The sequence below is a fragment of the Acinonyx jubatus genome, chromosome E2 (assembly GCF_027475565.1).
Source record: "Acinonyx jubatus isolate Ajub_Pintada_27869175 chromosome E2, VMU_Ajub_asm_v1.0, whole genome shotgun sequence".
NCBI lineage: Eukaryota > Metazoa > Chordata > Mammalia > Carnivora > Felidae > Acinonyx > Acinonyx jubatus.
Genome location: NC_069396.1, coordinates 50,633,766 through 50,703,047, shown reverse-complemented (window position 1 = coordinate 50,703,047; position 69,282 = coordinate 50,633,766). Strand labels below are relative to the sequence as shown.

Genomic DNA, 69,282 nt, shown 5'->3' with positions numbered 1-69,282 from the left:
GTGACCCAGTTGTGGCAGCCCGTGTGCCCACAGGGGCAGGGAGCGACTCTGGCGCTGATAGAAATAGACGCCAGCCACAGCGGGGCCCCAGGCCGCCTCGGGCAATACCAATCCTGCTCTGGTCCACGTCTGGCCCAGCTGGCTTCACCTGACCCCAAAGGCTGGGATCCAAAGGCTTTGGCCCCAGAGGCTGGGATCTCAGGCTGATGTTATTTGGTCTCCAGAACTATCCACTGCGTGATCCAGAGGTCTGTGGTAAGCCACCCAATAAAAAGCGGGTGCAGCCCAAGGACCCTCCCCGAAGAGATAAGCTCTCACCAAACGACACTTCCTGTCCTCAAAACAATTCTTAGATTCTTGTATTCTTAGAGCTCCAAGGCCAAGGCAACGCAGGATATTCAGCCTCCCATCTTTCCTCCCAGAAAGCGGGTAAGGAGAGACTGAGTGAGAGGTTTCACTCTACCCAACACTGCCTTTATTTATTTTTATCTTGTTGAGATTTTATTTATTTAAAAAGTTTTTCGTGTTCATTGATTTATTTTTAATGCTTATTTATTTTTGAGAGACAGCGAGAGAGAGCACGAGCAGGGGAGGGGCAGACAGAGGGGGAGACACGGAATCCGGAGCAGGCCCCAAGGCTCCGAGCTGTCAGCACAGAGCCCGATGCGGGGCTCGAACTTGCCAACTGCGAGATCGTCACCTGAGCAGAGGTCTGATGCTTAACCGACTGAGCCACGCAGGCGCCCCATATATCGTATTATTTAAAAAGAATTTTTTTTAAACATGTGTTTATTTTTTTGAGAGACAGAGATGGAGCATGAGCAGGGGAGGGGCAGAGAGAGAGGGAGACACAGAATCCAAAGCAGGCTCCAGGCTCTGAGCTGTCAGCACGGAACCTGACGCGGGGCTCGAACCCATGAACCATGAGATCATGACCTGAGCCGAAATCAAGAGTCAGATGCTTAACCGACTGACCCACCCAGGCACCTCTAACATTTTATTGTTACGTAACCTCTACACCGAACGTGGGGCTCGAACCTACAACCCTGAGATCAAGAGTCACACACTCCACTCACTGACTGTGTCCATCAGGAGCCACCAACCAAGGCTATCTTTAAAAGTGTGGTAGATTTTATTTTCCAAAGATGGTCACAACAATGTCCACATCCCACATCCTCTTCTAGAGCCTTGTCTCTCTGGCATTTAGAGGTGGATTCTGGGGCATGCCTGGGTGGCTCAGTCAGTTGAGCGCCCAACTTTGGCTCAGGTCATGATCTCGCGGTTCAGGGGTTCGAGCCCCGCGTCAGGCTCTGTGCTGACAGCCCAGGGCCTGGGGCCCGCTCCGGATTCTGTGTCTCCCTCTCTCTCTCTCTCTCTTTGCCTCTCCCCTGCTTGTCTCTGTCTCTCTCTCAAAAATAAATGCACGTTTAAAAAATTAAAATATATTTCTCCTTAAGTTTGTTCAGAGGATTTGGTGAGATTATACACCTAAAGTGCCTGGCCAAGAACATGGGCCAGAGTAAGAGCTCATTAACTATTAGTCATGATTTACCGTGACTGGTGGACAGCTGGATGTTGAGAGCCTCTTGCTGACAAGCCCAGTTGGTACTGGGTAGTCTCTCTCGAGCCATTAGGAACCTTCTTCTTGTTCTCTCATCTCCCACCAGTGGGCGCTCTGGTGACGTTAAGACCACAGCTCATTGCCCCGTGGGTGCAGATCCGACTGTTCTCGGGTCTGAGGGCTTGGGTGTCTTTATTTGAAGGGCACAGGACTCTCCACGCTTTCGTTAAAAACAAGAAATCGAGCAGAACCACAGGCTTTTATTCCCCTTGTGTTGGTGGGAGAAACGTGCAACGATCTTCTTCTGATTGAGAGAGGGAGGAGGCAAACCCTGCGCGCAGTTACTCCTTTTAATAATAGAAAGATGATGTTATCACCATGGCAACAAATGATCAAAGACGACGACCAATCGGAATCACAGTCTTCTCCGGGAGGTTATTTTTCTCAAGAGAGAGCGACAATTTCTAGGCGACTCTCACAAGACTCTCTTGTTCACACGATCCTTCCAAGGACAGTCTTAAAGGAACAGACCAGGAACGCAAGCCTGGGGACGGCACCAGAAGAGATGGGTGTTCCTGGGAATGGTCACAGTTCGTCACCTTAGGGGGCAGATTTTTTTCGATGGGCTTGGTTATGCAAAAGGGTGTGTGTACCTGCAGGGATGAGAGAACCTCCTCACCTCTTCGTTTACATTAAAAAAAAAAATGATCTTTTTATTAAAAAGACCTTTTAATCCGGGCCCCTGGGTGGCTCGGTCGGTTAAGCGCCACACTTCAGCTCGGGTCATGATCTCAAGGTTCTGCGGGTTCGAGCCCCGCATGGGACTCTGTGCTGACGGCTCAGAGCCTGGAGCCTGTGTCGGATTCCGTGTCCCGCCCCCCTCTCTCTGCCCCTCCTCCACCCACACTCTGTCTCTCTCAAAAATAAAGAAACATGAAAAATGTCTTTCCAATTTTATTAATTTATATTCAAGACAAAGAGAGAGGGCAGGGGAGGGGGAGAGAGAGAGAATCCCAAGCCGGAGTTCACACTGACAGCACGGAGCCCCACATGGGCCCTGAACTCATGAACCTCGAGATCATGACCTGAACCAAAGTCAAGAGTTGGTTGCTTAACCGACTGAGCCACCCAGGTGCCCCTGGCTGCTGCCATTTTGAAGCACTTAGTCTTGGGAGGGTTTGTCACAGAGCAAGGGACACGTGACACACCTTTCGGGATCACGATTGGTGAGATCATATATATTAACCGTCTGATACGCTGAAAAATAGGAATTACCTTTATTATCACTTTCTACCTGCTGTGTCCCACCTCCACAGCCAATCCCTCCCAGATTCATATGTTGAAACCCTAACTCCCAACATCATGGTATTTGGAGGTGGGGCCTTTGGGAGGTAATTTGCTTTCAATGAGGTCATGCGGGCAGGGACCCCAGGATGGGATTGGTGTCCTTATAAGAAGAGAAAGAGATCCCAGGGCTTTCTCTCTTCCTCTCTCTCTCTCTCTCTCTGCCATACGAGCACACGACAAGAAGGCAGCCGTCTGCAAGCCAAGAAGCAGGGCTTCACCAGGAATCAAATCAGCTAGCACTTTGATCTTGGACTTCCCGGCCTCCAGAAAATAAATAAAAGCTCCCCCAGCCTGTGGCATTTTATTAATGAAGCTTGAACAGACTAATACACCGAGTCCCCTTTTCTGCCCAGAGGCTCAGCAGCCCTTGGGGTAACATGCCTCTCTCGTCCACCACCATCCTTTACCTGCCCCGGAACAAGGCCGTGCCCCAGATCAGCCTGAGCGGGCAGGGTCGAGAAAACGTTCTGTTTTCCTAGAATCCCTCCTTGGTTGTGGCAGGTGTAACAACCACCCTTCCTCTCGCTCCTTTTCCAGCCGGGCTCGGCCCAGAACAGAGATCCTCACATAGAAGCTGAGGGCGATGTAACAGAAGCCACCCTAGGTATTTCCAACCGAAGGAATTGAATGCCGGGGATTTATGACAACAGCGTCGGAGAGGCCAGCAGAGCAAGAACGAGACAAGGATAGTGGGGAGACCAAGAAGGAGGCGTGAGTTCCAGAGGCCAGGAGCCGCTGGAACAATTTTGCTCTAACGGTGGCACCGTGTCCCCTTTACGGATGCTCCAGTTCAGTCCTCGCACCTGTGAGGTTGCAGGTCTTCCTGTTTTAGGGGCATCTCCCAATTTTGAAATTAAAAAAAAAAATTAGAGGGACGCCTGGGTGGCTCAGTCGGTTAAGCGCCCGATTTTGGCTCAGGCCACGATCTCACGGCTCATGAGTTCGAGCCCTGCGTCGGGCTCTGTGCTGATGGCTCAGAGCCTGGCGCCTGCTTCGGATTCTGGGTCTCCCTCTCTCTCTCTGCCCCTCCCCTGCGCAGACTCTGTCTCTCTCTTTCTGTCTCTCAAAAATAAGTAAACATTAAAAAAAAAAGAACATGCTGATGAAAATGTTCTAAAATTGATTGTGATGGTTGCACAAGTTGGTAAATATACCCCAAACCATTGAGTAAGTAGATGTTCAAAGGGTGGGTTTTATGGTATATGAGTCCTATCTCAATAAAGCTCGACAACGAAACTGCAATTGCTTTAAGGTAAGTTTGCGTTTCCTGACGTAAACTGACGAGAGGGGACATAGCACGCGGGTGCTTTGTGTAACTCCAGAAGCTTCTCTGTCATTTGTGCTCAAGGCGAATTAATTATTATTATTTTAAGTTTATTTATTTTGAGAGAGAGAGAGAGAGAGAGCACGCATGAGCAGGGGAGGGGCAGAGAGAGTGGGAGAGAGAGAATCCCAAACAGGTTCCACTATCATCACAGAGCCTGACTTGGGACTCGATCCCACCAACCATGAGATCATGACTTGAGCCAAAATCAAGAGTCAGACGCCTAACCTGAGTGAGCCCCCCAGGCACCCCTGTTATTCCACTGTGTGTGGAGCCCAACGTGGGGCTTGAACTCTCAACGCGGAGATCAGGACCCCGGCCAAGATCAAGAGTTGGACATTTAATCTACTGAGCCACGCAGGCGCCCCAAGACGAGTCAGTTATAACTGGATTAGTGATGATATCATCGGGGTTAAATTTTACAAGCTTGAGGAATGAGTTCTAGCTCCTGTCAAAACCACTCAGTAATTAAACACACCTCCCTGTAGCAAACATGTGAGCCAAGTTTTGTGGTCTCCTCGGCCTCAAGGTCAAAGATGAAATGCCAGCTGGGATGAACAGAGATGCTTATGGGTAAAGACGCCTCTTATTGGCTGGCCGTTGGCTAAGAAGCCAGCCGGGAGACACTATTTAGTCACGAAAATGAAATCATCTGTACAGATCCAGCTTTCAATCATTCATGCCTTTAAGAATGTTTAAAATTCTCCCTAATGTTTATTTATTTTTGAGAGACAGAGTGCAAGTTGGGGAGGGGCAGAGAGAGAGGGAGACACAGAATCGGAAGCAGGCGCCAGGCTCTGAGCCATCAGCACAGAGCCCGACGCGGGGCTCGAACTCACGAGCCGTGAGACCATCACCTGAGCTGAAGTCAGGCACTTAACCGACAGAGCCACCCAGGCGCCCCTGTTTCGGTGTTAAAGATCAGAAGTGCAAGATGGACCTTCACAAGCTAAGATCAAGATGTCGGCAGGGCTTTAGCGGAGAATCTGTTCTCTCTCTCCTTGTCTTTTCCAGTTTCTAGAAGCCACATGCTTTCCTTGGCCCGTGGCCCCTTTCTGCGATCCCCAAAGCTGCAGGACAGGCCTTTCCCATGCGGCCGCTCTTCAGGTTCTCCCTTCCTGTCCCACCTCCACTGTTAAGGGCCCTTACACTGGCCACACTTGGGTGACCCAGGGTAACTTCCGTATTTTTAGGGAACTTGAGTTAACAGCTTGCATTCATAGGTTCCGAGGAATAGGAATCGGACATCTGCGGGGTCTCTTGTTCTGCCCAGCATAGACCAGGATTATTCTTTTGCATGCGTGTGGACCCTAAGCATCATCCCTGGCCTCTACCCACTAGATGACGGTAACCCTGCCCTTGAACCCAGCTGTGACACCCAGGAAATTCTCATTGCCACATGTCTCTCAGCGTCAGCGCCCAGTTGAGACTCGAGGTTCCAGGCCCCGGGGACCCAGAGGTGAGCGACACAGGCCAGTTCTTGCTCTCATGGGTTTTATGTTTCCCCAGTCGAACCAACACATGTATCACACATCACTGGGAGACGCCGTGTCCCCAGTCACTCCATGCCAGTCTCCCGTTTGTACCTTTGGAACGTGCCACCTATGGGTTGCACGTCATTACAGCCAAGGCCGGATGGAACCTGGGCTCTGGTGACGGGGCTGGGCAGGAGAGCCACACAGGAAGCCATCAGCACAGAGGGGGACATTGGGACCTTCCCTGAGCCATGGAACTCCATGCTGCCTCATGAGTGACAGGTGTCAGCCTCTGACTTTTGTCCTTAGTGCCTCTGCTCTCTCTCTGATGGCTTCCTGTCTGCCTCCCTGGGGTCTCCTCTTCCATGGTCTGTGCCCCTCTCGCGGCTGCCCTGCCCGAGGCCAGGCCCTGACGCTGCTAATCCCATGGTTTTCTCTCTCCTCCCTCCCCTCCCCACCTGCACCTTTGCCCTCAGCCCGCTGCGTTCATTTCCTGGGGCTGCTGTGACGAATCACCCCACACCGAGCAGCTTAAAACAACATGTATGAATTCTCTTACCGTTCTGGGGCACAGAAGTCTGACGCGGGTCACAGGGGGCTTATTTGAGCTGTTGGCCTGGCCGTGTTCCTTCTGGAGGCCCCAGGGGAGAACGCACCTCCCGACCTCTTCCAGCCTCCAGAGGCGCGCCTGCCTTCCCGGGCCGGTGGTCCCTCCACCTGCAGGGAAGCATCTTCCTCTCCTGTCCCACCTCTGCTTCTCTCCTTACCCCCCACCTTGCACCCCTCTTCCCTTGTATTAGTTTTCTAGCACCGCTGTAACCGAGCGTCCCAAACAGGGTGGCCTGAGACAACAGAAGGGTATTGTCTCATGGTTCTGGAGGCTAGAGGTTCAAAACTGAGCCCTTCCTTGCCTCTTCCAGCTTCTGGCGGTGGCCTTGGCGGTCCCTGGCGCGTGGCTCCCGTTGTGTTGCAAGTGGACCCACCCACCCCAGATAATCCAGAAGATTCTCCCCGTCTCCGCAACTTTTACCGATCTTATCTTTTTATTTAAAAATTTTTAATGTTAATTTTTGTGAGAGAGAGAGAGAGACAGAGTGCGGGCAGGGGAGGGGCAGAGAGAGAGGGAGACACAATCTGAAGCAGGCTGTCCAGACTCTCGGCTGTCAGCACAGAGTCTGACGTGGAGCTCGAACTCACAATCAGTGAGAGCATGACCTGAACCAAAGTCGGATGCTTAACCCACTGAGCCACCCAGGCGCCTCCTATCTTATCTTATCTTATCTTATCTTATCCCATCTTATCTCATTTCATCCTGAGATCAAGACCTGAGCTGAGATCAAGAGTTGGACGCTTAACCCACTGAGCCACCCAGGCGCCCCCACAACCTTAATTTAAACATAGCCACACATTCCTTTTTTGCCATGGAGAGTAACATTCATGGATCCCAGGGATTAGGATGTAGCTATTTCTCGGGGGTCAGGATTCTGCGAACCATACAGCCCTCTCTCTGAGCTCTAGGCTTGGGTGGCCAAAGGCCTCCTGGATGCCCCCTCCCTGGATGCTCAATGCATTATTTTTAGTATAAGTATATCCCAAGTGTTGCATGGGACATACTTATACTTTATACCAAAAAAAAATTTTGTTTTTCAAAATTCAAATTTAACTAGTCATCCTGTGTTTTTTCTGGCAACGCAACTACGAAGTTAAAATTGTTATGGGGCACCTGGGTGGCTCAGTCGGTCAAGCGGCCAACTCCCCGATTGCAGCTCGGGTCACGATCTCGCGGCGGTGAGATCGAGCCCCCGGTCGGGTTCCGCGCTGAGCGTGGCGCCTGCTTGGGATTCTCTCTCCCTCCCTCCCTGCCACTGCTTCTGTGTGCATGCTCTCTCTCTCTCAAAAAAAATTTGTTAGAAATAAAACTTCCCGTCTTGTCACGTCCCCTGCCATTCGCCATCCCTTCCCACCAGATGGAGCCCTGGTCACATTGATTATCACCTTAGCATGTCTCCTTCGGAGAGGCGACCTCTAGCATGGCCTCCTGGTATTCGCACGATCCTGGGGTCTATGCCCCTGTGAGTGTAGGCTGGACCTGGTGACAGGCTTCTAACAAATAAATGGCGAAAGGGACAGGATGCCCCTTCAGGGATTAGGTTACAAAAAGACTGACTTCTGTCCTGGCCACACTCTCTGTCTTGCGGGGCCTGGCTGCCATATTGGGAGCTGCTGGATGGACAGGCCCAGGGGCGGGGACTTATGTCTGTCCCCAACAGCCTGCGAGCCCCTGACGCCTGCCCACGGCCAGGTGAGTGAGCTTGGAAGCAGTCTTCCGCCTCGAGATGACAGCAGCCTTCAAAAAAAAAAAATTTTTTTTTAATGTTTATTTATTTTTGGAAGAGGGGCGGGTAGGGGCACAGAGCGAGGGAGACACAGAATCGGAAGCAGGCTCCAGGCTCCGAGCCGTCAGCCCAGAGCCCGACGCGGGCCTCGAACCCACGGACGGCGAGATCACGACCCGAGCCGAAGTCGGACGCTTCACCAGCCCAGCCACCGGGCACCCCAGCCAAGTCCTCAGCTCCGTCCCTCCTACATGAACGCCCTTGACATTGGACACATCAGGATGAGTGGGAGAAACACTGTTCCGTAGAAACTTCGCTTCTGACGGAAGGAACGATCAGAGGAAGGGTGGCTATTTTGGGGTCCAGAAACAACAAATCTAGAAGAGCCTTGAGCTCTTATTTCAACGTGCTCGTGGAAGGGAAGTGATCCTTTCCTGATGTGACGGAGAAGACCCACGACGACTTAGTCTTTAAAAAAATAGAGGCCGGTTAACCTCGTCGTCACCATGGCAACAAACAGCCAAGGGAGACAGCCAACCAGAAACGTAGGCTGCCTTGGGGGGCCGTTTTTCTTCGGCTATTGCAACAATTTCTAAGAGACTCTCCCAGGCTCTTGTTCAAATTCTTTCCAAGGACAGGCTTAAGTGAACAAGGGAACCGGCGAGGTTGGTAACGGCGGCTACTGGCTGCACAGGAAAACCAGATAGATGCTTGGGGAATGGTTTCAATCTGTCACCTTCTTGAAGCCGATTCTCCCCCCCCCACCCCCCCACCGGAAGCTGATTCTGTAGATGGATTTTATGATGCAAAATAGTATCTCTCCCACCGCCACTGCGGGAGAGAAAGAATATCTCCATCTCTCTCTCTCTTTCTCTCTCAATGTTTAAAAATTATTCTTGCAGTGGGCATGAGGTCACGTCCGCCACCGATAGTGTTGATTGGCTGATCTAACAGCCACTAACAACTCCTCTCCCATTTACCACCTCATACCAAAGTGGTGAAGAAAAGCCAGCTCTCCTGTTTCCTAGACTCCTTTGTAGGGGCAGGTAGGCAGTGACCCAGTTCTGGCCAATGAGTGTGCTGGCCGCTTTTGGGAAATAGGTTTGTGACTGGATAAAAGAGGAGAAGCAGGATAGGAGAGGGCTGTCACCACCCCACCTATCCATTTTTTTCCCTGTTGTGGGAGAAGGTGATGTCCGGAGCTCAGCAGCCATGTTGTGACCGTGAGGCAATAAACTGGAAGGCAAAGAGCAACAATTGGAGGAATAGAACAATTCTGGGTTCTCAATAGCATACTTGACCTGCTAACTAAACCCAGAAGCCTCTTTCCTCCAAAGCTGTAATTAAGAAACTAAGAAATATCTTTACATCTTTATGCCTGCTATCAGTTTGGTTTTCTCTGATTTGTAACCAAACATCCCTAGCTGACCCGTGCTCACACTCGAGCAGGGCTCCCAAACTCAAATATCCATAGAGAGACCAGGCAGCTGATGTGAGGGAGAGAAGTGGGCCGAACAGGGACTCTAGGCGCCTCTAGATTTTGTTCAAGTAGAAGACAGAACTTCTTTGGGGGTGCCTGGGTGGCTCAGTCGGTTAAGCGTCTGACTTTAGCTCAGGTCACGATCTCCCTGTTTGTGAGTTTGAGCCCTACTTTGGCCTCTGCACTGTCAGCACAGAGCCCACTTTGGATCCTCGGTCTTCCTCTCTCGCTGTTCCTCCCCACTTGTGCGCATTCTCTCTCTCTCTCTCTCTAAAAAATAAACATTGAAAGAAAGAAAGAAGGAAAGAAGGAGAGAAAGAAAGAAGGGAAGAAGGAAAGAAAGAAGGAAAGAAGGAGAGAAAGAAAGAAAGAAGGAGAGAAAGAAAGAAAGAAAGAAAAGAAAGAAAGAAAGAAAGAAAGAAAGAAAGAAAGAAAGAACGAGCTTTTTTGACCTTAATCAGCCTCACCCTGGTCAGGGGGTAGTCAAGCGACTCAGTACTGGCCAAAGGTATATAAAAGGAGGTCTGCTGAGGAATTCTGGGAGAAGGTGTTCCCACCCTTAACGAAGAGAAATGTCCTGCTTTCTGCGGTCCCCTGCTTCCTGTCTTTGAACACGGTGTGTGATGTGATGTCTGGAGCTGCTGCAGCTATCTTGTGACTCTCCTCTTGTGAGGAGAGGCCAGGAGAATCACAGACTCTGAAACTGACATTGTTGGGCTGCTAATTCAAACCCCAGCAACTTCCACTGCTTGACTTTCTTGCCTGTGTGTGAGCCACTATATGCTGAAGATTCTGTGACTTGTCCCAGAAAATCTCTTTAATGGTGCACTGGGCTTCCTTTTTTGCCCTGTAATATTCTCTGCTGTAATTTCACTGCCTGTCTCACTGTTCCCTAGATCTAGACAGGGCAGAAACTGCAGATTCCTGCACAGGCAGAAGGTGCTTTCCAGAAAAGAAGGAATTTGCCCGTGAGGCCATTACAGACCTTTTACCACTTACCCCCAAGCCAAATCCTAATGCAGGAGCCCACACTGGGATGGAGAATTGGAGAAAATCAGCTAGCCCGTTGCTTTCGCGGGAAATTCTGAGGGAGCCACGTGTCCCCCGCTGCATGTGTGGCTTTCACTTTCATGAGTTAGGCAGAAGATGAACCAGGAATGGTAAGGATCTCCGTGCTGCTTTCAGACTCTGCCCACACACTCTCGGATGCTCTTCCCTTCCAGAGGTGGAGCTTACGTCTACTCCCCGTGAGTGAGGTCTGGACACAAAGGCTCACTTTCAACAAACGGAAATAGGCAGGAATGGCTGCGTGTGGCTTCTGAGGCATTGTATGAGAAGGCATCGAGGCCTCCGTGCTCTCCCTCTGCCAACGCGCGTTCTGGGGGAAGCCGACTGCCACGTCAGTCCCACAGGGAGGCCTACGTGAGGAGAGGCACTGGCTGTCCAGCCAACAGCCACGGGGAGTGAGCCATCTGGGAAGCACGCCCTCCGGCCCCGGACAAGCCTTCGGATGACAGCGGCCCCACGCCGACATCCTGATTGCACATTCAGGACAGACCTCGAGCCAGAAGCACCCAGAGGCAGCTCCCAGATTCCTGACCCTCAGAAAATGTGAGATAGGAACCCACATTGTTGCTTTACGCTGCTAGGCTTGGGGACAATTTCCAACCCGGCAATAGGTGACCCGTACAGACTCTTCGTGGTTCCCCGTCCTGGTTCCAGGGAATACACTCTGTTAATTTCTTGGGAGCAGTATCACTTAGGGGGATAGAGTATCTGTTATCCTCCTTGTTTTATGATTTTCCCTTCATCCCTAATCACGTCCAAAGATTCCATACCTGTGCTTCATGAACGCTGTAGCAACAGAACTCGGAATCGGAGTCGGTGGTGGCTGAAGAAGCCATAAAGCCCACCGAGGAACCTTGGCATTGATAGGACGGATCCGAGACACGTGTCTCCCTGCATGGCCTTCAGCCACGGTGAATACAGTGGGGTCCCAGACCCCAAAAGAGGGGGCCGGGGAGGAGATGAGGAGGTGCCCCGTCCCCACTGCAAGTCCTGGGACCACAGCTGGAGAAAGAGAGAGAAGGAGGATGGAGTTTGAAACAGAATTGGATGGGGGTGCCTGGGAGGCTCAGTCAGTTGAGCGGCCGACTTCGGCTCAGGTCACGATCTCGCGGTTCGGGAGTTCGAGCCCCTCCTGGGGCTCTGTGCTGACGGCTCGGAGCCTGGAGCCTGCTTCAGATTCTGTGTCTCCCTCTCTCTCTGCCCTCCCCCGCTTGCACACACACACACATACACACACACACACACACACACACACTCTCTCCCTCTCTCGAAAATTAAATGAATGTCAAAAAATTTTTTTTTCATTTTAAAAAATAAACAGGATTGGAGGGACTTTTCTCCCACCAAATGTGATTGGGCTGGGCCCAAGAAGTCATTGAGGGATGGGAAAAGAAGATTGTAGGTGGTCCATACAGGTGCGGACACAAAATGAAAAGGTTTCGTGTCTCCCCACTCTGCACCCACTCAATTTCAGAGCTCTCAGTTACATCAGTGTGTCCAGCCTGGAGCTGGGGAAGCCCATTTCCAACCCGCTTCCTCGGCCGGTCCCTTCTCTCCTTCGTCCAGAGAGGACAGCTGGAGGCAGAAATGACACAAAAATACTTAAAACCCATATGGCCAGCACCCAGCCATCAGAGGGTCGCTGGCTAGAATCCCCGCTAGAGCACAGACCAAGGACCAGGGGGCCAAGTGGGTTATCAGCCTTGAACGTGGGGCCCTCTTATCTCCAAATTACAAACGCGTCCCTGCTCTGGGCCTGAGAAGCCTGGGTGTGGACAAGGCTTGTACTGGGTGAGGCGACCCGGGGCGGGGAGTGGTGGGTGTGGGGGGGGAACAGGCTGCAGATTGGTGACAGGGCAGTCCCAGGGTGGTGGCCCAACCTCAGACACTCCCCTCCCCCTTCGTCCAGAGCACATTGAAACCAGACCAGAAGGCTCCATTCGCTTTCCTGAGGGGCCCCAGGGGACAGGGGCTCCAGGAGAGGAGCCCAGGGATGCTCCACCCTCTTGCCCCGCCCCCAGGCGGCTGCAGAGGCCACTCAGACCAGGGCCATCGCCCCCAGGGAGGACGGGCTTCCTCCCCAGCCCCAGGGCATCCTGACTGCTGCCAGGTGATCTCAGTTACTGTCCCATGGAGGTCCCTGCAGCCCTGAGGGAGACTCCTTCCCGTGCAACTGAAGCATTCTGGTGTCCCGAGGTGGGGGTAGGACAGTGCAGTCCGGCCGTGGGGACACCCCCAGGCCCCTGTGCCTTCCTTGAGACGTGGAGGGAGGGCCCTCCTGGCACGATGGGCCCGTCACCACCTGGGGACGGGAACTCTGGCCCAGGCACACACGCAGCCCCAGGACGAGGGGAAGAGAAACAGCAGCCAGCCCAGAACGAGGGTCCACCTCCTCCCCCCCGAACACCGCCGGGCACCGAAGCAGCTACGCGGGGACAGCAGGTGCTGACCGGACAGCGCGGAGCCGAGAGCCTGGGGGATCAGGGCTGGGCTGCAGCTCCCTCCTGGGGACATTCCCTCCTCTCAACACAAGACCCTGGGCGGCTCCTGCACTGGCTGGACTGGCCCTGCCCCCTCAGGCGCCGCCTCAGGGTCCTTCCCGTGTTTAATTCACTCAGAGAGAGAAACGGGGACCCTTCATCCTCTTAAGCCGGGGCTGCAAGGCCAGCGCCTAGGGGTCGGTCAGCCCACGGGACCCGAGGAAGGGGACAGCTGTAGGGACAACGGGGATGGGGGGTGAGGGGACCCCAGGCCTGTTGGAAGTGCGCTGCCCTCACTGCCACGGACAGAAGCCAGAAATCGGGATTTTATGTGATCTACCCAGAGGTGAAAATTTTGGCCAATAATTGAGATGTCTGGGAATCCCCTGGGAGGCCTGAGTGGAAGATTCAGCCTGGGACATTGGCAGGTGGCCGGCCTTGGCCTTGAGGAGCTGGGTCCCTTGTCTCAGCTGTGGCTGAGGGGGGCAGGGCTGCTGCTCTTTCCCTTTCTTCCTCCTCCTCCTCCCCTGCCCCCACCCTTCCCACCTCTCCTCTCTCCTCTTCTCCCACGGGACCTCTCCCCTCCCCTAGGGGCTGCCCCCTCTGCCCCTCACATTCCTCTTTCTGGAATCATCTCCTCCCCCAAGCAGGGAGGACCAGCCTTCAGGCCTCGGCTACACGTGGGGAGAGTGGGTGTCAACCCACTGCCCAGCTGGGTGGCGGGGGCTCCATCCCAGATCCCAGGCCCCCGTGAGACTGGCTGGAGTGGGGGGACAGTGGCCCACAGACGCTGGCCAGAAGCAGGTCTCCGGAACCCTGGGGGCCTCACGGGGAGCCAGAAGGAACTCTCTGGCGTGGCTGGCCTCCCCACTGCCCCATGTCCCCCCACGTTCACCTCCCCCCCATGCTAACCGGGTGCCACCCGGGTGGCCCGAGACACCGGCCCGTCACCTGGGGCTGCTGCCTTCCGGAGGGGCCGAATCTCTCTCCTTCTTCCCTGGGGATCGTCCCACCACCTGCAAAGGAGGGACAGAGAGGGACCCGGGAGGCCGGCGGCGGGTGGCTCAGCAGAGCGCGGGTCCCAGGGTGAACCCGGGAGGCCGCCTCTGTCGCACGCAGGGCGTCGGGGGAGGGCGTTGCCGGGATGCGGGTGTGAGGCGGCGCGTCTCCGGGTTCCCCTAGCGGCACTGGGGGGGGGGGGTCAGTCTCTGGCCGCCACGACCCTTCTCACTACCGGCCGACTTGGAGACGGGGGTGGGGGAGGGTGAGCAGCTGACCCCTGGCCTCGCCGGCCTCCGCAAGGGCCCGGCGCCCCTTCTTTCACGGTTCACCGCCTTCCCCTCGGGAGCGACGCCAGCCCCACCCCACCCCACCCCCACCCTGCCGCGGCCTCCGCCTCCGCCTCCCCTGCCCCCACCCCGGCTCCTGCCCGAGCCCGACGGGGCGGCGCCCGCTTGGCCCGCGGCCTCCTGGACACCCCGGCCTCGGGCCCCGACTCCCCGCTCCCCGCGGCCTCCGGCGCCGCCTCCGAGCCCGCGCCCGGCTCGCCTCCCGCGCGCCCGCACCTCCCTCCTTCCCAGGCGCCTTCCTTGGCGTCGCTCGTCAGCCCCGCCGGGTCCCCGCGCCCGTGGAGGGGGGCTCGGGCTCGGCCAGGCTGGAAATGCGCTCCCGGCGGCTCCCGCGGCCCGCGGCCTTCCGCAGGACCACGGCGTCCACCCGGCGACCCGCCTCGTCCACCTTCTCGCGGGCTCCCCGAGTGTCCCGGCGCCGGACGGGCAAGACCGCGAGGAGGGCCTCTGTCTGGCCTCGCTTGTCGCTCCAGCCCAGTGACTCCATCACCCAAGCGACTTTCAGCATCTCCCCTCCCCGCCACGGGCCCACGGGGCCCACGGGTCCGCACAGGCCGCGATGGCCACAAACTCGGGACTGTCCACCCTCTCGTCTCCTGGCTCCCCGTTTCGCTGTGACTGGCTTTCGGGAGCGTCGCTGTCCCTGGGCTCCTGCTGCCACGTGTCTCTCACCGCCAGCAGGGCCACTAAAGCCGGGCCGCGCCCCCCTGGGCGCCGGGCTTCTCCCCTGTGGAGGCTGAGGGCCTCGCCCCGGGGCTCTGCCTCCGCCCGCTCCTGCTTGGCTTTGTCCGTCCGGTCACCAGGGCCAAGAACTCGCGGGGACCGCTCCTCCGCCCGCGTTGCTCTGCAGGGTCCACTCCTTCTTCCTGAGCTCCTTGGCGGCCTCCTGGAGCGGGCGTGGAGTGCTCAGGTCGTCCTGGGCTAGCTCCCGGATCACCATCCCCAGAGAGTCGTCGGACTCCCGCCTGGCTCTCTCTCCTGGCCCTGCTGGGCCCACCTACCTGTTGCCTCTGGCTGTGTTTCTGTGAGCGCGGCGGCCCTTCCCTGGGGGGAGCCGGCCTTCCTGGGAGCGGGCCCTGAGCCCTGGGCCTGGGTCTCCGAAGCCAAGCAGGAGAGGGGGATGTGTCCCCGGGGCCTGCAGCGCCTGCGGCCTGCCTCCGAGGGCCTCTCATCCAGCAGCAGGCCTTTCATCTGCCTCAGGACCCTTGTGTCCTCCGCGCGGTCGTGACACAGAACCCTCCGGACGCCGCCCTTGCCCGGGATCTGTCTGGGCAAGGAGGCGTGATTTATGGCCTCCGCAAATTCCACCGGGCGGCTTCGGCCTTCTGGTCCCTCGCGGCCCTAGTGTTGCACAGCCTGCACGTGCCGGAGGGGGGGGGGGGGGGCAGGAAGGCCGGCTGCAAGACGGCTTCGACGGCCGTCTCCTCCAGGCCCTCCGGGATGCCGGTGACCAGTAGGGCCCCGTGCATGTCCGCGCGCAGCCCCCTGCCCCAGTGGCGCAAAAGCCTCGCGCCCATGGTGCCTCCTGCCCACGGGCACAGATCGCCGGGCGGGGGGAAGCCCGCAGCGGACTCGGGCTGGGGCGCCCTGTGCAAATCCGGCCCTGGAACAGCGCTGCAGGCCTTGGGGTTCAGGTTCTAGCAAGAACTGTGGCAAGGCTGAGAGCTGGGGGTCTCGGGGCTCCCTCTGCCTCTAGCCGGCTGATGTGGCGGCCTTTCTGACACCCCCTCTCCTGGGCTGTTGGAGGATGGGGGGGGAGCTTACTCGTCTTTGCTGGTTTGACCAGGCTCCCTGCAGGCTTGGCTGTGAGACCAGCCTGGGTGAGGTGTCTGGGAGCAGCACCCTCCCCCCACCCCCTCCCCCCAACTGCTGGCCCCTCCTGGGTTGGATCCCTGGTCTCCCGCTCCAGCCAAGTGTGAAACAGGCACCGCCTTCTTCTTCATTCTGGCAGTTTCTCTCTGCCAAGCCTGGTGCTGGCATCCGTCTCTCCGAGGTGGCTGTTGCCATCTCCATGGCAACCACTTTTAGGCTGTTGCCAGGGGCTGAGCATTTGTGTTAAAGAGCTCACTGGGCCCTTTCATGATTCAGGACGGTGCATCTCACCCAGAGAACTGGGTCTCACTGACCCGGGGCCAATCTCCTGGAACCGGGCTTTTAATGGGGGGGGGGTTACTCTGCATCTGGGGTGAGTTTAATATTCAGGGCCGGAGGGCAGGGTCTGAACTGAAGCTAAAGCTGGGTGTGACAGGGCAAGAGAAGCCTTGCTCAGGCAGGGCTGCATGCCCAGAGGTGGCCAGATGAGACCCAGGCTGAGCGGGCGGGGCTTTGGGCTTCCAGGGAGAGCCCCTGGGACACCACTAATAATCATATCATAGGGACCCCCTAGGAGCTCACTTTAATAATATCTCAATAACTGCCCCCATGGACACTCAAAGCGCTCCCCCAGTGTGTTTCAGGGCTGCCGCACCCCACGATGCTTCCAGAACGGTCTCCTCAAGCCCCAGGCCTTGCCCCTCCTCTCCCCTGCCCACCCCTCCTCTCTGGGCACACTGTGGTGGTGAGCCAGTCCCAGACCACAGGAGGAACGCCCCTCCTTCTATCTGGGCAAGATATGAGATGTGAAACCAGTGATTTTCTTTTTCTTTTTTAGGTTTATGTATTTTTGAAAGAGACAATGTTTGAGTGGGGGAGGGGCAGAGAGAGAGAGGGGATACAGAATCTGAAGCAGGCTCTGTGCTGTGCTGTCATCACAGACCCGACGTGGGGCTCGAACTCACGAACCGTGAGATCATGACCTGAGCTGAAGTTGGACATTTATCTGACTAAGCCACCCGGGCGTCCCTCTTTTTTCTGAGGGGGGGGGAGGGAGCACGTGAGTGAAAGGCAGAGAGAGAAAGAGAATCCCATGAGGATCAGAGAGAGAGAAAGAGAGAGAGAGAGAAGCGGGTCTTGCCCGAAGCAGGGCTCGAACTCCCGAACCGTGAGAGCATGACCTGAGCCCAAGTCAGATGCTTACCCGACTGAGCTACCCAGGCGCCCTCAGTGATGTCTTTCTCCTCAGCCTACCTGTGGCCGAGATGCCAGTCTGCCCAAGCATGCCGTGTCTGACAAATTGCTCGCTGATGGTCTGCTCCAGCGGGGGCAGTGAGACTGCCTTCACTGGTCCCCTGTTGGTATGAGACCTGGGGTCCCTGGAGGGAAGCGAGAAGCCCCAAGAACGTATGGCAAGTGGTGGTGCTGAGAAATCGGGAAGACCCTTTTCTTTATCCCTCCAAGCCCTATCCCAGCCCTTGGAGCCAGAGGTGTAATCTGGCAGGCACAGAGAGCCCCACTGTGCACCTTCTCTTGGGGCAGGGCTTGCAGAATGTTTTAGGGGGCCCATTACACAGCACTCGTTGGGTCCCAAGTGCAGAAACCCAAATTACCCTGGAATTCATCGGCTTGTGTTACTATAAATGTTCCCGTTGATTGCCTTCAGGCATGGCTGGTTCCAGGGCCCTTTCATTCATTTATTCAGCCAGAGACTGAGGACCGACTCTCATTGGACCAGTTGGGTCACGTGCCTGCAATCACAGAGATTGGGAAGGGGAATGAGTTCTCTGATTGGCCAGGCTTGGGAGTGTGAGGGTTAGTGGTCCCCACAGGAACCACCTGGTCCGTGGTTCCCACAATCACATAGAGACATGAGCATTATCAGGGAAAGGCCTGGAGGGCTGCGCATCTCCTGGGTGAGGGTCACTGCTCTCCCTCCTGCGGGAGGTGACACCGAGCTGAGCCAGAAGGGAGGAGGTGGCCCTCTGAGGGGTAGCATAAGGGAAGAAGTGCCTTCCAGGTGGTTGGTTTACAAGGGCCCCAGTGGCCAGATGGAATGGTTGGGGGGGGGGGGTGCGGAGTGTGGCTAAGGGCGGGGGGGGGGGAGTGTCAGGGCCAGGCCCGTGGGGACTGGCGGATGTGACCAAGGAGCACAACTTTGTTGGATCACCAAGGTCAGAGCTGGAAGCTTCTTTTCAGTTTAGGTGCCGTGTGACCCTGGGAAAGTTCACCAACGCCTCTGAGCCTCGCTTTCCTCCTTTGTAAGTTACTCTGAGCTGCTGCGTGGAGTCAGGCGCCTGGCGGCTGCAGCGCACTCCTAAGACGCAGTAGGGCTTTGGGTAGAAGGGCTCCGCGGCAATTGTCTTCGTTAAGATCCGTTTTTGTCTGTCGGGGAGCCTGAGGCCCTGCAGGAGGGATGCGCTGGCTCAGAACGCCCTCTGGTGGGGACTTGGGGACACAGCTCAGAAAAGAAAGAAGCCAGAGGTTTACAGATCCTTCCTCCCTCTCTTCTTCCTTCTCTCCCCTCCTTTCTCCTGGCTTTCTTTGCTAATCTTCCTTCCCCACACGCTCTCACAGAGCCTGCTCCCGCCTAGCGGGAGACCCAGCCACGACTGAGACAGCCCAGGCCCTGCCCTCCTGGGGTTCACAGTCCCTCGGGCGGTGGGGTGGGGGGACACAGGGATCCCTCCCGAGGGGAGCTTCACGCGCGACCCCTGTGCTCCAGGCTGGACAGACCCCCGGGGAGGAGGGCAGGACTGCAGTGTGCAGGGGCCTCAAGGGCCGCCGCGAGGAGGGCACTGTAGCCATAGAAAGGGGAGAGGCAGGGTCAAGTTTGTGACGCCTTGTGGAGGACGGGTGTGAGCTCCCTGCCCCCCTCCCCCCCCCCCCCCGCCCTAGAGCGAGTTCCGGGTGGCTCTGCTGGGATTGAGGGAGAGTCTGGCAGGCCACTTGGGGCGGGCTCTGTCCTTGCACGGGCAGGAACGACCTCCTGGCTCCCACAGCGGGGCGAGAGTGGGCGAGGGATAGTGGACACTGGGTTTCTGTGTATGTCTCTAGCTGTGTGTGATGTGTGTTAGAGGTGGGTGTGTGTGAGGGGTGCAGGGGTTTTTGTAAACGTGTCGGTCTGTGTGTCAGTGGGATCGTGTCATGGGCAGGTGCGAGCCCAATGCCTCAACTTGAACGGAGCAAACCTCTGACACCAGCCCGCTCGGGTCCCCCCACCCCCCGCCCCCGGGCGACATAGATCCGATCCTTGAACCTGAGACCGTGGTGTCCTGCCTGGGACCCCCTCCCCCAACTCTGTCCCCCGTCTTGGGCAAATGGCAGGTCCTACAACAGCGGGAAGGGAACAAGGAAGGAGCCATCACCTTGCACTCATTAGACAGACAAATCTTCGAAGGCTGGATAACATCCCGCGTTGGGAGAGGGGGTCGGGGCCCGGGAATCCTCAAGCGCTAACGGTGGGGGCGTGAACGGGGACAGTCCTTGCACTGGGTGGCTTGGGGGACTTGGGAGAGGGAGCAGTCCACAGACCCTACCTCCCGGCAATCTGCATCTGGGACGCGTGCCAGGGACTGTCCCACTCGGCCCAAGAGGATGGGGCGAGGGTGTGGATCGTCACGTCTTTAGCAGCGTGGGGTGGGGGGCAGGGAGGCGGGAGAGATGCAGACAGGTGTGTGCCCCATACTTCTGCTGGGTACCCCGCCACCCCCAACTTCGTGCCATAAAACCACAACTTTTGCTTACGCTCACGGATTCTGCGGTCAACAGCGTTGAAAGGGCACCGTTGGGAACAGCTTCTCTCAGCCCTACGAGGTCTGGGGCCTTGGTTGAGGTGACACCAACGTCAAAGGTCTGGGAGCCCTTGGAAGCTTCGTCTCTCCTGTGACCAGGGCCTGGTGTGGGGTGGCCTGACCGGAGGACTGGCGTGCCTCCAAGTGGTCTATCCGTGTGAATCAGGCGTCCTCGCAGCCCGGCAGCTGAGTTGCACACAAAAGCTTTCTGTTGCTGGCCTTGGAAGCCCCAGGACATCCTTCCCGCCACACATTATCACTGGGGGCAGCCGCAAAGCTCGCCCAGGTTCAGGTTCAAGGAAGGGGGATGCGGACCCCCACCTCTAGGGACGACCCGGAACTTGCAGCCGTGTCTTAAAACCGTGATCGGTGTCTCGCCTTGGAGGAGGGGACGATAAAAAGGTGAAATGGGCTGAGTTCTCGTTGTGCGACTCCACCCGGCGGGCAGAATTACAGACGAGACGTATTAACGACGGTCGCTCTGAGACACGTTACCTACAAGGGCTCTAAGCAAAGGACGCTTTGAGTAACCAAAGCGGGGGAACAGCTCTCAGACAAGTTATCCAGGGGCGCCCGGCTGGCTCAGTCGGTGAAGCGTCTGACTTCGGCTCAGGTCACGATCTCGCGGTCCGTGAGTTCGAGCCCCGCGTCGGGCTCTGGGCTGATGATGGCTCAGAGCCCGGAGCCTGCTTCCGATTCCGTGTCTCCCTCTCTCTCTGCCCCTCCCCTGCTCGCGCTCTGTCTCTCTCTTTCTCTCAAAGATGCATGAAAACATTAAAAAACTAAATAACTAAATAAATAAATTAATTAAATAGCTATTATTTTCCCAAATCAACCAATTCAAGAGGAGAATGGCGTTGTGTTACGTTCTTGCTAATCTCCTTCGTGCCTGATTCAACAGAGGTTACTGGATCCTCCTACCTGCTTCTGCGTTCAGCCAGTTGCAACATCGCCACGCCGCGTAGCCTCTGGAGAATTCCACGGAACACTGGCGAGAGACTGAGAGTGAAAAAGGCAAACAACGCGTTAGTCCTCTCGTGACCACGGGTTTGATCCCATGGACCCCCTGAAATGCCTCTGGGAACCCCTAAGGGTTCCTGGAGCACACTACGAGAACCCCTGTCTCAATGGTTGCTTTTACCACTTAACACGTAGGCTCGGGTTTTTTGTTTTGTTCTGTTTTCCTTCCCCTCAGACACAGGGAGGTCGGAGAAGAATCGTGCCAAGCATTTGATAGGCCCTTCTCTTCCAGCTGTTTCTATGGGAACCGTGGAGGCCACAGCCAGGGCTGGGCAGGACATTCGGGCTTCCTATCGCCCTGCCTGGCTGGGGCCCGTGTGATCGTTCGCTCACAGGGCTCAGAGTTCAAGGCCTACTCCGATCCTGTGCCCTGGAGCTTCTGCAATGTTTCCGTTTCTTGGGTGCCACAGTCTTCTTCCGGAAGTTTCTGAGACTCTCTAATTCTCTACTTGGCTTCTGGGACCATGGCCCCACCCACTCTGCCCCACTTCCCGCCCCCCCCCCTCCCCGGGAGAGAAATGAATGGGGCCAGCTTCTGGGGGGACACAGCAGCCAGAAAGTGGGGTGAAGAGGACAGATGATCGCACCTGCCGTTCGTGACCAAGTGTGGATGTAGAGGTAAGGGGAGGGGAGGCCAGATGGAATTACTTGGAAGCGGGGCACAGACACTAGAGTAAAAGCGGGCATGGTCAGTGGCAATGAAAACCGTGTTTGGAAAGACGTGTCGTGGGGGCGCCTGGGTGGTTCAGTCGGTTAAGCGTCCAACTTCAGCTCACGTTGTTGGACAAGTGAATAAAATACGCCAAAGGTGGCCCATGGGGCTAAAACAAACTCTGGTCTCTAGCTTAGAGACCCCTCGTCCAGATTCTTCTTCCTTTGCTGCGTGCGTGAACCCTCCCCCCCCGAAATATGGAGGCTTACAACTATAAATTACCCTTCCCGTTCGCATTCGGGGCTCAGATCTTTGGAGAAACGGTCTCTTCTGAGCCCGCCGGTGTTAAATGAATCTCCGATCCACCAAGATCTCTGAGTGCCGCTTGGTTTCTCCGCCAGCGTTCCAGCCCGGTTCCGTAACAAGTTCAGTATCTCACGGTTTGTGGGTTCGAGCCCCGCGTGGAGCTCTGTGCTGACAGCTCGAAGCCTGGAGCCTGCTTCGGATTCCGTGTCTCCCTCTCTCTCTGCCCCTCCCCTGCTTGCGCTCTGTCTCTCTCTCTCTGTGTCTCAAAAATGAAAAAAAACTTTTCTTTTTTAACGTTTTTATTTTTTATTTTTGGGACAGAGAGAGACAGAGCATGAACGGGGGAGGGGCAGAGAGAGAGGGAGACACAGAATCGGAAACAGGCTCCAGGCTCCGAGCCGTCAGCCCAGAGCCCGACGCGGGGCTCGAACTCACGGACCGCGAGATCGTGAGCTGGCTGAAGTCAGACGCTTAACCGACTGCGCCACCCGGGCGCCCCGAAAAAAACTTTTTAAAAAATTAAAAAAAAAGATGCATCGTGTTTATGTATAAAGCAGAGTTGGATTCTGGGCTCAGATCCTTGTAAATCGATTCTGCACAGACGTGAATGCCTAGTGGTACATCTGAGGGGCATGGAAGATATGGAAGAAGTCAGGGCTGTTCACGGGCATCCCAGCAAGGAACCCGCTTGGGATTCCTTCTCTCCCTCTCTCTCTCCCCCTCAAGAATAATAAATTAAAAAAAAAAAATAATTGTTTCAAATTGATGATACGTAAGTGGTCGTATTGTGTACATTTCAGGATACATGAAATCCATTCTTTTTTAAAAAAAAAAAGATTTTATTTTATTGTTAAGATAGGGCGAGCAGGGGAGGGGCAGAGAGAGAGAGGAGGACAGAAGATCCAAAGCAGGCTCAGCGCTCACACGGGGCTCGAACTCAGGTACTGAGCCGTGAGGTTGTGACCTGAGCTGAAGTCGGTTGCTTACCCGACTGAGCCACCCAGGCGCCCCGTGAAGCCTGTTCTTAGAATGAACTGAAATCCCCCTGCTTCCTTGTATTTACTGAAGGCGGCCAGAGCAAATTCAACATGACACATGTGGCTTGCCTTTGGGGCTCCAATTAGATTTCTGTTGGACCACTTTGCTCTGGAGACAAGGGTCCCATCCACTGGGGGATCAGGAAGGTAAGAGAAGGGAAAAGCAGGGAAAATAGGAAGGGCTTCAGGGGGGTTGGTAGGGAAGTGAGTAAGCAGTTTGGTTCCCCCCCCCCCCCGTAGCCATGGTAACATTGCTATAAACTCTCTTCCTACGTAAAAGAGAAAGAAAAAAGAAAAAAAAAAAAGCCCAAGGTGTTTGGATGCCTCATTTTATTTAACAAATGCTTATATAACGCTAAGTCCTCAATAAATGATTTCCACGGCAGTGACCGTCTAGGGAGCACCCACTCTGGGCCAGCATCTGTTCCAAAGGGCTTTCTTTCATGGACCCTCCACTTTAACCCCCATCAGAGTCCTAGGAGGTAGGGTTCATGGTTACTGCCGTGTAACAGAGGAGCGGAACCCAGGCCTGGGGGCAGTTCAGAAACCTTCCCGGGATTGGGGGAGGCAGGGGGACTTAAGAAGGAGAACCAGGATAGACATGGGACGGCTGGACCACAGAGCCTGATTTACATAGAGTGGGCAGATAAAGGATGTGGAAGAAACGTGTCTAGAGTGCCTGTGATATTCACACCCGTGAATGGCCCCCGGCCAGGGGCAGATGCTTTCTCTGGGAACCGGAATTCAGGTCTGATCTCACTGAAGATCATACACATACAAAATGATATAGATATATATACACACACACACACACACGACTGATTGTAGGTGCCATTTCCGACCCAGGAATACGAGCAAGAATGAAGCGTGGTCTCCGGGAATGAGGTCTGTATACCCTCAATGATACATACACCTCACACGTGAAGCCCGCGGACCCTTACTGGCGCGTGGGTGACACCCGTCACGCTGAACAGGGCTCCTTCCCCGAGAATGAGTCCTGGTACCACTGTGTGAGGCCAAGGCCTCCTAGACTTCGGCGTCACATCCTGGCTTCCACCTGTACACAGGGGACGGGATTACACCCGGCTGAAACCTGGACTGTCCCGAAGGGGACCGTGGAGGTCCGGTCCTGACGTCTCGCTGTCGCCTGTGGATTTGGCCTTTTTGGGCTCATCAGTGCAGGTGGGACCGCCCGTCTCCACGTCCTCCTTTCCTCCTGTCCTTTGGAGCAGCACTTTGGACCCCAGCCACGCTGACTCCCGCTCCAGCCCGCAGCTTTACCACGGAGACCCGGCCCAGCTGGGGGAGGGGCGCGCCCATCCGCGCAGGCTTAGGACCTACAAGTCGGGTCGCCTCACCACTGCTCGGATTGGAGAGCAGGTGAGCGCCCAGACTCGGCCAGGCCCCGCTCCCCTCCCCTCGCCGCTAAGGTGGCCGGGCCCCGCTCCCCTCCCCTCGCCGCTAAGGTGACCATGGCGCCGCCCTCCGGGGCACCTGAGCAGGAGCCGCGTCACTCAGGCCACTGTCAGGGAAAAGGGGCATCGCAGCCAGCCGGGCTGGCGGCAACCCTGAACGTGACACGTGCCCCCCCCCACCCCCCCGCGGAGCCTCCAACAGCCCAGGAGAGGGGGCATCAGAAAGGCCGCCGCATCAGCCGGCTAGAGGCAGAGGGAGCCCTGAGAACCCCAGCTCTCAGCCTTGCCACATTCGCTAGAACCTGAACCCCAAGGCCTGCAGCGCTGTTCCAGGGCCGGATTTGCACAGGGCGCCCCAGCCCGAGTCCGCCGCGGGCTTCCCCCCGCCCGGCGATCTGTGCCCGTGGGCAGGAGGCACCATGGGCGCGAGGCTTTTGCGCCACTGGGGCAGGGGGCTGCGCGCGGACATGCACGGGGCCCTACTGGTCACCGGCATCCCGGAGGGCCTGGAGGAGACGGCCGTCGAAGCCGTCTTGCAGCCGGCCTTCCTGCCCCCCCCCCCCCCCACCCCGGCACGTGCAGGCTGTGCAACACCAGGGCCGCGAGGGACCAGAAGGCGGAGGCCGCCCGGTGGAATTTGCGGAGGCCATAAATCACGCCTCCGTGCCCAGACAGATCCCGGGCAAGGGCGGCGTCCGGAGGGTTCTGTGTCACGACCGCGCGGAGGACACAAGGGTCCTGAGGCAGATGAAAGGCCTGCTGCTGGATGAGAGGCCCTCGGAGGCAGGCCGCAGGCGCTGCAGGCCCCGGGGACACATCCCCCTCTCCTGCTTGGCTTCGGAGACCCAGGCCCAGGGCTCAGGGCCCGCTCCCAGGAAGGCCGGCTCCCCCCAGGGAAGGGCCGCCGCGCTCACAGAAACACAGCCAGAGACAACAGGTAGGTGGGCCCAGCAGGGCCAGGAGAGAGAGCCAGGCGGGAGTCCGACGACTCTCTGGGGATGGTGATCCGGGAGCTAGCCCAGGACGACCTGAGCACTCCACGCCCGCTCCAGGAGGCCGCCAAGGAGCTCAGGAAGAAGGAGTGGACCCTGCAGAGCGACGCGGGCGGAGGAGCGGTCCCCGCGAGTTCTTGGCCCTGGTGACCGGACGGACAAAGCCAAGCAGGAGCGGGCGGAGGCAGAGCCCCAGGGCGAGGCCCTCAGCCTCCACAGGGGAGAAGCCCGGCGCCCAGGGGGGCGCGGCCCGGCTTTAGTGGCCCTGCTGGCGGTGAGAGACACGTGGCAGCAGGAGCCCAGGGACAGCGACGCTTCCGAAAGCCAGTCACAGCGAAACGGGGAGCCAGGAGACGAGAGGGTGGACAGTCCCGAGTTTGTGGCCATCGCGGCCTGTGCGGACCCGTGGGCCCCGTGGGCCCCGTGGGCCCGTGGCGGGGAGGGGAGATGCTGAAAGTCGCTTGGGTGATGGAGTCACTGGGCTGGAGCGACAAGCGAGGCCAGACAGAGGCCCTCCCCGCGGTCTTGCCCGTCCGGCGCCGGGACACTCGGGGAGCCCGCGAGAAGGTGGACGAGGCGGGTCGCCGGGTGGACGCCGTGGTCCTGCGGAAGGCCGCGGGCCGCGGGAGCCGCCGGGAGCGCATTTCCAGCCTGGCCGAGCCCGAGCCCCCCTCCACGGGCGCGGGGACCCGGCGGGGCTGACGAGCGACGCCAAGGAAGGCGCCTGGGAAGGAGGGAGGTGCGGGCGCGCGGGAGGCGAGCCGGGCGCGGGCGGCGCCGGAGGCCGCGGGGAGCGGGGAGTCGGGGCCCGAGGCCGGGGTGTCCAGGAGGCCGCGGGCCAAGCGGGCGCCGCCCCGTCGGGCTCGGGCAGGAGCCGGGGTGGGGGCAGGGGAGGCGGAGGCGGAGGCCGCGGCAGGGTGGGGGTGGGGTGGGGTGGGGCTGGCGTCGCTCCCGAGGGGAAGGCGGTGAACCGGGAAAAGAAGGGGCGCCGGGCCCTTGCGGAGGCCGGCGAGGCCAGGGGTCAGCTGCTCACCCTCCCCCACCCCCGTCTCCAAGTCGGCCGGTAGTGAGAAGGGTCGTGGCGGCCAGAGACTGACCCCCCCCTCCCCCAGTGCCGCTAGGGGAACCCGGAGACGCGCCGCCTCACACCCGCATCCCGGCAACGCCCTCCCCCGACGCCCTGCGTGCGACAGAGGCGGCCTCCCGGGTTCACCCTGGGACCCGCGCTCTGCTGAGCCACCCGCCGCCGGCCTCCCGGGTCCCTCTCTGTCCCTCCTTTGCAGGTGGTGGGACGATCCCCAGGGAAGAAGGAGAGAGATTCGGCCCCTCCGGAAGGCAGCAGCCCCAGGTGACGGGCCGGTGTCTCGGGCCACCCGGGTGGCACCCGGTTAGCATGGGGGGGAGGTGAACGTGGGGGGACATGGGGCAGTGGGGAGGCCAGCCACGCCAGAGAGTTCCTTCTGGCTCCCCGTGAGGCCCCCAGGGTTCCGGAGACCTGCTTCTGGCCAGCGTCTGTGGGCCACTGTCCCCCCACTCCAGCCAGTCTCACGGGGGCCTGGGATCTGGGATGGAGCCCCCGCCACCCAGCTGGGCAGTGGGTTGACACCCACTCTCCCCACGTGTAGCCGAGGCCTGAAGGCTGGTCCTCCCTGCTTGGGGGAGGAGATGATTCCAGAAAGAGGAATGTGAGGGGCAGAGGGGGCAGCCCCTAGGGGAGGGGAGAGGTCCCGTGGGAGAAGAGGAGAGAGGAGAGGTGGGAAGGGTGGGGGCAGGGGAGGAGGAGGAGGAAGAAAGGGAAAGAGCAGCAGCCCTGCCCCCCTCAGCCACAGCTGAGACAAGGGACCCAGCTCCTCAAGGCCAAGGCCGGCCACCTGCCAATGTCCCAGGCTGAATCTTCCACTCAGGCCTCCCAGGGGATTCCCAGACATCTCAATTATTGGCCAAAATTTTCACCTCTGGGTAGATCACATAAAATCCCGATTTCTGGCTTCTGTCCGTGGCAGTGAGGGCAGCGCACTTCCAACAGGCCTGGGGTCCCCTCACCCCCCATCCCCGTTGTCCCTACAGCTGTCCCCTTCCTCGGGTCCCGTGGGCTGACCGACCCCTAGGCGCTGGCCTTGCAGCCCCGGCTTAAGAGGATGAAGGGTCCCCGTTTCTCTCTCTGAGTGAATTAAACACGGGAAGGACGCTGAGGCGGCGCCTGAGGGGGCAGGGCCAGTCCAGCCAGTGCAGGAGCCGCCCAGGGTCTTGTGTTGAGAGGAGGGAATGTCCCCAGGAGGGAGCTGCAGCCCAGCCCTGATCCCCCACGCTCTCGGCTCCGCGCTGTCCGGTCAGCACCTGCTGTCCCCGCGTAGCTGCTTCGGTGCCCGGCGGTGTTCGGGTGGGGAGGTGGACCCTCGTTCTGGGCTGGCTGCTGTTTCTCTTCCCCTCGTCCTGGGGCTGCGTGTGTGCCTGGGCCAGAGTTCCCGTCCCCAGGTGGTGACGGGCCCATCGTGCCAGGAGGGCCCTCCCTCCACGTCTCAAGGAAGGCACAGGGGCCTGGGGGTGTCCCCACGGCCGGACTGCACTGTCCTACCCCCACCTCGGGACACCAGAATTTTTCAGTTACACGGGAAGGAGTTTCCTTCAGGGCTGCAGGGACTTCCATGGGACAGTGACTGAGATCACCTGGCAGCAGTCAAGATGCCCTGGGGCTGGGGAAGAAGCCTGTCCTCCCAGGGGGCGATGGCCCTGGTCTGAGTGGCCTCTGCAGCCGCCTGGGGGCGGGGCAAGAGGGCAGAGCATCCCTGGGCTCCTCTCCTGGAGCCCCTGTCCCCTGGGGCCCCTCAGGAAAGCGAATGGAGCCTTCTGGTCTGGTCTCAATGTGCTCTGGACGAAGGGGGAGGGAAGTGTCTGAGGTTGGGTCACCACCCTGGGACTGCCCCGTCACTGCTTTGCCCCTAGTGTCCTTCCGTGGCCATACCGCCACCCAGGCCCTTGGCCTAACTGCAGCCGTATAAATCCTGCCATGCTTCGACTTTTCTCTGCCCCCACTCCTGGCCTCCTTCTCCACTTCCCACCTCAGGGTGGATGCTTCACCCTGCTCTGTGGCCTGTTGCTGTCTATGCCCAGCACCCAACTCCCACGCTTCAGCTCAAGGCCTGTCCCCTGGCCCTTGTGCCATAGATCTGCCATGGACCCAGACTGAGGGGAACTATCTCCACTCTTCCCTGGGGGTCCTGCCTCCCTTCGGAGTCCTCATCCATACATGGCTACAGGGCACAGAGGGGGCCCTTTTAGATCAGTCTGATGTGTGATTCGGTGTCTCCCTTCCCCAAACCCTTTAGAGTTTTTCTTTGTCCCCACAGATTAACATTTGGGGCTTATTCCTGCCTCAGGGCCTTTGCACCTGCTGCCCACCCCCCCCCCCTCCCGTGGCCTGGAGTGCTTCTCCCCAGGATATTGGCACGGCTCCATTCTTCACTTCATTCCAGCCTTTGTTTCCTGATGACCCACGGACTGTATCTGTCGGGGGGGGGGGGGTTCGTGGGGGAATGGGTGACGCGGCCATCGCGGGCCAAAGTGCAGAAGGACAGGGCAGGTGGCCCAGGGCCCCCGGGGGAGGGACCGCCGCAGCCCGGAGCCCAGGTCGCCGCGCTAAAGGGTTCCACCAAGCAGCAGACTTCCCCGAGGAGGGACCCGGGAGCCCCGGGCCCGCGTCCCTGCCGCCCACGCCGCAGCGCGAGCGGCTCCCGGAGAGCGTCCCCCGCCCCCCGCCTTCCCGCTGTCCCCCGCGCCCGAGCGCCCGCGGCCCCGAGGACACCGAGGACACCTCTCGGTGGCGGCCGGAGGAGGCGGGAGGGACGGGGCGGGCCGCGCGGGACCCGGAGCTCGGCGCTGGCGCGGCGGCAGGACGCACGCCAAGTGCAGACCCTTGCGGAGCGTCGTGGGCCCGGGGACGCACAAAAGACGCTGCCGGAGAAGGGCACGCTGCTGCACGACACCGGGAGGCCGCGGGGCGAGCATGCGCGGCGCAGGGTTTGCGATCGGCGCCTAGTTCGGGGGCGGGGGGCCAGGCAGCCCGCGCTGACAAGGCGACCTTTGGGCGAAGACCCGAAGAGGTGAGGGCTGGGGCGGGCCGGTGCCCGAGGGAGGCTCCTTCGGGAGGCGCGGGCCTAGCGGTCGCTCACGTGGGATCACGGACCCCACCGGGGCCAGCCTCCCGCGCTGTTTGTGTCCCCGCGGGGTCAGTTGGTGGGGGAGAGATTCGGGCCGTCGTGTGCGTCCTTATTGGATTCTGCGCACAGAACAGGCGTGGGGGAATTGGAGGAAGGCAGGTTTTCACTGCCATTTCCCAGACGAGGAAAGGGAGGCTCCGGGGCGGGGCAAGGGAGCTCGAACCCGGATTCGTCCTCCTCCGGGGCTCCCTCGCGGAACCGCGGGACCGTTCCAGACCACGTGGCCGCGGTGTCCCTTTACCCCGTCCCCGACCCCACCTCGGCCCGCACGCTCGGGCCGGACCCGTCCGCCCCGTCGGCCAGCTCGGGTCCCGGCGCTCCTGGGAATGGGGTCGGTTCCCACATCTTCCGGAGGGGAGGTCGAGGGCTCCCGGGCCGGCCGGCGTCGCCCCCTGCCCACGTCCCACCCCTCGCCAGAGGGGAGAGAGCCCGCACGACCTGCGGCTCCCGCGCCTCCCGCCAGGGGGCGCCCCAGGACCGCTGCTTAAAGGCGCGCGGCGCGGGCTTCCCCGGAGGGCGCCGGAGGCTGCAGCCACTGGCCCAGGACCTTAAAGGGCCAAAGCTCCACGTGGCCTTTGAACGTCAGGCAGCGGCCCGTCAAGGGAGGTCCCGAGATCAGCAGCATCAGCCTCCGCTGGAGCTAGATAGACATGCATATCCTTGAGCCCACCCCAGACGGAAGGAATGACTTCGGGTTGGGATCCTGCAGTCTGTGTCTTAGAAGGCCTTCCAGATGATTCTGATGCACGCCCAGCTTGAGACGGGCCTGCTGTGGGGTCTGATTATCTCCCGGAGCCCTGGGGGGATCCGTTCGCAGTCCCGGGTGCACAGTGGAATCATCTGGAAGCCTTAGGGCTCTGGATGCCCCAGCCACACCTGCGCCAGTTCGGTGAGCGTCTCTGAGCGTGCGGGCTGGGCGGGGGTGTTTGAAAGCTCCCGGGTCATTCCACACCAGCCAGGATGGGGAAACCACCGTCCCCGGGGCCCCAATCAGGGCTGAGATGTCTCGTGAGGAACTGACCGCCTCTGGTGTATAACAGGAATAGGACAGATGATGTCCATTGGGGCGGATTTGAATTCCAACATATTATACCTCCTTGAGTCCTTCAGCAGCCCTGGGAGGAAAGCTCCGTATCTATAAAGATCCTCCTTTCAGATGAGTAAGTAGGGGCACAAAGAGGTTAAGTAACCAGCCAAGTTTGCACAGCTTGTAAGGGTTGGTGCTAGGGGTGACCCAGGCTCCAAATCCCTCCTTACTCTGTCCCCCCGAATGTCCCCCCATAACAGGTTTCTCCTGTCATATCACACCACCGTGTTGCAGGGTGGAGGCATTCCATTATTTTTCCCTTTGGGGACGTCTAGGGGTGGCTGGGCACATCCAGATAAAGCCTGGTCTGGAGACGACATTCTAGTTTTCTGGGGCTTCTCTCCAAGAAAATCCTGGTATGTTTGAAACCACAGTCCTGGAGGCATCAGGTGGGTTGCATTTGGGGACTGGGCCCTTCAAGCAGTAAATGAAATCCCCTTGGATTATAAATAGTATTGGGGCACCTGGGTGGCTCCGACGGTCAAGCGTGGGAATCTTGATTCCGGCTCAGGTCGTGATCTCACGGTTTGTGAGTTTGAGCCTTGTGTTGGGCTCAGCTCTGACGTCGTGGAGCCTGCTTGGGATTCTCTGCCTCCCTCCCTCTGCCCCTCCCCTTTGTGCGCGCTGTCTCTCAAAATAAATAAGCTTAAAAAAAATAGTATAAAAACCCTGGTAGAATTTCAGGTAACCCCAGGGGCCTCTGCTTTCCGGGCCTTGATGTATGCTCGTGCCTCTAACGCTGGGGTGCGAGCGACAAACCGAGAATCGGTGGGTGTTTGGCTTTGCCCCAGACCCCTGAGACTCTCCTGGTGTCTCTGGCAATCTCTGCTCCCACCTTCTGTCACCTTCAGGCAACCCAACCCGGCTAGGCCCCCTGTGGTCACATGGCTGCTGTTCTAGCAGATGGGCAGCAGTCACAGACCCCAGGCCACCACCACCTGGATGCCGGAAGGCTGGGCACTCCTGGAATGGCCGGGTCCAGCCTGGTTATTCCCTCGCCCACAGCCAAGTCCATCCCTCCCGGTGGGGTCCACACCCTGTCTTTCTTCCAAACCCCACAGGTGCAAAGGGCCTCTTAGCAGCGACTACTTCCGGGGAGGGAGCAGGTGACAGCATGTGATTCTTTAGTTCCAAAACAAAACTGAGAAGCTCAGGCCAGGAGTGCAGGCACAGGACAGGGCTGGCCTTCAGGCCTCCCTGCACCATGACCTCCCTTTCCTCCGGCCTTCAGCTAGGCTGGGGTGTGGCCGTTTGCTGGTTTTCACTGGTGGAGTTGGGGTTGGGAGACACAGAGAGATGCCCGCCAGTGCCCACGGGGCCTTAGCAACCCAATCTCTCCCTGATTATAAGCGCCAGTCACAGCCCACTACGTGCTACGCTGCAATCCTGCTTTTTGGACTGTTTCTATTGCAAAGAGTTTTTTTTAATGTATATTCATTTTTGAGAGACAGAGCGCGAGCGGGGGAGGGGCGGAGAGCGAGGGAGACACAGAATCCAAAGCGGGCTCCGGGCTCCGAGCTGTCGGCACAGAGCCCGACGTGAGGCTCAAACCCGCGAACCGCCATCGTGATCATGACCTGAGCTGAAGTCAAGGACGCTTGACGGACTGAGCCACCCAGGCGCCCTGCAAAGCGTTTCCGATGTGGCCTGTGGCCAGTCTGCCCCTGGGGATGTTGGTGGGGCTTAATGGAAACAGATTCCTGGGCCACACAGCCACCTTCAGCGAATCCGCAGCTCTGGTGTGAAGGGCCCCGGGATCTGAATTGTGGACACGGTCCCCTTCTTCTCTACCTTGTAACCAGGGTCAGGTGAAATGTGTAAACTGCGGGCCCTGGGCCCGAACCCAGGGGGCACAGCGGGGAAGGGAGGGAATGGCCCGCAAAGCGACATAAACACAGGTCACCGTCTTAGAGGGTGGGACTGCAGGGGACACAAGGGAGTGACAAGATCACCCTGGCGCATTCCTCAGTGGCCAGGTCCAAAGCCAGGAAAACATCGCTTTGTAAACATTTTTATTTGCATGTTGGCTTGCGCCCATTTTTTAAGTTCAAGGAGGCCGTCAATGCTAAGTGCGCAGGCAGAAAGGAGAGGGGGAAGGGGGAGGGGAGGGAATTTCTCCCCAGCCTTTCCCCCCCTTTTTTTTTTTTTCAAGCCGAGCACCTAAAGCTGCATATGAGCAAGTTCAGATCATAGGTGATGCAACTCTTCCCCATGGGTCTCTTTCTTTACATTCTTTGGGTGTCCAGAAAGAGTCTGTATTTAAAAAAACTCAATGCATGAACGAATTTTAACAAGAAAGAGGGATGTGGGGTAGAGGGGGGAGGTCCATGGCCTGGCCCTTGCTTCACCTCCATTTTCTTTCTTTCTTTCTTTTTTTTTTTTTTTAATTTTTTTTAACGTTTATTTATTATTGAGAGACAGAGCGCAAGCAGGGGAGGGGCAGAGAGAGAGGGAGACACAGAATCCGAAGCAGGCTCCGAGCTGTCAGCACAGAGCCCGACACGGGGCTCGAACTCACAAACCGCGAGATCATGACCTGAGCCGAAGTCGGATGCCCAACCGACTGAGCCACCCAGGCGCCCCAACCTCCATTTTCAAGTACGGAGGCAGGAAGAGCATCTCCATCCAAGTGCGGGAGAGGAGGACCGTGCCTTGCGAGGCCGAGAGCATGGCTGGTGGCGGTGTGGTCCGGGGCACCCCTGCCCTCACCTCACAGCTGGTCTTCTCGTTCTCCCTGCTCCGCTTCTGCTCTGGCCTCTGCCCTCAACACCCTAAGGCTCCTGGCCTCGCCTGCCCTGGGGACTCTCTCCGGCAGGGTTGGCAACCGAGGAGTGTGCCAGAACGCTCTCCGCCGCTTGCGAAACCATGAGAAACGTCCAGGAGTCTGGAACCTTACTGTCTTGACCTGTTTCTGGGCCCTAGCTCCCTGGGTTGCCCCTGTGGCCACCCGGGCAGCTGAGGCTTCAGCTTCCTGGACAACTGGGGCCTCTGCCCTCTGATTATCTGCAGCCCCTTCCCTCCGATTATTTGCAACCTCTGCCCTCTGGACAGCTATGGCTTCTGCCCCGGGATTATCCTCGGCCTCTGCCCCCTGGATGGGTATGGCCTCTGCCCTCTGATTAGCTATAGCCTCCACCCTCTGATTACCTGCAGCCTCTGCCCCCTGATCGTCTGCAGCCTCTGCCCCCTGATCGTCTGCAGCCTCTGCCCTCTGATCGTCTGCAGCCTCTGCCCCCTGATCGTCTGCAGCCTCTGCCCCCTGATCGTCTGCAGCCTCTGCCCCCTGATCGTCTGCAGCCTCTGCCCTCTGATCGTCTGCAGCCTCTGCCGCCTCAACTGTGGATGCTGCTGCCTCCTCCCTCCTACGACGGCGGAAAGAGGCCCAGTTGATTCTGGGCCTCCATCGTCTTGGGGCAGTCTCGGGCGCCTGGCCGCCTCCTGCGTTGCCCACATTATCCCCCAGGCTGGCCCTGCCTGGCGCCCATGCCCCGTCCCTCTCCACCCTGGGAGAGGCCTGCCGGGCCTCGCCCACCTCGGGGCTGGACCTCGGCGCCCAGCCCTTCACCCTCCGCTTCAGCTTCCCCCAGGACACCTGGCTGACGTACTCTCGCCACCTGTCCGCCTTGGACAGCTGCGGCCTGGGGTTGTCCTCAAACATGGGCACCGGCAGGTTCACGCGGCGGCGGGCAGGTGGCGCGCTGGGCTTCTTCTCCCCTCGCTGCAGGAAGGCCTCCACCAGTTCCTCGTCATCCCCGCTTTCCAGGTCGCTCCCCAGAAATTTGCTGCCCAGGTAACTGACAGGCATTTTGCGCACCCTCCTGCCGCGCCCGGGGCCGTTGTGACCCTTGTCGCCCTTGCCTCTGGAGGTCTCGAAGTCACTGAACTCGCTGTCGCTGGCGTTGCTGCTGTCATAGGTGCCCACGACCAGCCGCGGGGGAGGGGTCACCATTTGCGGGACTCTCCTCCTCACTCGGGGCTCCTTGGGCTTTTTGGGGGGCTGGGGCGGGTGTGGGGTGCTCTTCTCGATGATGCGGGCCACGTCCTCCAGCGTGCGGCCTTCTTCCTCCAGAAACTGGGTCAGCCGCTCCCGAAATTCGGCCTCCTTGGTGGCGGGCTTGGAGATGACCCTCCACACGCCCCCGGCCAGCCTGACCTCCCGGGGGATGAGCAAATAGTCGACGTCCTCCCCGATCTGCAGCATCCCCACCGTGGAGTCCTCCTCCCTGCGGAACACCTTGCCAATCTTCTTAAAGGTCCCCACGGGTTTCAAGGCTTCCACCAGGACATCCAGATCCACGTCTTTGCAGACATCTGGGACGCTCCACAGGATCAGGCAGTCGGGGGATGGGAGGAAGCCCCAGGGGAACCAGCCCCCCACGTGGCTTTTCTCGAGGGTCTTTAAGATCTCCAGGGTGAAAGCTGGGGTGGGGGCAACGACCCCAAACTACAAGTAGGCCTGGGTCTTGGGGGTGGGGTCGCGGCCGAACTGCCGGGAGGGTCTCACCTCTCCAGCCAAGGAGGAGCCAGCCCCTCCTAACTTCTCTGCCCGCAACCGAGTCCAGTCTTGGTCAAGTCCGGCTCCCCACCAAGGAGTGGCGGGAATCAACCCCCGGGGATGCTTACGTGGGCCGGGGGTGAGATGGGTCCTGAGGCTCAAAGCCCACCGGCCAGCTGCGAACGCGGTGCACGGGCTCCGAGTTGGGGCGCACGGGCTGCCCCGTGGCTCTTCCTGCCTCGGGGACTCGCCTGCAGCTTGGGAGAGGACTTCGCAGACAAAGACGACTCAGCCGTGGCTGTTCAATATGGCCGAGGCGCTCGGAGGCCGCAGCCCAGCCCCCCGGGAGGGTCTCCCGCCCCCAGGCAGGCAGCCACCCCCGTCCAGGCTGACCTTGACGCGCCTACGGCCTCCCAGCCCGTGCGCTCGGCACCGAGGAGCGCGCGCGCGGGCAGGAAGTTCCTCCTCGCTCTCCCCGAGGGTGAGGCCCACCTTCCCCCTTCTCATCTTACACTCCCCGACTCGGGAAGACTGACAGGGGGGCTGTCCACTCCCTTCGGGGCGCCCTCGCTCCCCTCCCGCACAGGGGTGTGGCCGCGCTGCGGGCCTCACTGGGGCCGTCGCTTCCCAGCCGACCGCCCGCCGAGGCCCACGTCAGCACCTTTCCCCAGAAAGGCGGCAGTTCCTCGACCTGCCATTCTAAACGTGCGGGTTCCAGCCAAGCCCTGGAAGGTGGGTGCGCTAACGGGGCAGTCCTTTTGAAGGCCACTGGCGGTGTCCGTTACCCTTTCGCACCATGGGACTTTTGCTACCTGCCGTGCGTCTTGGCGGAGAAATTGGTACCAGGGCCTTCTTGTGCCAGCCTCCAGCGTGGGACTCCGCACACAGTAGGGGCTCAGTAAAGATGTTCGCGTGAATGAATGGACCTCAGTGTTCATCAGGAGGGACTGGCCCGGTTGACCTGTTCTCCCAGTGAAATACTATGCAGCCACGTAAAAAGAAGTACCTAGTGGAAAGAAGGATGGTCAGGTTTTGTATGTCCTAGGTACGGTTGTAGGTGCTTTCTACGAATCAACTCATGACATCCTCACTATAACACTATGATGCAGGTAGAGAGTGGTGATGATTCTGATTTTATAGCTGAGAATGTAAGATCCCTGCCTCAAGGTCCCACTACCGGAAGCGATGGGACCTGGCTTTGAATCTGAAACAGTATGATGTGTGTGTGTGTGTGTGTGTGTGTGTGTGTGTGTGAGTGGGGGAGGGGGGGGGCAAAGGACCTAGGTGTGTGCATGTACTCCTCACAGGGAGAAACACTGACAGGGGCTCCTGGGTGGCCCAGTCGGTTGGGCGTCCAACTTTGGCTCAGGTCATGATCTCACAGTTGGTGAGTTCAAGCCCTGTGTCAGGCTCTGTGCTGGCAGTGTGCAGAGCCGGGAGCCTGCTTCCAGTTCGGTGTCTCCCTCTCTCTCTGCCCCTCCCCTGCCCCTGCTCACTCTGTCTCTCTCTCTCTCTCTCAAAAATAAACATTAAAAAAAAAAAAAAAACCACTACCAACAGTGACTGTTTCTGGGGAGGGAGACTGGGGATCCCCAGAGGTGGCGGAGACCTGCATTTTTTACTCTTTATCTTCTTGCTTGAATTATTGCTTGGATTTTTAGCTGTCAGAAATGTTCAAAAAAAATGTTCACTAAGTTAAATTAACTCAAAGGTCCTCAGACTCAGACGGACATAGTAGGTCGGTATCCCTGGAATGTGGGGCCCAGGATGTGCCCCACACAGGGGGCCCCACTCAGAGAACTCTGAGGCAGGTAGCTGAGCAAGAGTACGCATCACGGTGGCATTGGTAATAGTAACATTTAACTTGCGTGGAGAGTTTCCTTGGAAGCAGGCACCCAGCTGAATGGGCCCAGAATGAATTCTCAGAGCTACAAGGTCACTGGACCCATGCAAACAGCTCCTTGCTTCCCTCTCACCTCCTGCAATCCTCCCCAACCCGGCAGCTGGAGGGATCTTTTAACAACTTAAGTCAGCGCCGTCTCTATTCTTTCAAAACTCCTCCAGTTTACTCAGTAAAACCGAAGTCCTCACCAACGTCCACAAAGCCCTAGCACACCTCCTCCGCTTTCCTTCTCTCCTCCTCGCTGACTCCTTCATCTCCAGACACACCTGCCTCTTCGCTGTTCATCAGAGACACCAGCCTCAGGGCCTTTGAACTTGCTGCTCCCAATGCCCAGAATGTTATGGGCCCACCTTCTCTTGGCAATTTCCCTCTGCTCAAGGTCATTCTACACTCCCTACACCTGCCAAATATAGGGTGGCCTCTACCCTCTCCAAGGCCCTTCATCTCAGGAATCCTTAACCCTTTCTTTTAAAAGAAATTTTTTTAAATGTTTATTTCTGAGACAGAGCATGAGCGGGAGAGGGGCAGAGAGAGAGGGAGGCACAGAACCCAAAGCAGGCTCCAGGCTCTGAGCTGTCAGCATAGGGCCCGACTCAGGGCTCGAACTCACAGACCGTGAGATCGTGACCTGAGCTGGTCAGTAGCTCAACCGACTGAGACGCCCAGGTGCCCAACCCTTCCTAAGTGCTACGGGTTGCATTTCAAGATAAAGTTTTTCAGTGCACAGAATTGCGTCCACTGAGACTCCTGGGTGACTCGGTTAAGTTTCCACTTCTGCTCAGGTCATGATCTTGCCAGTTGGTGAGACTGAGCCCCGCATCCGGCTCTGTCCTGACAGCTCAGAGCCTGGAGCCTGCTTCGGATTCTGTGTCTCCCTTTCTCTCTACCCCTCCCCCGCTGGCATTCTGTCTCTCTCCCCAAAATAAATAACATTTAAAAAAAAAAAAGGAATTACATTCACTGGATTACAAAGGAAACCAATTATAATGAAATATACAATCTGTTTAAAAAGAAAAATTTCAGCAATAGTTAAAAAAAAAAACCTGTGAAATAATGACATAAATACAAAGTGTAAAAATGAACACATGTAATTAAAAAAATTTTTTTTAACTTTTTTTTTTTTGAGAGAGAGCGAAGTGGGGGGGGGGAACAAGTGGGGAAGGGGCAGAGAGCAGGAGACACAGGATCCGAAGAAAGCTGGGAGCTGTGAGCACAGAGCCCAGTGTGGGGCTGGAACCCACAAACCGTGAGATCACGATCAGAGCCGAAATCAAGCGTCGGCTGCCTAACCGACTGAGCTACCCAAGCGCCCCATGAATACATGTGATTGTATTTAACTCACGACGTGGGATTTTATTTAATTCTTGAAGGAACCAGGCAGATGTGTAGAGAGAGAGGGAAGGGAAGGGAGATGCTCGGCGGGCAGGGGTTGGTGAGGATCTCCGCGAGGCCTGTGCACAAGTATTGGCTCATTCGGGTTGTTTTCGCCTTTGCAGAGCCAGGCCGCTGGGCTTTGCCGGATTTTCTCGCTCACACCAGCTCCTTCCCGGCGGGCGCGCTGAGGCCCCGCCCAGCTTCCCACCGCCCCGCCCCTCCCTGGTGCGAGGTACGGAGCCTTGCGAGGGGTCTCCCCGGCAACGAGGAGACGCGCTCCGCAGCGCAAGTCGGCCCGCGGAGGGGAGGGGAGGGGAGGGCTGGGGCGGCGGGGGCGGGGCAGAGCCTTTTCTAGGCTTCGTCTCCTTTCTCTAGGCCCGATTCCCCAATCAGCCTCCCTGAAAAGCCACCCGAAACTAAGAATCCCGAGGCTCCCCGTTTGAGAAATACTGGTTTAAGAATCCAAGTCGGAAAAGTCAAGACTTGCGAGCGGAATGACCTCTCGCAGATGAGACATTTGGTTTCTGTAATTGGTAAAAAGCTTGAGGGGGGGGGGGGGAGGAGGGAGAGGAACGTTATCTTAGAAATGAAAACCGCAAACGGTCAACGTTCTTACAAAAATTGCCAACCCTGGGGCGCCTGGGTGGCTCAGTCGGTTGAGTGTCTGACTCTTGATTTTGGCTCAGGTCATGATCTGGGTTCGAGCCCAGTGCAGAGAGACTGCTTGGGATTCTCTCTCTCTCCCTCTCTCTCTGTTCCTCCCCCGATTGTTCTCCCTCTCTCTGTCTCTCTAAAACAAACTAAAAAAAAAAAAAAAAAAAAAAAAGAAGAGAGAAAATGAAGTTAGAGAAAGGTATAAAATGAAAAACAAGTCTCCCTCTGCCAGCCTCCAGCCTCCCCCTGCCCCAAAGTAACCACAGTGAAATACCTCTGTACTTTTCCAAAAAAATACTTTTCCAAAATAATAAATAAATAAATAAATAAATAAATAAATAAATAAAATAAAATAAAATAAAGCTTACATGTGTAATTTCAGAATTTCCCCCGGGGGAGGGTGGATTTTCCACATCATTCTGAATTATTTTTATCATAGTACTTACCACTTCCTAGTATTTTCTTATTTATTTGTTGTCTCACACTATTAGAATACATGCCCCATGAGGGGTGGGCTATTTTTCTAGTTTGTTCGCTATTAAATTCTCAGAACCTGGAACAGTACTGACAGGTGCTTAAAATATTAAAAAAAATTTTTTAAACGTTTATTTATTTTTGAGTCAGAGAGAGAGAGAGAGAGACAGAGCACAGCGAGGAGGTGGGCAGAGAATAAGAGAGAGGGAGACACAGAATCGAAAACAGGCTCCAGGCTCTGAGCCGTCAGCACAGAGCCCAACGTGGGGCTCCAACTCAGGGTCCACGAGATCATGACCTGAGTTAGTCAGACACTCAACTGACTGAGCCTCCCAGGCACCCCAGGCGCTCAAAATGTTTGTTGAGTGAATGAACGAGAGGATTGCACCAGATCTATTAACTATAAATTTTGCTTTTTTCACTTCATAACCTGTCTTGAAGTCTTTCCGTATCTGTGTATGCAGATCAATCTTGATTTTCTTTTTTTGTGACAACTCCCCCCTTCGTCGGTATGCCCGAAAGCAGGGAACATGATAATACTGATAATTATTCACTTTGGACACCTACATTGTCTCTGTCCCTATGCATTTTTTTTTCTTTTCCTCTTTAGAACCCCTCTTAAAGTATTTATTCCCATTTTTCTGATGAGGCCAAAGAAAGCCACACAGCTAGTAAGTGACAGAGCCTTGAAACACTCAGGTTCCTTACGTTCCACCCCCTATACCTTTAACGGCTCCTTTATTTTCTCAGTTGCCTGTGGCAGGTTGGGGATGGGGAACAAGGTTGGTGGGCAATCTGTGAAGACTTCCTCCCCCACCGCCCCGGCCGCCCCAGGTGACATTTGTAACCTTGGCACAGTCACTAGACTTGTCCTCCGTCTCAAATGCCCAGAAATCAGATCCCTGTCTGGAATGAATAGGATGTTAATTATCTACAGTTTTTAATCAGTGGGTTAATTGACAAGACATAGTAGGTGCTCAACAAACAAGGCAGGAAGCAGCCTTGTGATCCACGTTCTGACCACCAGAACCAGCCGCATATCGGGCCACCCCTGCCTCTCCCCTCTTCAACCCAGAATCTGGAGCTTGTTTGGCAAGTGTAGAAGCAAAGCCAGCAGTTAGAATAGCTGTGCTTTTGAAAAATCATTCATTCATTCATTCACGCGGTACATTTCTCTAAGGCAGTGATTCGCAAATCTGGTTTGCACATTAGAATCACTGGGGAGAGTTTTAGAAATCACTCAATTTCCCAAGCCCACCCTATTGGATCAGAACATCTTAGGGTGGGGAGCGGGGTACTGTGTTAAAAAAAATAATCTCCCTGGGGCGCCTGGGTGGCTTAGTCGCTTAAGCGTCCAACTTCAGTTCAGGTCATGATCTCAGGGTTCGTGAGTTTGAGCCCCTCATCAGGCTCTCTGCTGTCAGTGTGGAGCCTGCTTCGGATGCTCTCCTTCTCTCTCTGCCCCTCCCCCACTCACAATCTCCCTCTCTCTCTCTCAAAAATAAATGAATTAACATTTAAAAAAATCTCTCCAAGTGACTCTGACAGAGGTGATGGTTGGTGGAGCTGGGCAGAAGCAGGGAAGGAACTTGGAAATACCACACAGCACCTGCAAAGAGCCACGTTGGACATTAGGGTTTCTCCCATTTGAGCAACATAGAGGGACCCTTAAAAGAGGGGTGGGAGTTGCAGAGATCCTGTAATAGTTTGAATAGTGGCTACCGACAGATTTCAAGTCCAAATCCCTGGAATTTGAAATTGTTACTTTATTTGGAAAAGGATCTTTGCAGATGTAATGAAGGATTTTGAGATGAGATTACCCTAGATTGTCTGGGTGGGGCATCAGGAGTGTCCTTTTTTTTTTTTTTTTTAAAGTTTATTTATTTTGAGAGAGAGAATGTGAGCAGGGGAGAGACAGAGAGAGAGGGAGAGAGAATCCCCAGCAGGCTCCGCGCTCCCTACAGAGCCCAATGCAGGGCTCGAACTCATGAACAGTGAGCTCATGACATGAGCTGAAACCGAGAGTCCGTTGCTTAACCAGCTGAGCCACCCAGGCGCCCCAGAAAACACCAGGAGCCACCAGAAGCTGGAAGAAGGAAGGAAGGATCCTCTCCTAGAGGCTTCACAGGGAGCTCAGCCTCACCGACACCTTGGTGTTGAACTTCTGGCCCCCAGGACCACGAGGGAATAAACTGCTGCTCTTCTGAGCTGTCCGGTTTGTGGTAATTTGTTACCACAGGCACAAGGAACAAATCTAGACCCCGGCGGTGTGGCAGGTAATTCCCCAGCCTCGGATGAGGAATTCCAAATGAAAACATCCACGTTTTCTTCTGTGACCTTGTCTTTCAAGAACCATCATCCCCCAAGTGAAGGTGTTACCGTTGTAGTCTCCTGACCCCCAGAATCAGGTACGGGTGTTACCTGCTTCTATGACTCTCTCAAGAATAAAGAAACATTAAAAAAAAAAAAAGAAAAGATATGGAAGACTCAATCACCCCCCAGAAAGTTCCTTAGTGTCTTCCGTGGCATCCCCCTTCTGCCTACTCCCAACCACAGATCTGATTTCTGTCCCTAGAGGGTTCCTTTTTCAGGAGTTTTCTTTTTTCTTTTTTCTTTTTTTTAATTAAAAAACTTTATTCTTTTTTTTTGAGAGAGAGAGAGAGAGAGGGTGGGGAGGGGCAGAGAGAGAGGGAGACACAGAATCCAAAGCAGGCTCTGGGCTCTGAGCTGTCAGCACAGAGCCCCACACGGGGCTCAAACCGACAAACCGTGAGATCATGACCTGAGCCGAAGTCGGACATTTAACTGACTGAGCCCCCCCCCCCCCACCGCCGCCAGGCACCCCCAGAGCCTGTGTTTATTTTTTATTTTATTTTTTAACATTTATTTATTTTTGAGACAGAGAGAGACAGAGCATGAACGGGGGAGGGGCAGAGAGAGAGAGGGAGATACAGAATCCGAAGCAGGCTCCGGGCTCTGAGCCATCAGCCCAGAGCCCGACATGGGGCTCGAACTCACAGACCGCAAGATCGTGACCTGAGCTGAAGTCGGACGCTCAACCGACTGAGCCACCCAGGCGCGCCCAGAGCCTGTGGGTCTGTATTCTCTCTGCTGCAAAGAAACTGTGGCATGGGTCATATTAGCCCCACTTTACCGATGAGGAGACCGAGGCCCAGAGAGGTGAAGTCACCTCCCTGAAGGCACACAGCTAGTCGGTGGCAGAGTCAGGATTTGAACCGGTCTGTCTGCGCAGCTCTGAAGCCTTGGACACTCTCTCCGTCATGTGTCCCGTTGATGCTGGGGGCGCAGGTCGGGTACTGTCTCCCGAGGGGTATTACCTCGGTGTATTCGCTACTCTGTTCGGGTTCCAAAGCAGCCACTTGTTGTTACACAGAGACCAGATTGTCTTCTGAGGAAGCTGGGGACACATTTAGTTCAGGAGTCTGGGATGTAAAACCAGGCTAATGCATTCTTTGTCCGTGCGAAACACAACAGTCACCAGACCCAGGATCCCAGTGGCCAACACTCAACAGCTTTCTCCCTCTTAGCCGCTGTGCTAAGTCGTTCACAGGTCTGCATGGGTACACTCCTCCCCACCCTTGGGGAACTAAGTTACCACTACCCCCATTTTATAAGTAAGCAACCTGAGACACAGGAGGTCAGGTGGCTTGCCCAGGCCCATGCTCTGGGAAGCGGAGGAGTCGGGACTTGAACCCAGGCCATAGGTCCAACTCTGTTCTTCACCATACACGGGACAGATGCATCTGCTTCCTGAACTGGCAGGTTGCCTAGTGAGCCAATGCGAGGAATTTCAGATTCAGTTCCACTATTGACGTGCATAGATATTTGTCTGTGTTCTATGTGTGTTATCGTAACAACTGTGTCTTTTATTTTCCGTGTTCTTTTTTAATGTTTATTTATTTCAAGAGATGGAGAAGGGGCAGAGAGAGAGAGAGAGAGAGAGAGAACCCCAAGCAGGCTCTTCGCTGTAGGTGCCGAGCCCGACGTGGGGCTCGATCCCACTACCGTGAGACCATGACCTGAGCCGAAATCAAGAGGCAGATGCCTAACCGACTGCGCCACTGAGGTGCCCCTATTTTCCGTATTCTGCCTCTCTGATGTCTGGGGCCTCGCTGACTCTTGAGGGGCTGCCCCGCCGGGGTTAAGAAATTTCTAGAGAAAGTAAGCGGTGCCGGCCTTGGAGCATGTTCCTTGAATGCAAACCGACCAGCCCAGACCCCACACCCCCAGCTATGTCCTTTATCAGGCCCTCACACTCTGGCACCACCCACCTGCTCTGTTCACCCCAGGGCCACGTCCCGGACAAGAAGGGACAGCCCCCACACCCCAGAATCTGCTGAAATTATTCAACCTAGCCAGTCATAAAACTGCTTACCCTGCCTCACCCATTCCTTCCCGCAGAAACCACAATAAAAGCTCTTGCCCACGGTTTCCCCTGCTCCTCCCTCTGCCTCCTGACCAATGCTGGTGTTTTGTCATATGGCACCCCATGGTGTGACATATCCCATCCTCTTGATAGAATATGGAATGTAACAAACTATCTTTTCTTTCTTTCTTTCAAAAAAAAATTTTTAATGCTTTTCATTTTTGAGAGAGTGCAAGCGGGAGTGGGGCAGAGAGAAAGAGAGACAGAGAATCCGAAGCAGGTTCCGGGCTCTGAGCCATCAGCACAGAGCCCGACGTGGGGCTCGAACTCACAAACCGGGAGATCATGACCTGAGCCGAAGTCGGACACTCAACCGACTGAGCCACCCAGGTGCCCCTAACTATCTTTTCAATGATAGCCATCTCCTTATCTCATGGCTTTACTGTTTCTGAATGAAAATACAACCTATATGAAAACAGTCACACCTGTATATGCATTTCTTGAGTACCTACTATGTGCCAGATACAGTGCTGGGCCCAGAGGATATAGTGGGCAACTGGATAGACCCAGCTCTGCCTTCTGGGAGCTCATAGTCTTACAAGGAAGACTGGCATTCAACAGATCTATACAAATAAGTTAATCACCATCGGGAGACATACCAAGCCAGAAAAATACAGGGGAGCTATAAGGAGATAAACTAGGGGGAACAATCCATCCTGGGGGTGGCCTGGAAGGCTTCCTGGAAAAAGGGACCTAAGGGGTAAGAGTCCGTGGGAGTCATACAAGAGTGTCCCAGGCAGAGGCAATAACACGGGGCAAAGGTTCTGAGGTGGCTAGGAGCGTGTCTGGGGATGGCTAGTGTCGTCAGATGGCGTGCTGAGGTGGGCGGGTTATGAAGATGTCGAGCTTCTTTCTGAAGGGGGATGGAAGTCAAGGAGGAGTGTGGGCAGAGGAGTGACCACACAGACAGATGTATCACCGTAGAAGGATACGACAATTTCCAGAAAACAGAGGGAGCGCAGCAGCGAGAGAGCGGGGAAGAAACACCCCGACCTCTCTCTCTCCTCCCGCCCCCCTGCCTCCGTTCTTCCTCCCATTGGCTGATCCCATCCGGAAGTCATGGGCAAAGGAGCTTGGGTAATGTAGTGCAGGGTGGTCGGTCTCCCAGGGCGCAGAGCAGGGTGCAGAAGCACAGAGAGGCAATCTGGGGAACCCATGGGGAATCACCAGCGCCAGTCCCATGGGAATCGGATACAGCTTGGCCTCTCCAAGGTTCAGAGCCCTCCTTCAGGATCCGTGGTCCTCAGGGAGCACTGTTGGAGGAGCCGCAGAGAGACCCAGCCCTGCGTCACGAGCACAGACTGTCCACAGAAAGACCCGGGCTTCGGTCCTTCTTGAGCTTTCCTGTGTGGTTCCGGCAGGTCATCTAACCTGAGCTTCATGTTCCTTATCCGTAGTGTGAGTAGAACAACTCATCATCCCTAACCTTCTGAGGTCCAAAAAATTCCGAGAGCTTTGCATCACCCCCCCCTCCCCCGCAAGAAGGAGGAAAACATTTAGAGACAAGATCTAGGAGGACACGGGGCTAGTTATAGTCTTAATTTATTTCCGTTAATGTCAAAATCCTACATTTCCCTGCAGAACACTAATATAATAGGCTTGATTATGGGAGGTGCCCCAACCTGTCCATGGGGTGAATTACACAATATAAATCATAGACACTGTCTCACTTTTCTGAAATTCCTGAATTCCAACTCTCTGAATTCTGAAGCACCTCTGGCCCAAGGGTTTTGGATAAGGGATTGTGGATCCATAGTGCCATACCTTGGGGGTTGGGAAGATACAATGAATTAATGAGTACTGAAAACTGGGCACAGTCCCTGGAACACGGACTGGATCTTGTTTTTATCCCAGATAAACCATTTCACCTTTTCCCTCAGCCCCTGGGAGCCACTGGGAGAGAAGAGCGGTGCGTGTTTTGTGTTCCGTTGGCCATGAGATAGGATGACGCCCCTTACCAAAAATCATCCAGCCCTGGAAAACTTCAGGCAACTCATGGACGCAGTTTTCAAAATGCTTTTTTAGGGGCATGTGGCTGGCTCAGTCGGTTAAGCGTCTGACTCTTGCTTTTAGCTCAGGTCACGATCTCTCGGTGGTGAGATCGAGCCCTGCATCAGGCTCTGCGCCCACAGCCTGCTTGGGGTTGGTTTTCTCTCTCTTCGCCTCTCTCCACGTGCACGCTCTCTCTCAAAATAAATAAACTTTAAAAAACAAGCCCCAAATGTTGTTTTGGCAATAGATTGTCTCTCCAAATGAGATCTCCCATGGATTCCCCCCACATATCAAAGAGCATGCCGTGAGTGCATCCGCAAATGTTTATTTTACACGTTCATATTTGTACAATAGGGCCTGAGCCGCAAAGAACGATGGAGGGTTTTAGCTGAACCCGCTTTCGAAAATGGGGGGTTTACAGAGGCCAGCCGCAGGCTTCTCTCAGCCAGCGTGTCCCATCCCCTGGGGAATTTTCGCTCAGGATTTGCTGTGTGCCAGCCATGCCTCGAGTCACAGATAACTGGCTTCAAACCGTTAACAGTTCTGCACAACCGCTTGCTTTGCTCTGTCCGGAAATTCTTCCAGAAAACCTTGAGAAGCGGTAGATTTGGTTTCAGGGGCCACGTTGAACGACCACGCAACGTCGTGGATCACAAGTATGAACGGTGGAGAGGAAACACCTGAAACTCACAATCAGCACAAAGAAGAGCCCTGACACTGCGATAAGACGGTAAGAAATGTCACGCTGTCCCTTGTTACGATGCAATGATTGTGCCTTGACGGGAGAACAGCATGCAACAAACAAACGTGCCTGAGGTCTGTGTAACATTTGTTCCACTTGGGACTCAGAGGAAAAGCAAACGGTGAACACAGTAGAAGGATACACTGTGAGTGGCTTTGCCCAGGCTGGAAACTTACAAGGGCGGAAAAGATCAGTAGAAAACTACACACTTCTAGACCCTGGATGCACTTGGCAAGAAGATCAAATACACACGTTGGGGAGGGCAGGGAAATCTTTACAGCAAAAAGGGATGTCGAGGCTGATGGTGCAGAGTCAGCTTGGGGAGTTTACAGAAATCAGAGTCTTTCGGGTTTTGGGTTGTCACTGCAAGCAAACTCTAGAAACTCCTTCGGTCTTGACACTTGCTGGGAATGCAAGGACCTGAGAGGAATTTCTGACCGCCTGAGGGTGGGTCCTGCACCCTGCACCTTGGCTGCCAAGGTGAAGGGGTGGGTAGAGAGAGAATCTCCACCTCTCGGCTCTGCTAAGGGGGCCACGGGGGGCAGCCCCATAAAAATGAGAACAGAGGTTGGATGCTGGAATTCACGGACATGACTGATGCCCACCATAGTAATACATTGGGGGGCTGGGTCCACTATTACAATTCGTTGGTAAGAATCTGAGCCTGTGTGTGTGTGTGTGTGTGTGTGTGTGTGTGTAGATTGCATTTAAAAAAAAAAAAAAGAAATTCAGCTCAAACCCTTGCAAATCCCTGAACCAATGGAAGTTTGCAGACTCACAGGTCAGACGTCCCCGAATGAGAGCTCTGTCTCCCCATGGGCATTTGGATGTCACCTGACCAATTTTGTTGTTGTTCTTCACCGTCACGGGGGGGGGGGGGAACTCAAGGTTCATGTTGTTAATCGATAACCCTTGAAGGTGACCTCTTTAATTATTTACCTCCTTTTGGACTCTTTCCTGGGAGTCTTGCCTTTTGCTCTGTAGAGCCGAGCGCCCCCTCTGCGCAAGTCAGAGCTTCTGGAGGTGGATCCGGGGAGACCCACATCCCAAGCCCAGGCGCCAATCAGAGCAGAAGAGTCCCCCGTCTGACCATCCCTGTAAGGGACACCGAGCGAGTACGGAACAGCGACAGCTTTTGAGAGTCAAGCGCCAGAGCACGGAGCTCCTCAGGTGTGGCGAGCAGGCATCTCACTTTGTCAGGCATGGTTTCTGTTTGCCGTGTATAAAACAGGGTGGTCCACCCTGGACGACTTTCTGCCAGAGGTACATTCAAGGTACATCCTTTTAAAAGACAAAACAACAACAACAACAACAACAACAACAAAACCAAAAACAACCCCCCCAGCAAACCAACCAAAAACCAAACGAAACCGCTGAAAAACCAAAATGGGTCTAGACTTTGCAATGGCGGCATTTCCAGCAGGGCTGAAAGCCAGGAGGTTCTGGGTCTCTTCCTGGCAACACATGCTTCGCTGTCCCCCAACCTCAGCCCACAGAGAGGGGACGGCGGTGCTGAAGGGGACAGTGGCCTTTCTCCAGAGCAGGGAGCTCCCTGACACGTTCCTCCTTCTTGGCTTCTCCTCAATTCTGGCGCGAGACCTCTTGCACAACCTTGGACTCCCAGGCCCTGTTTCTCCTCTTCCGTTTCCTGTAAACACCTGCTCACGTGAGGTGGGGGAGGGGGAGGACGGCCCTCGGTCTCCAGGGAAACAGCCCGAGAGGCGCTTCTGGGCTCAGCCTGCGACCTTCTGGGGTCTCCAGGTTGTCAGACATTGTTGGAGGGTCTCTGAGACCCTTCTTCACCCAGAAGTTACCCTCGTCCCCTCAAATGACACTCTCACACATACCCAGGTGTTCCCCCCACACTTACGTGTTGCCCCCCACTACGCCCACATCCCGTTCATACTCAGATGCCACCCACACATCCAAATGGTACCTCGGTCACTCATCTGTTCAAGCGACTCAGGTGTTCCCCGCACCTACTCGGATACTGAATTGTGAGTGTCGCCAGGGCAAGGCGTGGGTCCGTTTGCTCCCGGCTGTATGGCCAGTGCCCGAAGCTGTGCCTCGGACCCCGTGGGTGCCCAGAAAACATTGGTTGAGTGAGTGAGTTTGCGCAAGCAAATATTACCTACATCCGCTCAAACGGCACCCGCACCCACTCAGATGTACCCACGTGACTCGAATGTTCCCCAGCCTCTATGAGTGCCACGAAGGCAGGGATCTGCGTTGGGTCCACTCGCTTCTCCCAGCTCCTAGAACAGCGCCTGGGACATAGTAGGTGTGTGAGAACGAACGAATGAATGAATGACCCAGGCTCAACCGGACAGGGACCACACCACGCAGAGGTAACCCGGAAGTTGACTCGGGTAAGAAGAGCCGCCCTCCCTCCCCGCCAGTCAGATGTCCCCCTGGCTCACTCAGATGACACTCATTCAGAGTGACCTCCACGTTTGAGTACTACTCCCCATCCTTTGCATTATCCACACTCCCTCAAATTCCCCAGACGAATTCAGAGGCTACCCAGTCGTCACCCACACCCACTCAGATGACACCCACCTCCCGCTCTGCCGCACCCCCTCCCCCCCCCCCCCCCCGGCCCCGCGCCCTCCCCATGTCACCTCACAGCTTGTCAGATGCATGGTGCCTTCGCCGGTTTTTCTTATGCTTCCTCTTGCCTCTCTTGTCATCTCCAGGCTTGCTCGGCTTCTCCGTGGAGTCCAGAGGCGGCGCCGCATCCGCCCCGGCGGTGGCCCCAGCCCCGGGCTGCTTCTCCCCGGCCCCGGGCGCGCGGCACTTTCTGGCAGGTGGCTCTCTGGGGCCCGTCACTGCGGGGCACAATTCCTGCCTCAGGACCCGGGCCACGTCCTCCACCGTCCTGCCCTCGCTCTGCAGGAAGAGGTTCAGCTTGGTCAGGAATTCAATGTCCTGCTTCCGGGGCATGTAGACCACCCTCCACAGGCCGCCCTTGCCCTTGATCTCCCTGGGGATGACGGCATAATTGATGTCCTCCGCCAGCCTGATGATGGCTGCCTTGGACCTCTCTTCTTCCAGAAAGGCCTTCCCAGCCACTTCGAACTTGCCCAGAGGTCTCAGGGGGGCCCGTATGATGTCTTCGAATTCCTCGTGGTCGCAGTCTTCCGGGATATCCAGGATCATCAGGGACTTGTAACTGTCCACCTCCAGAGCCTTGCACCCGTGCTCCAACAGGGCGATGTCCTTCACCCCGAACAGCATCCTGCCCAGCTCGCGGAGGCAGCAGTATGCCCGCTGGGGCACCCCCGAGCTGCCTCGGGGATCCGGAAGGCGATCCAGGATGCCACGATCCCCTCGCAAAGGCTGAGCCGGAGAGAGGCCGCAAGGGGCCCGGTCTGTCCCTCTAGTCGACGAGGCCCCTGGCCCTGCCCACAGGGCCCCCGCGTCCAGGCTTCTTGTAACCTTCCCCTGAGGGGGCTCTCGGGAGATCCCGGGGACTGAGGCCGAGTGAAATGGAGGTGCAGTCTGCCAGCCGGCTGGGGGCTCCCCCCGCCTGGGCAAGGCCGCACCGAGGAGGGCCCGGAGATGCGCTGTCCTTTCTTGGGGATGGTCTCCAAAGGTCTCGCCGGCCCTGGCGGTCTCAGCGGATCTGGGAGGCCGGATCTCCCTGGGGTTGCTGCCACCGGGGTGTCGTGGGTGGGGGCCCAGAAGGCAGGCTGGCTGGCCCAGAGGCCGCCCTCAGTGCCCCGTGGCCCGGAGAAGACAAGGATGTGGCTGTGGCCGCTGCACTTGTTCCCGCAGTGACGTCACCGCCTCCTTCGGCTCCGGTGCCCCAGAAGTCTCCATGGCAACCGCTAGAGCATCGCCTCTGCCATTGGCCGGGGCCAGCCGCATTGAAATCGGAGTCGGAGGGGGTCATTCAGGGGTGAGGGGTCAGCCCCCTGCCTTCAATAGCACCCTCCCTTCTCCTTGGAGAGGATGGCTGATTCCAGGGAGAGGGGACAGAGGAGATACAAGGTTGTCCCGGAGCATCTTTTTGGGGGGTCGAGAAAGTCAGGAAATGGCCAAAGAATGAGGATAACAGGTGGAAGGACCGAGAGCCAGCTCGGAGGGCTCCCGCTGGCCCCATCTGGGACAATTTGAGCACCGATGTGACAAATGAGACCATAACCCCCTGATAAAATCAGAATCCAGGAGTCTGTGTAGACACAAACACGTGAGTAAATGGGAAGTGTGGTGGAGGAATGTGGGCTGTACGTTGGCTCATATACAACTTAGGGACCAGGGGAGGATTCTGTTCCGGATTCTGTGTCTCCCTCTCTCTCTGACCCTCCGCCATTCATGCTCTGTCTCTCTCTGTCTCAAAAATAAATAAACGTTAAAAAAATTTTTTTTCTTTAAAACTTAGGGACCAAAAAGAACATAAGTCTCTTTACCTCGGAATGTCTTTGAAGGACACACCCACTGCAACATTCAGGGCCATTTTCTCTCAAAATGGTTCAGGAGGGAAACAGAATGCTTGGTGCCCCACTTGCAACTTTCCTGTAAGTCTGTGATTGTTTCAAAATATATACATTTTTGAAACAGGCTCCAGGCTCCGAGCTGTCAGCGCAGAGCCTGAGGCGGGGCTCGAACCCACCAACCGTGAGATCATGACCTGAGCCAAAGCTGGATGCTTAACAGACCGAGCCACCCAGGAGCCCCTCAACTGTATTTTTAAAAAAGGAAACAAGAGGGGCCCCTGAGTGGCTCAGTCCATTAAGTGTCCGACTTGGGCTCAGGTCACGATCTCCCCCCCACCCCACCCCGTTCCTGAGTTTGAGCCCCTGCATCAGGATCTGCGCTGACAGTGAGCCTGCTTGGGATTCCTTCTCTCTCTCTCTCTCTCTCTCTCTCTCTCTCTCTCTCTCTCTCTCCCCCTCCTCCACTTGCTCTCTCTCTCTCTCAAAATAAATAAATTAATAAAAAAAAAAGAAAAAGAAATGGCTTGCACATACGATCACCTTCACAATGTCCATTCGCCCCCCTCCCCAGCCCGGTAATAAAAGCCATAAAGTTTGAGTTAGATTGACTTCCTCCGAACCCCCAGGTCCAGAGTGGGCCAATAAGCTTGGACTAATCATCATAATCCCACCCCCCCTGCCACAGTGATTGGTTCAGAAATGGTCACCCAGGTAACCCAGGCCTAAGCCAATCAGCGTGTTTCATCTCCCAGCTCACAGAGATCGGTTAAGGGCTGGATACCTCAACCCAGTCCGATCAGAATGAAGTTTAGGATTAAAACAATTATTTTTATGTTTATTCCATTTTTTGAGAGGGGCAGAGGGTGAGCAGGGGAGGGGCAGAGAGAGAGGGAGACAGGGAATCTGAAGCAGGCTCCAGGCTTCGAGCTGTCAGCATAGAGCATAGAGCCCAGGAGAAGGGGCTCGAACCCACGAACTATGAGATTATGACCAGATACACTCCACCAGGGGCCCTCAGGGTCCTCGCCAACACTAGCTACTGTCAGAACTTTCCACGTGGGCAACCTGGGTGTGTTTCTCAGCGCAGTGTCTGGGGAGTGGAGTCTCGTGTTTTTAACTTGAATATTCCTGATGGCCAGTGACGTTGAGGATATTTGAGACAGAGACAGAGAGGGAGCAGAAGAGGGGCGAGAGACAGAGAGAGAGAGAGAGAGAGAGAGAGAGAGGCTCCACACTGTCAGCACAGAGCCCAGTGCAGGGCTCGAACTCATGAACCGTGAGATCGTGACCTGAGCCGAAGTCAAGAGTCGGTCACCCAACGGACTGAACCACCCAGTCGCCCCTTGTTTGTTTGTTTTTTTAAATTAGATTGTCATCTTTTCCTTATCGACTTGTAGTTCTTTATGTAATCTGCATATTGTCTTGATTGTTTGAGGCTGATCTGACCTGGACCTTCTGTAACTCGCATCCAAAATGCAGCTTTATTAACACAGAAAGAGTCACGAGTATTTACTGCATACAACCTTTTGCTTTGTCTTTTTCACACCTTGGAGTTGTCGTGGCCACAATTATATTGTAATATATGACGTGGGCACAATATTGGGCTGGCGTTTATTGTGCGATTTTTCTCTCTCTCTCGCTTAAGTTTCAAAGACACTTCTCCAGCTCTCAAAGTATTTCCCCCCCTTGGTCACCCTGGGAGCAGACTGGACAAGTAGAATGTGTGAACTTGAGGGAAGGACTGCGGGGACCCCGGGGGTGACCCGGGATGTGAAAAGTCCTTTCACTGGAAATCAACCTGAACTCCAAATGTGGCCCCTCCGTGAGACTTTACACCCAGCACCTCACAACGGCACCCTCGTCCACCCGTGAGTGTCCACACTGAATGACGGAGTGTTACGTCAGTGAGAACGTGGGGCGGCACCTGGTGATAGGATGACCTTGGACAATGTCTTGGCAAAGGTCCATTGTTAGTTGGAGGGAATCGTTCAGGTCCGAGGCCACCGACGGCAAGCCTCAGCCTGGGAAATGGGACTTCAGGCCGGTTTTAATTTGGCTCCGTCTACTTCTCAAAAATTTGAATCGATAGCTAACTTTTCAATTCCCAATTCAGACGAAAAGACAGATTTCTGGCTTTCCTTCAAAATAAGAGAATCTGGGGGTTCCTGGGTGGCTCCGTCGGTTAGGCGTCAGGCTCTCGCTTTCGGCTCAGGTCATGATCCCGGGGTCAGGGGAGCCCCAGACGCCGTGCTTGGCCCCATGCTGGCCGTGGAAACTGCTTAAGATTCTCTCTCTTGAGGTGCCTGGGTGGCCCCGTCGGTTAAGTGTCTGGCTCTTGATTTCAGCTCAGGTCGTGATCTCACGGTTCGTGAGATCGAGCCCCGTGTCAGGCTCTGTGCTGACCGCACAAGCCTGCTTGGGATTCTCTCTCTTCCCCCTTTCTATGCCCCTCCCTGGCTCACACACACTCTCTCTCTCAAAGTAAGTAAATAAAACTTAAAAAAAAAAGAGAGAGAGAGAGAGTATCTCTCCCTCTGCCCCTCTTCCCTACTCGCATGTACTCTCTCTGTCTCTAAAATAAAAAAAAAATGCCATCACAAATACTATGACTAAATTACTAAAACAGTTTCTAGTACTTTTTATTTATTTTTTTTTTATTAATTTTTTTTCAACGTTTATTTATTTTTGGGACAAAGAGAGACAGAGCATGAACAGGGGAGGGGCAGAGAGAGAGGGAGACACAGAATCGGAAACAGGCTCCAGGCTCTGAGCCATCAGCCCAGAGCCTGACGCGGGGCTCGAACTCATGGACCGTGAGATCGTGACCTGGCTGAAGTCGGACGCTTAACCGACTGTGCCACCCAGGCGCCCCTCTAGTACTTTTTAACATTCACTGGTTAACTTCTGTATCAGTCAGGATAAGTTAGGTTCTGCGGCTAGTAACAGCTAAGCCCCCACATCCCGGTGGTTTGACACAAGAAAGCTTTATTTTTTTTCTCACCGGCAAAGTGCAAAGTCGGCTGTGGGTCCAGGTGCCTCTCGGGACAACCTCCTTCGTGCCGTGGTTTAGTGACCCAGGCTGCTTTGATCTCCATGTCACGTGTGTTCCCATGGTCACCACAGCAAGGGAAGAGAGAGCACGGGGGACACACGTGAAGGAGCATCTGGACGTTTCCACTGGGAGGGGACACAGGTGACTCTTGCTCTCCTTTCGTTGGTCAAAGCAAATCACAGGACCACACCGAAACTTCAAGGGCGGGTGGTGGGGGAGGGAAGGTGCCATCACCCATGGACCCAGAAGTGCAGGGCACTTGGAAATAACAGTAACACAGGAATGCCCCCCCCCCAACTCTCATAATGTGCCCGCACCAGGCTAAGCTTGGCACATGTATCTCATTTTGCAACAGCCCGATGACATGGATACTATTAATGTCCCCAGTTTTATAGTCGAGAAAACTGGGGATCAGAGAAGTTAATTCAGTTACCTAAGGCCACACAGCTAATGAATGGCAAAGCCAAGGCTTCCTTCTTCAGCGCCCTGACTCCCGGGCCCAAACATCCGACCTCATACAACATCACGCCGTCCCCTGAGAAAAGGGGGTCTGGGGGGGGGGGTGTCACCTGGCTTAGTTCCTGCTCTTTTCAGACAGTTGCTGTGTGATGTTGGGCAGGTGGCTTTCCTTCTCTGGACCATGTGATTTTGTTCTAATTTAGCCAAGCTGGGTTTACGCATCTCAGAATTCCTTTCCCCCAAGTGCCTCTGGCTTAGAATTATCTGCAAGAGAGATTTGCATGGGATTTAGGTGGCAAGATGGGCATTACGGAGGGAAGGTCTACGCAGGCCCCAGGCCCCACAGCGGTTCCTACACGCTGTCATTGATCTGCCAGCTCACCTTGCTGCCCCGAGGCAGGCTCTGCATAGGCTCTGGGTGCCAGCAGCTCGGAGCCTGCTTGGGATTCTCTCTCACTCTTTCCCTCTCTCTCTCTCTCTCTCTCTCTCTGCCCTTCCCCCACTCGCGCTGTCTCTGTCTCTCAAAATAAAAATATAAATTAAAAAAAAAAGCTTCCAACTCATTAAAAACAACAAACCCCAAACCCAATACTAGCTACAGAGGAACAGACCTCGCATATGGATATTTTTTTAGCAACCCCCCCCCCAGCTCCCTATTTAGTAGCTTTTTAAAAAAAGTTTCTTTTCTTTATTTTGAGAGAGAGAGAAAGCGCCAGTGAGGGAGGGGCAGAGAGAGTGGGACTGAGAGAGAATCCCAAGCAGGCTCCGCCCTGTCTGTAGGGGGGAGGGAGGAGGGAGAAGGGGGAAGGGGAGGGGGAGGGGGGAAGGGGGGGCCTCAAACTCACCAACTTGAGATCATGACCCAAGCCGAGAAGTCAGAAGCTTAACAGGCTGAACCACCCAGCTCCCCCCCCTCCCCCCCGTATTTAGTAACTTTTGATGTTCCCACCTCTCCTTTCTGGGTCTGCCCTCCCCCCAGCTTCCTCCACGTGGACGATTGCCCCAGTCCCGCGGGTCCCCAGAAGGAGGGCCCCACCCCGGGTCACTCACAGTGCACCTGCCTCGCCTGAGCACCGACTGATCATAAACAACCAGGACTCCTCCTTTATGAAATGGCACGTTTGGAGGAATGCATGGCCTTTCAAGTTTTCCAGGAAAGAAGGAAAATGTGCCCTCTCATCTAGGGGTGAGAGGAACCAGCTGTTCGATAGGCCTTTCTTCGGCGTCTCGGATTTTGGCATCGAAAATTCACGTTTGGCTGCATAACACAACGGTTCATTTTATTTATTTTTTCAAAAAAATTTTTTTTCAACGTTTTTTATTTATTTTTGGGACAGAGAGAGACAGAGCATGAACGGGGGAGGGGCAGAGAGAGTGGGAGACACAGAATCGGAAACAGGCTCCAGGCTCCGAGCCGTCAGCCCAGAGCCTGATGCGGGGCTCGAACTCACGGACCGCAAGATCGTGACCTGGCTGAAGTCGGACGCTCAACCGACTGCGCCACCCAGGCGCCCCCACAACGGTTCATTTTAACACAAAGATGAGTTTTCCCTCAAAGTATGAAGTACAATCAGCAACCAAAACTATCTGCCCCCCCCCCCCCCCCCCGGGGAATGGAAATCGGTGCAGCCGCTATGGAAGGTCCTCAAAAAACAAACCACCATGGGGAAAAAAAGGGCGGGGGGGTGGGGAGCCTGGGTGGCTCCGTCGGTTAACCTGCTGACTCTTGATTTCCACCTAGGTCATGGTCTCCTGGTTGCAAGATCGAGCCCCGCAAGGGGCTCTGTGCTGGATGTGCAGCCTGCGTAAGATTCTCTCTCTCTCTCTCCCTCTGTCCCTTCTCCAGGAAAGGAAGGAAGGAGGGAAGGAAGGAAGGAGGGAGGGAGAGAGAGAGAGAAAGGAAGAAAGAAAGAAAGAAAGAGAGACAGAAAAGAAAGAGAAAAAAAGAAAGGAAAACTACCAAGGATGCAACAATTCTACTGCTGGGTATTTATCCAAAGAAAATGCAAGCACTTACTAGAAAAGGTGTCTGTACCCCCCAAGTTCATTGTGTATTGTGAAATACACAATAGCCAGGCTGGAAACAACCTAAGTGTCCATCTAGTCATTCATATGTATGTTAATATATATGAATATTCATATGCAAATGAATATTCATATACGAATGAATATTATACATAGGACGATAACTCAGCCATTAAAAAGAAGGAAATCCTGGGGCGCCTGGGTGGCTCAGTCGGTTAAGCGGCTGACTTCGGCTCAGGTCGTGATCTCACGATCCGTGAGTTCGAGCCCCGCGTCGGGCTCTGGGCTGACTGCTCGGAGCCTGGAGCCCGCTTCGGATTCTGTGTCTCCCTCTGTCTCTGCTCCTCCCCTGTTCATGCTCTGTCTCTCTCTGTCTCAAAAATAAATAAACGTTAAAAAAAATTTAAAAAGAAGGAAATCCTGCCATTTGCCACAGCAAGGATAGATCTGGAGGGCATTATGCTGAGTGAAATAGACAGAGAGAGAGAGAGGGAATGCCTTATGATCTCACTTATGTGTGGAATCTTAAAAACGCAAAAACAAACAAAAAAGAAACACCAAAACTGAGAACAGTCTAGTGGTTTCCACGGATGGGGATTGGCTAAGGTAGTCAAAAGGTACACAACATAAAGGAGTCCTGGGAATGCGAGGTCCAGCATGGTAACTGTCGTTAAGAACACTGGACCGTATATCTGAAAGTTGCTAAGAGGAGATCTGAAAAATTCTCATCACAAGAAAAAAAAAATTGTCGTTAACTATGTGTTGTGCGGGATGTCAAGGAAAATCTGCCGTAGATTCGTGAGTCCTTGGGGTGCCATTGCCATCGCCATATCCCTGGGCTTAGGCACATTCCAAATTGAGAAGCGGAAGGCAGAATGGTCCATTGATTCGATCCCCCGACATCGACTGAGAAGTTTCCCTGTCCCAGGCTCTGGGCAACGTGCTGGGCATACTTGAGTGAGTGAGACAAGCTCTGCTTTTAGGAGCTTGGTCTGGTGGCTGGGACAGGCTGGGTCAGCCTGTTGACAGTCAGACAGAGGAGCCCTGTAATTATCATGAAGATGTGTTCTGATCCCCGGTGTGGGGCGTAAAATACAGAATTCGCTAACCGGGGCATGTTTTGCCACAGTTTAAAGTTCCGCGGGGGCTTGGAGCCACGAATCTTGCCTAGGCTCATCCAGGAAAGCTTCCTGGTAGAGGTGGGATCTTGAAGGATGCGTATAACCACAACAGATATATTCGTTTTTAAGGGTAGCCATCGTGGGGGCGCCTGGATAGCTCAGTCAGTTAAGCATCCGACTTCAGCTCGCGTCATGATCTCCCAGTTCGTGGGTTTGAGCCCCCACCTTGGGCTCTGTGCCGACAGCTCAGAGACTGCTTGGGATTCTCGCTCCCTCCCTCTCTGTCTCTCTCTGCTCCTCCCTGAGACATGCTCTCTGTTGGTCTCTCTCAAAATTAAGAAGCTTAAAAAAATACTGCATTGTGTGGAATAAACACATTTTTTTTTTTTTTTTTTTTTTGCTTCCACCTCTTGGCTGTTGTGAATGACGCTGCTATGATATCCGAGCCTCCGCTTTCGATTACCTTGGTGTATACCCAGGAATGGAATTTCTGGATCGCGCGGCAATTCCACAGCTGTGGTAACATCTTACTGACGTTCCCACCAGCGACGCACGAGGGCTCCAACTGCTCTGCCTCCTTGCCAACCCTTGTTAATGCCTGTTTGCTTTTTTTTTTTTAATTATTATTATAACCATCCTAGTGGGTGCAAAGTGCTATCTCATGGTGGTTTTGATTTGCATTTCCTTGAGGACTAGTAACGTTGAGCGTCTTTTCGTGTGCTTTTTTGTACATCCGCTTTGGTGAAATGTCGATGCAAACCCTTTGCTCATTTTTTTTTTTTTAGGGTTTATTTTTGACAGAGCGCAAGTGGGGGAAGGGGCAGAGAGAGAGAGAGAGAAGGAGACACAGAATCGGAAGCAGGCTCCAGGCTCTGAGCTGTCAGCACAGAGCCCGATGCGGGGCTCGAACTCACGAACTGCGGGATCGTGGCCTGAGCCGAAACCAAGGGTTGGACCCTCAACCGACTGAGCCACCCAGGTGCCCCTGTTATACAGGGCACATGATACATGTACCTTCCTACAGACCTAGATCTCTCCATTGTGTGGATGAATGGATAAACAAAATGAGGTATAGCCACATAATGGAATAATATTCAGTCTCCAAAAAGAGTGAAATACTGAGACACACTACAACTGGGTGAACTTTGCAGATATCATGCACAAAAGACCCCATTTTGCACGATTCCACTTGGATTAGATACCCAACATAGATGAGTCCGGAGTTTGAAGGTGGATCAGCGGCTGCCAGGGACTGAGCAGGGGGAGAAGGGGGACCCTCTGCTTCATGGTGTCGAGATTTCTTTGTGGGGGATGACAGTTCTAGCAACTAGACGGAGGTGATGGTTGCACAAGATTGTGAATGCACTAAAGGCCACTTCACGTGCAACTTCAAAGCGTTCGTTTTCTACTATGTGACTTTCACCTCGGTTAAAAAAATTTTTTTACTGACTTCGTTTTTGGCTTACGTGGTGGTGGGTTCATTCACCACGATGGGGAAGCTGTAGGGAGAAACGAGCTGTGGGCGATCAGGAGTCCCATTTTTAGAGGTCTTAAATTTGATATGCCCAGCAGACAGCCAAGCAGAGTTGGGCACGTGAGCCAGGAGCTCAGGGGAGACATAGGGTGGGGTATAAATTTAGAAGCCATGGGGACATGGGAGGAATTTTAAGCCACGGAGCTGGATGAGATCATCTAGACGGAGGGTGTTCAGAGGGGAGAGAAAATGGTCGAGGCCCAACCCCCCAGGCCCCACTAGGGGTCAATGTCAGGCAGAAGAGGAGGAATCATGGAAAAGGATTGTACAAGAGGAGGGACAGGAGAACCCAAAGAGTGTGAGTTTGAAAAGCAAAGAGAGCATTGGCCCAAGATTGCAGTTAGACCAAATATCCATTCATAGAGGACAGTTAAGCATCCATAGTATGGAACAAATTGCTGTGTTAAGAAAAAAAGAAAAAAAAAATATCTCAGGAAGGGCGTCTCTCTATGCTGACATGGAAAGATTCCTTTTCTGTGAAATGATATGCTGAAATCCTCAAGAGGTATTGCTTACGTAATAAAGCAAGGTGCATGATGCCGTGGTTTTAAATTTTTTATTAAAAATTTTTTAATGTTTATTTATTTTTGAGAGAGAGAGAGAGAGAGAGCGAGCACAAGCCAGGGGAGGGACAGAGAGAGAGAGGGAGACCCAGAATCCGAAGCGGGTTCCAGGCCCTGAGCTGTCAGCACAGAGCCTGACATGGGGCTTGAATCCACAATCCGTGAGATCATGACCTGAGCCGAAGTTGGACATTTAACCCGCTGAGACGCCCAGGTGCCTCTCTCTTCAATTCATCTAAAGATTCAATGCAACTTCCCTGAAGTTCTCCCAATTACAGTTTAGTAATGCCTGTGATGTTTCCTTTGGACATGTTAACGGTCCTTGAGCACGGTAAGAAATGCATTTAGTACACCACTCAAGTGAAAGATATGAATACTTAATGTGATGGGGGGGGGGGGAAGAAATCTGAAGGCTGACAGCTCAGGGCTGCATGTGGCTCCACAATCATGAGAGACTCAAGCTCCTTTTAACTTGTGGCTCTGCCATTCTCTGTCAGGTAGCTTCCACCTCATGGCCCAACATGGCTGCTCAAGCTCCAGTCATCACATCTGAATTCCAATCATTAAGAAGGAGGACTAGACAGAGTCCCTTCCTTCTCATTTACAATACTTTCCAGAATAGGAATTTAATAGTTGTTTCCACACAGCAACAGGGACAGAGCTCAGAGACAAAACACCTATGGGAAAGGGTAGGGAACAATGAGATGTACGGCAGGATCAGCATGGTCTTTTTCAGAAAGATGTGACACTTTGGCCCCCCCCCAGCCTTCGGGTTGAGTGTTTGGAGAGCCAAGCAGCCATCTCTGCCCCACCCTGAGCCCAGCAGCATCAGCGATGCTCTGGTTGCCTAGGTGACCATCCGTCTAATCCCATCAATGGTGGGGACCCAGCCACTACCGTCATTTCCATCGACTGTCGTTATCTGAACACACCGTGTCCCATTTAGAATTTAGCTCTTGGTGTAACAAGGGACAAAACTCTCCTCATGTTGTTTATATGTTGAAATTCTTTCCGTTGAAATATAAAAGAATAATTTGTAGTTTAAGAGCCAAATGCTAGGGGCGCCTGGGTGGCTCAGTCGGTTGAGCGTCTGACTTCAGCTCAGGTCATGATCTCGCAGTTCGTGAGTTCGAGCCCCGCATCGGGCTCCGTGCTGACACCTTGGAGCCTGGAGCCTGTTTCAGATTCTGTGTCTCCCTCTCTCTCTGCCCCTCCCCCGCTTGTGCCCTGTCTCTCTCTCTCTGTCAAAAATAAGTAAACATTAAAACAAAAATTTTTAAGAGTAAAACGCTAAAAGAATAGATGATTATTATAAAAGCAGCTGATTTTGTGAGGAAGCCAACTTTGAAAGGCTTACACGTATTTAAAAATAGTAAATGCAAATATCAGAGAATGTGGTCGCACACATTCGAGGACAGACCGCCAACCAAATCTGAAATTAATTTTTAAAGTAACGAAAGAACAAACGATAAAGACTGGATAAAATAACCACTGAGAACTGTATTTAAGGGGCACCTGGGTGGCCGTTAAGTGTCTTACTCCTGATTTGGGCCCAGGTCATGATCTCAGAGTTCGTGGGTTCGAGCCCCGCCTAGGGCTCTGTGCTGACAGCGTAGAGCCTACTTCAGACTCTGGCTCCCTCTCTCTCTGCCCTTCCCCCACTCACGCTCTTTGTCTCTTTCAAAAATAAAGAAGCGTTAACAAAACTTGTTCAAAAGTTGGAGGAGATGCTCCAAAATCAACTGGAACATCCATGATGAGTCATCTTTGATCTGGATATACTAAGTGTGAACGAGAAATAGAGAATTTTGTTTTTAATTCTGGACCTCGATGCGGAGAATTCAGTTACTCCTAAACCCCTTTCTGTTTTCGCTGGCACTCTTTAGTTTCTGCTTTATGTATGCACCCATCTGTTTGTTCCATTTATGATAAACACTCTTGAATCCACGACTCAACTAGTAAAGCACCGAAAATGCGGTACAACAAGTTCACTGTGGTGGACTGTGAAAATAATGGCCCCGGAGGAAGCGCGCCTCCTTGGGCCACACCCCTTTGCTGTGTGCCTTTGCCATTGACCGGGCTGGTCCGCTTCCTGCCTCCTGGATCTGGGCGGGTCTTGCGACTGCTTTGACCCCTAGCAGGGGGCAGAGGTGAGGGAGTGTAAGTTCCAAGGAGAGGTCCTGAGACGCCTTGCTGTTATCACACAATCATATACACACATATACATGAAAACATACATGCGCACACACTCACATATATATATATATATATATATATACACAGACGTTCATACACACATACACATAAATGCAAACATTTACACACATATAGAGGCAAATAGAGGCACATATAAATACATATACATTCACACAAATGCATGCACCCACACAGAGATGTGCTAGTATAAACACAAGCATTTTTTTTCCCTTTGGAAGGGAAAGCGAGGACGTGTTATGAGCGTTGGTTTTGGGGGACGGCAGAGGAGCGCGATGGTGGAGTGCCCCCTCTTTTCAATTCTGCACAGTTTGGATGTCTAACACTGTGCATATTTTGTTTTCAAATGTCCACGGGGGGCTATTTTGGCAGTGGGGTTGCGGGTCACTTCTTGTTTCCTTCTTTATAGGCTCACGGATTAAATAAAAACCAAATCGCCACAACCTAAAAATAAAATGTGCTAGAAGCCAAGACCACGTTACTGGCTGCAGCAACAGTGTTTCTTTTTTTCTTTTTCTTTCTTTTCTTTCTTTCTCTTTCTTTCTTTCTCTTTTCTCTTTCTTTCTTTCTCTTTCTTTTTCTTTTCTCTTTCTTTCTTTCTTTTTCTTTTCTCTTCCTTCCTTCCTTTCTTTCTCTTTCTTTCTTCCTTCCTTTCTTTTTCTCTTTTTCTCTCTTTCTTTTTCTTCTTTCTTTCTTTCTTTCTTTCTTTTTCTTTTCTCTTCCTTCCTTCCTTCCTTCCTTCCTTTCTTTTCTTTTTCTTTTTTCTTTCTTTTCTTTCTTTCTTTCTCTCTTTCTTTCTTTTTCTTTTCTCTTCCTTCCTTCCTTTCTTTCTTTTTTTTCTTTCTTTTCTTTCTTTCTTGTTCCTTTTTTCTTTTTCTGCGGGCGTGATCGCTCCTTGCAAATCTGCCGCCCAAATAAGACACAGAGCCCTATCTGAATGTCCCGGCCCGAACATGTCCCCACATGTGAGACTGTCCCGGCCGGCAGCTGCCACCCTGCTCACATTCCTCAGGCTGCGAGAAATGACAGGAGCATCTGTCCAGGATTTATTCAGCCATGGTGACATAAGAACTCTATAGCAACAACTGGCTGTGGAAAGAGCTCGAACACAAGGGTTTTGCTGTTCTAAATGGCCCCATCCTGGCAAAGTCAGGGTATCTCCCTCATGACTTTTTCATCTGTGATAACAAATGAAAAGAGTGTTGCAATTCTGCTCAGAAATTAAATAAATTAAACAAACAAACAAAACATTCCCCCACTGTCACACTTTGAATCCTTCTGGATCTGTGCAACTGAGATCAGAAGAGGCAGCTGTTTAAAACCAGGGGCACGAGACAGGACACTGTTGAAAAGAAAATGGGACCCGCTCGTTTAACAACCATTTAAACATTCAAGAAAAAGACAATAAAAAAAAAATACAATAAATGAACGTTTTGGGGGCGCCTGGCTGGCTGGGTCAGTAAAGCGAGTGACTCCTGATCTCGGGGTTGTGAGTTCGAGCCCCGCATCGGGTGCAGAAATTAGTTAAAATAAAGAGAAACTTCTTTAGAAAAAAAAAAGGTTTTGAGGAGCGCCTGGGTGGCTCAGTCAGTTAAGTGTCCAAGATCGGCTCAGGTCACGATCTCGGGGTTCACGAGTTCAAGCCCTGCGTCGGGCTCTGTGCTGACAGCTCAGAGCCTGGAGCCTGCTTCTGATTGTGTGTCCCCCTCTCTGCTCCTCCCCCACTCGTGCTCTGTCTGTCTGTCTCTCTCTCTCTCAAAAATAAATAAACATTAGAGAAACAAAGTTTTGAAAATAGAGGGGGAAAAACACATCAGCGGAAGTATTTTAAATACAGCATTCACAGCTTGTTAGTTTTTAAAACGTTCTTTATGAGGGGCGCCTGGGTGGCTCAGTCAGTTACGCTTCCGGACTCTTGGGTTTGGCTCGGGTCATGATCTCAAGGTTTGTGGGTGCGAGCCCTGCATCTGGCTTTCTGCTGTCGGCGTGGAGCCCGCTTTGGATCCTCTGTCTCCCTCTCTCTGCCCCTCCCCCCACTCGCACTCTCTTTCAAAAATGAAAAAAAAAAATTTAAATAAATAAATAAATAAATAAATCTTCCTTTAGAATTCTTTGGTCACGTACAAGCTTTAGACTATACATGTATCAAGCTTGCTTCTAATACCTTCTGCGTTTTGTTTTTCTGCCTGGGAAAATATTTCCTCCACTTCTAAGAGCGCCTATTAATTCATATTTATTTTGCTTTACTTTTATTTTATTATTTTATCATTTTATTTTATTTCCAGTATAGTTAACACAATTCACTGTTTTGTTTTGCTTTGGTTTTGAGCCTCCTTGAAGCCTCCATGGTTTGCATTTAAGTTTTTGACCCATTTGGAATTTATTTCCGTGGAAGGAACACAGGAATCCGGTTTTCATTTCTCTATTCTCCAAAGGTTTGGCCCCTTGGTTCTGATCTCGCCTGCTGACTTGCAATACTGCCTTCATCCACCCCGAAAATCTCGTATATGGGGGCACCAAGCTGTTAGGAATCCCATACATTTATAATGCATCTTACAGTCCGATGGGGCTTTCTCTGCACCCCAGCCAACCCCCCTCCCCTCGCCATTACACTCCTTTCCAAAAATTCTCCGTTACTCTCACATGGCAACAAGTTTTCATCTCGCACTCCTACGTTAGCTTCCAGGAGCTGGAAGAGGTAGTGGAGACCTTTTGGGTTTTGGTTATGTTCTCAAGACCACTGACAGCCGTTCGCATTGCTTAGCCTGAATGTCAAGGTCAGGGGGAGGCCCCTAGCCCGTGCCCACCACCCCCCCCCCCCCCCCCCCCCCCCCCGCCTCGGCACATGAGCTCCCACCCAGTTCTTACACATCCATTTGCTTTTATGGACTAATCACGCTCACGGCAGCTGTCCCCGCGGTTTACTTGTCATTGAATTAAGCGAGACAAGGCATGTGTTTTGCAGGAATAGCTGCCGGAGTTTTTCAGGCACGGGCATGGCCGGACCCCAAACCTAATCTAAAACCCGGTGTCCACAGGGATACGCTTTCCAAGACAAAGACACTTTATAAGAAGTGCAAATATTTGTTCAGAAACGGCAGCAGACACGTCTAAGAACTGTAGAAAAAACTGGTTAACTTAGCAATATCCGTGAATGTGGCTTGGGGGTAATTTAGCTTTTTTTTTTTAAGTGTTTTTATTTTTATTTTATCTTTTATTTTATTTTTACTTGCTATTTTATTAAAAAAATTTTTAATGTTTTATTTATTTTTGAGAGAGAGAGAGAGAGAGAGAGCATGAGCAGAGGAAGGGCAGAGAGAATCCCAAGCAAGCTCCAGGCTCTGAGCTGTCAGCACAGAGCCCGACGTGTGGCCCGAATTCACGAGCTATGAGATCATGACCTGAGTCGAAGTCAGATGCTTAACCAACTGAGCCACCCGGCGCCCCTCTCTGTTACTTTTAATTAGTTAATTCATTGTTTAATTAGTTATTGTGTGTGTGTGTGTGTGTGATTGTAATATTCAAAGAGTATTTAAAGGCATAATGTGAAAAGTAAGACTCTCCACATCGCTATTCCTCCCATGGTCCCTCTCTCCAAAATGTAACAGTGACCGTTTCTTATTACTGCTTATTTACTTATCACTTCCGGAGAATAAATTACCCACAGATGAGCATTCACATACAAATCTTTCACCTTTAAACAAATGCAGTCTTAATATGCATTCTTGTGAATTTCTCCTTAAACGATGGCCTGGAAAGCTTTTCCCCTCAGCACATGGTAATTCATCCCAAGAATGCCCAATTATTGATTTCATCAGCCCTGAAATCACAGGCATCTAGACTCCCTCCAGAGTGGACAGATCCACCTTCCCACCAATAGTGGGTGAGACTGCCCATTTCTCCACAGCTTCACCAGCAGTGGGTTTTTACCCAACTTTTAAATTTCTGATTGGTGAACAACTGTATAATTCATTGCTTTAAAAAACACTTTTTTTTTTTTTTTTTAAGATTTTACTTGTAAGTAATCTCTAAACCCAACATGGAGCTCGAACTTACAACCCTGAGATCAAGAGTTCCATGCTCTACTGACTGGGCCGGCCAGGCACCCCCATATAATTCATCGCTTTTGATTCTAATTCTTAAATAAGAATGGTGTTGAACGTTGTGTTTTCACACACTTATTAGCCATCTTGATTTCTTTCCTCTAAACTCTCTGTTCATGTCCTTTGCGTATTCTTCTGCCAGGTTGTCGAATTACTCCATGATTAGCTTTTGGTTAACAAATTAGCCTGTGTCTGTTACATGTGCTGTGAGTATTTTTCCCAATTTGTGGTTTATCTCTTTTCTTTTCCCCTACTGTCTTTCCAGCGACCAAAAGCACAGACTCTACACTTCTAAATGAATTACACTACGTAAAATAAGTTTGCACGTTTATGTGTTGTGTACATATTTTTGGATTATAGGGTAGCTCCTCCCCAGTACATTCTTTCCCAGACATTTCCGTATCTTCTCATATGAGAACAATCTCTCAACAGCTCTTGTTGTCAACCCAGGATATGGCTCTGGTTAAACAGAGCCAGCAGCTTGAAAGTGGAAATCCCAGGAAACGTGGTATCATAACGGAAGCACTAAGCCTCCGACAACTCCTTATCTTCCTGGAAATTGCAAAAGTCACAGGAGAAATGCCCATCTCACACGAAGCACTAAGATAATCCCTAAGACCATGCTGCTTGGCAGAGACCTGCCCCACATTCTCTTGCTAGTACGTGGCCATTAGGCCTGGACACGAGCCAGGACCGGATCTGTGAGAGCTGCACCTGACATTTCATTGAGCGGGACACATGCGCTGGGTAGAGCCAGGACTCCCGGGGGCAACATTACAGGCCCCGACATGGCCTGTGGTGAGCTTTAGCACAGATCAGCACAGCTCTCTGGTCTTCCCTAGCACCCCTTCCATCACAAAAAGTGCAAATCAATAAGCAGTGGTAGATAGAATTACTGTGTAATCTATGGGGGAACGAGTTAATCCGACCACACTAGCTCATGTCGTTTGGAGTAAATAATGTATTCGTTTGGGTGCTTTTTACAAGTCCGTGACGTGGTATTTTTTTCATATGGGGAAATATATATATACAAAAAAAGGAAATATAAGACATATGTGACTCATAATCCCATCAACCGATGGAGCACCATCAAATTGATATTTTGTAAAAGCAACACAGGTTTACCAGTGTTCTTTGGAAGTATTAGTTGTAATTGTCAGAAGTCAATAAAAACTCCAGAAATTTGGCCTCAACTTAAGCAAACAAATATGCTCTATGAGACTTCTCCCTGATACTTTTGCAGCAGGGAATATGTACAATGTAAAACCTTTTGCCCATCAGGTGGCAAAATGCTATCTTGTTTTGATTGTGTCGATCGCAACGTGAGTGCAGTGAGGCAATTTCTCAGTCATTAGTGGATTGCCTGTTCAGACGCTTTGCCCGTTTTTCTATTAGGTTGTTTGTGTTTTGCTTATTAATTTGAATTAGTTGTCAATAAAGTTTAAAAAGTAGATCTTTGCTCTGATATATAGTGCAAATATCTTCCATGTGAGCCATTTGTCTTTTTGTTTATAGTAACGTTTGCCGTGAGGTGGGTTAAAATTTTTATGTTGACAATTGATTTTCTTCCTTTCATGGCCCTGAGGTTTTATATCCTGCTTAGAAAAGGCTTTCTCACACCAGAATGATGGATGAACTCACCTATATTTTCTTCTATCACTTTTGTAATGTCACTTTAAGTATTTTATTCTTCCATGTGTCCAGTTTCTTTTTCTTTTAAGTTTCTTTCTTTATTTTGAGAGAGACGGAGACAGCGTGAGTCGGGGAGGGGCACAGAGAGAGGGAGAGAGAGATTCCCAAGAAGGCTCCACACTGCCAGCACAGAGCCCGATGTGGGGCTCTAACCCATGAAGCCGTGAGATCATGACCTAAGAGTCAGACACTTAACCGACTGAGCCACCCAGGTATCCCTCACATTTATTTTTTTTTAGGGAAACTAGCCCCTTTCCCCGCTGCTGGCACAACACCACTCTTTATCTCTCTTTTCGCTCTGATCTGCAAAACCACCAAATGAAATGCCCCAAATCTATGTGTTTCTTCCTGGATTTGCTCTCCTGTGCTACTGGTTCATCTGTGACTCTGGATTCATAACATATGTGTATAATATCTTTTAATAACCCACAAGCCCATCCTCTTGCCTTGTCTGTTCTAGAATTTTCTTGGCTACCCCAGCTGTAAAAATGTTAAGCCATTCATCCTGCAATCACAGGACATACAGGAAATGCCCAAGTTAAACCCGATCCGGAGGCTTGGAGGAGTCACGGTAGTTTTGTTTTGTTTTGTTTTGTTTTCAGTGTTGAATCTTTAACCCGGACAACTGCTTCCATTCCTTCCCACAAAGCGGTATCGGGAGAACACCTCAACTGACAATTGGCACAGAGTCAGGTATAATGCCAGACCGTGCCAGTAAGATTGGTTCCAGGTTCCCTCATAATCCCGGCAGTGAAACTGAAGCAGTTGGTAGATGGGCCGGAGAAGTTTCTGCCATGTGGCTGAGCTCCCTCGCTTCTATAACTGCATTGTAGAGGGCATGCTTGGGCTGGGATTTTAAAACCAAGGCAGCCCAATGAGAACCAACATGGCGTTTCTTCAAAATATGACAAGTTGAGGGGCGCCTGGGTGGCGCAGTCGGTTAAGCGTCCGACTTCAGCCAGGTCACGATCTCGCGGTCCGTGAGTTCGAGCCCCGCGTCGGGCTCTGGGCTGGTGGCTCAGAGCCTGGAGCCTGTTTCCGATTCTGTGTCTCCCTCTCTGTCTGCCCCTCCCCCGTGCATGCTCTGTCTCTCTCTGTCCCCAAAATAAATAAACGTTGAAAAAAAAAATTAAAAAAAAATATGACAAGTCGAATGACCATATGATCCAGCAGATACATCTGGGCACGTACCCCAAAGAACGGAAAGCAGGGACTCAAAGACGTATTTGTATGCCCACGATCTTGGG

General features: G+C 54.0%; 3 protein-coding genes across 5 annotated transcripts; all 3 read right to left on the bottom strand.

The window, feature by feature from the left end:
- Positions 1–8,821: 8,821 nt before the first annotated feature.
- On the bottom strand, positions 8,822–16,048 carry PNMA8B (PNMA family member 8B). The gene is given in 9 exon segments (XM_053210099.1): positions 8,822–9,279; positions 10,523–10,781; positions 11,362–11,593; positions 14,023–14,436; positions 14,684–14,940; positions 14,943–15,214; positions 15,217–15,245; positions 15,358–15,730; positions 15,733–16,048. Coding segments are annotated over 6 exon segments (1,323 nt in total). The 5' UTR covers positions 15,938–16,048; the 3' UTR covers positions 8,822–9,279; positions 10,523–10,781; positions 11,362–11,593; positions 14,023–14,249.
- Positions 16,049–19,550: 3,502 nt separating this feature from the next.
- PNMA8C (PNMA family member 8C) lies at positions 19,551–50,557 on the bottom strand. Of its 3 annotated transcripts, XR_008293544.1 has the most exons (3): positions 49,455–50,557; positions 20,948–21,025; positions 19,554–20,404 (listed from the first exon to the last, which is right to left on the bottom strand). XR_008293544.1 is itself a non-coding variant. In XM_053210273.1 (2 exons), exon 1 carries the CDS (start codon positions 50,068–50,070, stop codon positions 49,456–49,458), a length of 615 nt encoding a protein of 204 aa, XP_053066248.1. In that variant the 5' UTR covers positions 50,071–50,557; the 3' UTR covers positions 19,551–21,025; position 49,455. The 3 variants fall into 3 exon arrangements, 2 of the variants coding, with proteins under 2 accessions (XP_053066248.1, XP_026893667.1); XM_053210273.1 differs by having other exon boundaries at positions 19,551–21,025; XM_027037866.2 differs by lacking the exons at positions 19,554–20,404; positions 20,948–21,025 and adding an exon at positions 35,872–36,253.
- CCDC8 (coiled-coil domain containing 8) lies at positions 32,748–35,670 on the bottom strand. Its single transcript, XM_027037865.2, has one exon. The coding sequence runs from the start codon at positions 34,951–34,953 to the stop codon at positions 33,463–33,465; it is 1,491 nt and encodes a 496-aa protein (XP_026893666.1). The 5' UTR covers positions 34,954–35,670; the 3' UTR covers positions 32,748–33,462.
- Positions 50,558–69,282: the final 18,725 nt, after the last annotated feature.

Coding starts and splice junctions, on each gene's coding strand:
- PNMA8C (XM_053210273.1), bottom strand. CDS start 50,070: ATGCTGTTCGGGGTGAAGGACATCGCCCTGTTGGAGCACGGGTGCAAG.
- CCDC8 (XM_027037865.2), bottom strand. CDS start 34,953: ATGCTGCAGATCGGGGAGGACGTCGACTATTTGCTCATCCCCCGGGAG.